Source organism: Callorhinus ursinus, unplaced genomic scaffold (assembly GCF_003265705.2).
Source record: "Callorhinus ursinus isolate GAN/ISIS: 27379988/994484 unplaced genomic scaffold, GSC_fseal_2.0 scaffold5, whole genome shotgun sequence".
Taxonomy (NCBI): Eukaryota; Metazoa; Chordata; class Mammalia; order Carnivora; family Otariidae; genus Callorhinus; species Callorhinus ursinus.
In genome coordinates, this window is record NW_027397067.1 from 47,047,299 (window position 1) to 47,119,387 (window position 72,089).

The window sequence follows — 72,089 nt, forward strand, 5'->3', positions numbered from 1 at the left end:
ACATTGTTGTATTCTCCAATTTCCTGGAAATATCAACGTTATAGTGACAAAAACAGACATGAAGCCTGGATTTGGGACAATTAAGGAAAGGTCATAAAAATTTATTTTTCAAATCCCAAGGCAAAAAAAATCTCAGGTTGGCCTCTTCCTTCATCTACTGGGCACTAGTACGTTGAAACATTAACAGCTAATATTAATGAAGTATTATCACAATTTCAGAATCAAACTAGTTTAGAAGACTAATGCACATAAATAGGCAAATGTGACAAGCTTTAGTTTTATTTTTATTTATACTTGAATGAGATCCATCTCAAGTCTAGTTTAATGCTCCTTAGCTATAAACGATTACTTCATGTCCTTGGCCTGGGCGTCAGGAGAAATCAGTAAAAAAAGAGCCATGAAGATGATTATTTTGCCCCAATGCATAAGAGATCCTTTCTCCTTCAAAGAAAGACCCCAAGGCCTCCATTGCACTTTTATTTGAATGTAGTATTTGGGACAACTGTGCCAAAGGGCTGGTATTTCCCAATTTAATCTGAGGTCATAATAAAACAAGCAACAAAACAGTTATTTGGGATTTCCGTTTCTCACCCTTATCATCAAGACTCACTGCCTCCCGTCATCAATATTTATTGAGCATTTACAGTGTACTAGGCACAATAGAACATACAGAAAACATTGTCCCTGCTCTTGAGGAGCTTACATTCTAAAAGAAAAAAAAATACACCTCTTTTAAAATGGTATTTTTGTTTGGTGTTTTCTGCAAGGTACTGAGGAAAATAGTCTGAGGGTGAGCTTTGGGTATAACTTAGCCCCATCATTATTTAAAGAGAGGAAGAGGAAGGATTTTAAAGGCAGACAATGACAGACCATTCAGGATAGGTAGGGCTTACAAGGAGATAAACACAATCTCATCAACTAAGGAGAGATTTGCTGCAGTAAATAGGATGAGGGAAATAGTTTGTGGGATGCAAGCAAAGGAAGCAAGGTATCCTTAGACACTGAGTGGAGCCAGAAAGATCATGCGGCCTTTTTTCCAAGTACACGGCCACCAAGTAGGAATGGTTGGTGACAAGACAGAAGGCTAAAAAAGGTAATCCTGTGCACCTGACAAATAGAATAAAGGATCAAAATTGAAGGCAGGCTATAACAATATCAAGAAATTCTTAAAAACAAAAGTGATTTGGAAGCACAAAACTTAATGCTGCTACCCAATGTCATGATGGGCGAAGAACATTGTGGCTTCCTAAGTTAGAAAATGCCGTATACCAAAATTTTAAATGGAACACATTACTTTTTTCCAATCAATCCCGTCGCTAAAAAAAAAACCAAAAACCAAAAAACCAAAAACCAGAAAACCAAACAAAAAAAATACAAAACTCTTTCCGCCCCCCAGGGGAGGGGAGGAATATGGGACATGGTTGGGAACAGTAGTAGTTATATTAGTAGTATTTTGTTATGATAAACTTTGTATTTAAACTTGGTAAAAGCCCATTAGCTGCCAAGAGGGAATAAGGAATAAATTTCTAAAAATGTACAATTTAGAGAAGTTTCAGAACCAGAAAAGACTAATTTACATGAAAAGCTGTAGAGAAAGTAGTTGAAAAGTCCATTCATAAAACTTTTATTCCACTTACATGAACTTAATACACGTGTTCTTAACAATTATGCTTGGATTGTTCATGAAAATTTCATAAGACATTAAACAAAGCTAGCCATCATCTCAAGTTATTTCCCTGTTAACTATTTTTACAGCACATGCATGTTAGGCAAGTATCAAAAAAAAAAAAAAAAATCACAAAAGCAAAAAAAAAACCCCAAAAACAAAAAACCAAAAAAAAAAAACCCCCTAAAAAAAGTTAAATACATGGGATTTTTATTTTGCTGCTGTACTTGATATACATAAAGTAATGGATATCAAGCAATTCATTTTTACTGCATCTTTACTTGTACATTTGTTCTTAGGTTGCCTAAAACATTTAAATACAAATAAAAGGAGTGTAGCAAAAATAATGAAAGCAAACAGCAGGTAACTTTACAAATAATGGAATGTGAACCGTTTCTGCCCTTATCCAGAGTAAATTGGGTCACAATTAAAGGAACACTTCTGCAACTGTAGTCAAAGGTGTGCACATTGAAGAGTATTCCACAGATACTCATGGTTCAATATGTAATATCTACAGAATACCCATTTCTACTACAGCCTTGTAAGTGCTCCAAACCTTAAAGTACCCACAAAAACTACACCTGTATCTGGAACCAATTATCCCTTTTATTCCCCACCAGGACAAACCAATATGTAGGCAGTTTTCTTTGCTTAGACATGGAAGCAGTTTTAACACTGGCCCTTGTGAAGCCACAATGTACCAAAAGTACTATGCCAAACATTTATAACTAGTATAAAAATTCCACATCCCCATATTGGCCACCTCAAGATGAAAACAGATAACTCCCTAAATGTTAACTGGCTCTACTCCCCTAATATTCAACATAAAAACCACATGGGAAATATAGAAATTCAAATAGAAGTAACATAAACCTGTCATAAATCGTAAACAAAAAACTATTTGTGGGACAGCATGGATGACAAATGGTCTACTGTGTAAATTTTAGAATGAGGCAGACAAAAGTTGGAAGGCCGGTTAATTTTCCCCTCCTTCTCCTGCTTCAGCTTCGTCTCCTTGGGTGTCCGATGTCCACAACTGGTAAAAGAAGGAAAGATTTTTCAGCATGTTTCAGTTTGAGAAAAATCTTAATAAATTTGTCATAGTTACCAGAATATAACCACAGCTTTTGCTGAAAGCTTTCTTTAAAAGATTACAGCAATGAAGACAGCTTTCAAGATACAAAACACCCTCATTTTTCCCTTTTTGTGTCAACAATCTAAGTACAAAGCAAGTTGTCTTCAAATAAAGTCAGATACAAGAAACTCTTGGTTATCATAGAAGAGAAAGCAAAATAAAAAATACAGAAGTGCTACAAAAATGAGAATATCAAACTGCTCTGAAGAGCCCCAATATGAGAGATGGATGTTTAAGTTTAGTGTACCTAAACTAGAATCATCTTAATTCAAACCCAAGTTCAAGCTCAGGTTGATTTCTTTCCTATAACATAAGACTCCCACTGCAAAGAGAATCTCACACTTCATGAAATTCAAGAATGAGGGTATCAAGTTTGAATTAAATTACAAATTTAGCTTTTCTAATGTTTTTAGCTTAGAAAAACATACGTTTTGAATCTATAGGATTCAAAATAAATAGTTGAACAGAAAACAGTATGGTTAGAACCCAATCTTCTAAGAGGTAAAAACTGAATTGTCCCATAGTGTTAAGACTATGGATCTATTAATTTTTTTCATTAATGTTAATTTATTGGTAGGTTAAAAAAATCTCAAAATTATTTCAGCTTCTTCAAAAATTAGTATTTTTTACAAGTCTTAACAGTCCATAATGACTTTTAGATGTAATTATAAAAGGACTGCTTATACAATGAAAAATGAAGGAAAAAAAATGCAATAATATTTTCCTAATTCCCAAATCATCCATTAGCTTTATTTATTAACCAAACAGATCTCTGCCCTAGAAAGGAGACTTCTTCCAAGGTCATACATTTAAGCTAAATGACCTCTGGAAGTCTGTGTGTTCCTGTTCAACAGGTTTTGTAAGATGAAATTATCTTCTACCATCTCTTTCCAGTTTTAACCTCCAAGGATTCTCGAATTTTCCATAAATACCCAAAAAGTTGATACATTTTTCTACTAGGGTTATGTGTTGGCGGCAATATTAATCAATCACATCCAATCTCAAATACTAGGTAGTTTTGGCAAAATTTCTTAACAGATAAATAATCTAATCAACCTATAATGATTACAGGTAATATTACCAAGGCTCAGAGAAGACACACAGTAATTAGTAACAGAATCAGAATGCAATCCTTGGTTCTCTTTTTACTCAGTTTTTGGGAGTATGCTCTTTCATGCTATACTAAAAACCAAAATCAGCTGGAACTATGTATTTCAAGCCAGGCCTTCTCAAAAAGTGATGACAATATACAGCAAGTTAGGTCTCAATTTCTACCTTTTAGGAATGACAACGAGAAAATAGGAAAATTCTTAATATTAAAAATACCTAACAAAGTGCTTCTTTCCTTTGACATAAAAAATTCATTCTTTAAGAAACTACAGGTTATTCTCTTGACGGAAATAAAAATCCCACAAGTTTGTAAGTAGCCCCCAGTTACACTTTCTAAAATTAATTTTAAGTGTTTAACAATAACAAAGTATACAATGTGGTTCAAAAAACTCTGATGATGATAGTAACACCAAAATATAGACCTGGTTCAAAAAATTGGCAGTGAATTAGAATAAAGCTAGAAGTGAAATGTATAAAAGGATATACAGTTCTCGGGCTCTACACTGCAACTCTTCACTCCTAGCTCTCATTAGCTGGCAGAGCAGGTACTTGATAATTTTTTCACCTAAGACTCAAAACTTCAAAGTCAGTACTTATCTGAAGGAGAATGGGGAAACCTATGGGACTAAAGAGACATACCAACCACTTTGCAAGGTGTAGACTTTATTTGGATCCCAATTCAAATAAAAAACTGCTTATTAAATAGACAATTTAAAAAAGAAACAACCGGAATGAGTACTATTTAGATATTAAACATTATTAAGGAATTACTGTAGGTTTTTTCAATGTGATAACAGCATTACAGTTCTTTCTTCTCAGTTTGGAGTATGCTAAGGATAAGCATGACATTCCATAACAAGTCTTTTTTTGTTGTTGTTAATTAAGAGGCTAGCTAGGCAAAATAGATTTCCCATTTGAATTCCATAGAGTATCTGAAATTTTGTAACTGAAATTAGTGATGGAGTACCATAGCTGTATAAATATGGAAGCAACTTTATGGTCAAGAAAACCATTTTTTTAAAAAAAGGTTTTATTTATTTACTTGAGATAGAGAATGAGTGAGAGACAGAGAGAGCACGAATGGGGAGAAGCTGGAGGAGAAGCAGGCTCACTGCTGAGCAAGGAACACGACAGGGGGCTTGATCCCAGGACCTCAGGATCATGACCTGAGCCAAAGGCAGACGCTTAACTGACTGAGCCACCCAGGTGCCCCAAGAAAACCATTTTTAATGGATTAAACATGAAGAGAACTTGTATAATTTTGGTAATAAAAACTATTCTGTGACTAAAATGGAACAAATGGAAACACCCAAACCGAATTGGAAAATAAAACAGCCTACGTGATTGAAAGTCCAAAACCAGGGCTTACAAAATTATTTTAAGAACTAAAACTCTAACAATAGATATGTAACTAATTAAAGTATACATTCTTGGTCCTTGATCTAATCTTAGTTTCTATAAGGCAGTTTTTCTTCATAGATTTAACAGCTGATACAATTTTATATTCAATAAAGAGACCAGAAATATCCCTTGTAATAATCTATAAAAGAACATAATTTCAACTACACTGGCCATTCATGACACTGTCATGTACTTACTGTCAAGTTGTCTCTCAGTAATTGCATTATTAGCGTGCTGTCTTTGTAGGACTCTTCACTTAATGTATCGAGTTCAGCAATGGCTTCATCAAAAGCCTATGACGAAAGAAGGACATTTCAGTGCTCAAATAATAAGGATTACTAAATTTCCACAAAACAGGTAAAATACGTACTGTCTTTGCAAGAGAGCAAGCTTTCTCCGGGGAGTTCAGAATTTCGTAATAGAACACAGAGAAGTTAAGGGCCAGACCCAATCTAATAGGATGTGTTGGTTGCATTTCCTTTTTGCTGATTTCAAAAGCTTCTTGGTATGCTTGTTGTGACTGATCCACAATCCCTGGAAAATAAAACATGCCAAAACATTATCAACAAAGTTTGCACTTCATCTTCACCCCTCAAGCCAGACCTTTAATATCCAATGATATGCTCTGAAATACTAAGCTGTAGCAACCTTGATTGAATGAGGATCTTAAATTTAAAAAAGCCTTCTCGAAGGAACACCACTACACTAACCATTGGTCAATGTCATTACAAAAACTCTTGCAATCATCTCAGAATTAATAACTAGCTTTCACTGCTCTATAGTTACGCTGTGATCACTACCTCTTAAAATTGTGAGGAAACGGGGCGCCTGGGTGGCTCAGTCGTTAAGCATCTGCATTTGGCTCAGGTCATGATAAATAAAATCTTAAAATTGTGAGGAAACATGGCTATGCACAAAATTGGCTTTTCAATAAGCATGGATTTTAGAACACCAATATTAGGCAGTAGATATACATTCTCAGGACTTTAAAAAAATTAATTACTGGAGCACATGGCTCAGTCCGCTAAGCCTCTGACTCTTGACTTTGGCTCCCGTCATGATCAAAGGGTTGTGAGATCGAGCCCAGCATGGAGCCTGCTTAAGATTCTCTCTCGCCCTCGCACTCTTGCCCCTCCTACCCCCCCAAAAAAGAAAAAAGTTAATTACTGCTCTTCATTTAGAGCTCTAAGCAATTAAACAAAAAAACTACAACTGTTTACATTTCAGAGAGACTACTTCCATACTGTGTTATTTTATACAAGTTCAACAAACATGTTGAAAAACAGTTTACCTTTCTTGTCATCACCAGCAGCAACCTCGGCCAAGTAACGGTAGTAGTCTCCTTTCATTTTCAAATAGAAGACTTTGCTCTCTGCTTGTGAAGCATTGGGGATCAAAAACTTTTCCAAAAGAGACTTTGGAAGAAAAGAAACAGTAAGAATATTTACAAGACTGAAAAAATCTTCACTTCTTAACAGCATACTACAGCCCAATACCCAATTATTACTAGAGTACAATAGATGAATGCAGTAGGCTCATAAATTTGTGGTTCAAAAGCAGAATGTTTTGGAGAGCAATGCTTAAAAAGTGAAGTTAGTGTTGAGTTTATTACTTATGGACACATTTTGAGTATGTGCCTCCCCTGCACAGTGCTATCTGTTTACATGCTGATAAAGACCACATGCTTCAGTGAATGTGAAAGCATGAGAGCTCCTAACAAGCTTTTTCTAGTAAGTTGACAAACTTTCCATTTTCAAGGTAGTCATTAGAATGGAAAGAACACAAGAGATAAACTTTTGGGACTCTTGGAGAATTATGACTCAAGCAAAAAACCAATAATGTAAGAGACACTACCAGAGTCCATAACTGAGAAAGCAGAACAAAATTAACTTCATTTAGAAGAATACAATTCAAGCAAAACCTCACAACAGGTAACAAGTTGTTCAAAGTCAAAGTTTTATTGTTCCTAATTAAAGTGAAGACAGTGGTATGGGGCGCCTGGGTGGCACAGTCAGTAAGCGCCCCACTCTGGTTTTGGCTCAGGTCATGATCTCAGGGTTGTAAGATCCAGCTCCCCACCAGGCTCCCCACTCAGCAGGGGGCCTGCTGCAGATTCTAGTCTCCCTCACCCTCTCCCTGCTCGCTCCTCTCCCTCTCTCTCAAATAAATAAATCTTTAAAAAAACTAAATACAGTGGTAGATGGGTTTATGAGAATTACAGATCTGAAGAGTAAACCTTTTATTAATTCCCTTAAAGTGATTTTTAGCTAATAAAACACATATTTACAGACCATACCAACAGATAAAATTTCATCCTGTATAATTTTGTTTAAAACTATTAACAATCTAATTTACAGCCTAGCATGCTAATAATTATATTCTACAATTGATTTAAAGCAAAAAAAATATCAGATCGTTGTATTAAGGGGAGAAGGCACAATAAACTAGTGGGTTTTTTAAGAGGAAAAAAGATAATTCCAGTAGTACAATTAGGCAAATGTTAATAAAAATACTCAAAAAACAAAACCATTCTCACCACCCCCAATTTTCCTCCTAGCTAAAAATACTATGAATCAAGGTGAAAATCAGTTTTCAACTGGGCTTAGCCCCAAGTAGTCCATTTTTACAAGTTATCAAATTCTTGATTCTTGGTTTCTGTCCTTCTGGCAGTCACGCAGTTTAGTCTACTTCTATGCAAGACAGTTTGAAGCTACAGATAGTGTGAAGCTACAGATACCCACATGAAGTGGATAGGGGCCAACATGGCAGTAGGGCCAAGCTGCACTGCATTATTGGAAGGGGGTCAAGGTGAGAAGTCAAACTACTACGTTTCCTGTGGTTATTAACCAATATTTGAAACTACTGGCCTAAAATCAGATGAACACTTTGGTTAGGATAGCAAAACTTTATTACACCACACCCATACCTTCATATTCAAAGATCTCTCAGCTGCGTTTGTCCTTTGAACACCACGCTCTTTAGGACATAAGCACTCTATTTTTTTTTTTAAGATTTTATTTTATTTGACAGAGAGACAGTGAGAGAGGGAACACCAAGCAGGGGGAGTGGGAGAGGGAGAAGCAGGCTCCCTGCTGAGCAGGGAGCCCGATGTGGGGTTCGATCCCAGAAGCCTGGGATCAAGCAACTGAGCCACCCAGGCGCCCCCATAAGCATTCTTTGAACACTGACTATGGCAGCTCTTTTGGGATCCACCTCAAAAACAGAAGATAGCTCCATTTAATATAGTAAGTGGATTTTTCACTTAAACAAATGACCAGGCCTTTTCAAGTTTTATATCTTAATACAAAAGATATTATTCATTCAACTATGGAAGATGGTATAGCATAATGGCTTTGAAGTCAGTCTAGTAAATGGTGGCATTCCACACTTCAAATGGTAAATTCAATTTCTGACTAAGCTGAAGATTAGACTATGAAGTCTAACTAAAGAAAAAGTAGTAACGTGACTAACCAGAATTCACAAGTAACTTCAAACAGCAAAAGAAAAATACATAAATTTAAAGAAGGCTCCATATACAAGTCTGACTCATTTACATATGTAAGATTATACTAAAATATCTTCAAATAAAACTGACAATAACCAAGCCCAAACATGAAAATTATTTTTCACTTACGCAGTTCTATTTCATATTTTACTCCTTAAACGTATTTTTCACATTCACTTAATTCTCCAAATATTTAAATGCCCCTGTGCTAAACACTGAGAAATAAATGGTGGGCAAGATCGTCTCTAACTTTGTGGATAAGTGGTCTAGCAAGGAAGACAAATGAAACTGAGAACACTGCCTAGTCACGTCCTTCAACTTTGTCAATGACTTTAACCCATTCTATGTCAAGATGAAGGCCACAAACATGTGTAGGCAAGGTGACAAGAAATGTTACAACCCATCTTCAGTAACACATCTTTTATGAGTACTAACTTCTATATCCCTAGTAACATTGTGTGTAACTCACAAGGAAAATTTTTTAAACAGTAGTTAAGCACCTCTTCCCCCAAAGTGAACACTGCTTTAGCCCTAACATCGAAAACAGTAACAGAAACAACTTTAAAAGATATTAACCAGAAACTACAAGTAATAGGAAGGCAAGAGAACAGTAATCAACCAGCTTACTGACCAAACTATAGACCAAAAGGACCAAGAGTTAAGTATCAACAGTGGCAAACAAATGTTTCTAGTGAAATGCTGACTACAAGTTGAGAAAGCAAGCTCATTAAACTGTACACTACAAAAATGTGCAGTTCTTTGCATGTCAGTTATACTTCAATAAAGCTGTTACAAGTAAAAAGCTGAGAACGGGATAAACGGCATACTTTTGTCTATTATATCTTCTGATGACATAACTCTAAGAACCATTAAAACGTACAACACAAGACAGACTGGATATTAAAGATTAAATGAAGGGGGCGCCTGGGTGGCTCAGTTGGTTAAGCCACTGCCTTCGGCTCAGGTCATGATCCTGGAGTCCCCGGATCGAGTCCCGCATCGGGCTCCCTGCTCGGCAGGGAGTCTGCTTCTCCCTCTGACCTTCTCCCCTCTCATGTGCTCTCTCTCTCTCTCTCTCATTCTTTCTCTCAAATAAATAAAATCTTTAAAAAAAAAAAAAAAGATTAAATGAAGGGGCTAACACTTGGTTCAACTGGCTAGGAAAAAACAGAATTGTGGTACACAATCTCCAAAGATAGCCTCCACTAATTCCTTTGCCATCCCTGTCCACATATGCCATTCCCTCCTCGTCAAGATGTGGAATTTACTTCCTTTCTCCTGAGTCCGAGCTAACTTTGATGACTTGGTTTGAACCAAGAGAATGCAGTGGAAGGGACTGAGTTCCATTTCTGAGCCTAACCCAAGAGGACTAGCAGCCTCCCCTTTTGCTCTTGGAACCCTAGGCTAGCATATATAAAGTCAAACTACCCTGCTGGAGAGAAAGGTCAAGCTAGCCCCAGGAATGGGACATGTTAGGTAAAGCCATTCAGATATTTCAGCCCCAGCTAAATGCAGCAATGAGTGACTCCAGCCAACACCATGTGAAGAGCTGTAGTTGAGGCAAACCGCAGGATACGAGAAGGAATGAATCACTGTTTTAAGTTACTATGTTTTGAATGGTTATGCAGCAATATACAAAAGTTTATAAAGCTATTTCAATAATAAAGATAACACTTCTAATATTCATTTTAATTTGATCCTTTCATAAACCTACCCATGAGAAACTAAACTACCCTACAGAAGACAATGGGGCCCAGCTTAAGGTGTGAAGGTACAACTCCAACTAGGCAATCTGACCTGTACTACTATAATTATGCTACATTTTTTTCTGCCCTAATAGGGTGCTCTGCCTACGAAAAAGGATAATGTGATTCCAAGATATTAATACAATTAGGAATCAAAATTAAGGAAAATGATTCAGTTCTATAATGTACTAATGAGACCAAAGCTATAGCATTTTGCTTCTTTAAGAAATTTATCAAGACAGGATTGGCAAACTGGAGAATATCCAGGAAAGCAAGCAAGAATGGTAAAGAAACTAGAAACTTGTCATGAAAATTGAAAGAATGGCTCTAGACAAGACTGGTTAAGTTAAGCAAGAGGCAGATTTCTGCTCAATAAGAGAGATCTGAGCGGTCCAAACTTGGAATAAAGCCACCTAATCAAATAGCTCCACCTACTCTTACAGAGATTTTAAGGAAAAATAAGGTGATCAGTTGGGGTATTTTATAGATTCATAAATCAGATGTGGTTTCATTCAACTCTAATGTAAGATATGGAAGATACAGAGTTCATTCAATTTAGTTAGTTTTAGCACTAAAGAGGTGATTAAGTATGTTAATTTGTCAAATTGACCAAAGAAGAATAAAATCTACATTTTCCAGATTTCGAAGTCACAGGAAAGAGGCAAAGTAGGAAGACCAAGATGGAAAGAATAAAAACAAAAGGAAAAAGGAAGCAGCACTTAATCAGAAAGCAGCAGTGACAAGGAAAAAATTGGAGGTGAGCAAATTTAAAAGTCAAATAGAGGAAAGGACTAACAGCTATTTTCAAAAAATATGAAAACTTAAGAGAATATCCTACTCTATAATGCAACCTTCTAAATTTCATTCATCTACTATAGTATAATGAAAGTGATGATTACTCTGGGACACTGTTAAGAATCTGAATTTCTAAGGGGAAACAGCCTTTTATATAAGTGGTAGATGAGACATTACAACTTCCAACCATGAAACAAAGGGCAGGCTGACTACTGATGTACCTCCACTTACAAAATTCTTCATATAACATAGTACATTAACTTCCTAATCCAAATGTAATTAAAATGGAAAAGGATATTTAACTCAAACACGAAATTAAAGAACATCTTACACTCAAGCACCGAGGCTATACAATCCATATGAATCTTGCTAAAATATAATTTGATTAAAAAAATTCACGGTATTGCCTCAGCAATTTAAAAATCTGCTTTTGATGACAACCACTGTCTTAAAGATACCATGGCCAAGATTTTCAAAAATATCTATGATTAATTTGCAAAATTAGAGTTAATGCATATTCTGACTTTATAGTCATCCTAACAAGGTAAAGTGGGATAGGAAGCAGCAAGATGCTATTAGAAGCCCATATTCAACATCTTTCTGTAAATGGTTCATAATCCAGTGCTAAATGATATGTTCTTAAGCATGGTATATATATATTTTTTAATATTTTATTTATTTGACAGAGAGAGACACAGCAAGAGCAGGAACACAAGCAGGGGGAGTGGAAGAGGGAGAAGCAGGCTTCCCGCGGAGCAGGGAACCCGATGTGGGGCTCGATCCCAGGGCCCCGGGATCATGACCTGAGCCGAAGGCAGATGCTTAACGACTGAACCACCCAGGTGCCCCAAATGATATGTTCTTAAGAGAAGACACTGAAACAATCTATCAATGGATAAATTAGTGACTCTTGAGATCTTAAGATTTTTCTCTCTTTACAGGTACGATTAACCTCTTAGGTTGTGAAAACACTTAAGATATATGGTGTCAAGTAATGACTTCCCCCCCCAAACCAGTCAATTTACCAGGGCAGAATATATTAGCAAGTTTCTAACACATGCTTTGATCAAAGAATGATCTACATACCATAAATGCTTTGACTTTGTAGTGTATTCAAATTAAGGAACCATATAAACATGTCATCTAGTTCTGACTGCCCTTCCTGGGGTAGGTTCAACCTGCCTTCTTCATTAACAAGAACTTAACGTTCAATCCTGGCTGTGGTCAAATATTTCTTTCTTTCTTTTTTTTTTTTTTAAAGATTTTATTTATTCATTTGAGAGACAGAGAATGAGAGAGATAGAGAGCACGAGAGGAAGAGGGTCAGAGGGAGAAGCAGACTCCCCGCCGAGCAGGGAGCCCGATGCGGGATTCGATCCGGGGACTCCAGGATCATGACCCGAGCCGAAGGCAGTCGCTGTAACCAACTGAGCCACCCAGGCGCCCCGTGGTCAAATATTTCTAATGAAAGGTTTATAAACTGAAAAATCTATCTCTATTCTACTGATATACCATACCACTAGTCCTTTAGTACGATTATAGTCTGAAATTAAGAGGAAGAGTAAAACATCACCTTTAGGCAACAATTAGACTAGAAACCGCCTAAAACACCAAAACTACTACCTAAATTGGTAGCAAGACCCTAATCTCTGGGTATCCAAGCACTTCCTAGAGCATCAGCTTGGTGTAATAAAGCATAAACTCTAAAATCAGACAGACTTTGAATTCCTCTCTCATCATTAATTTTGAAATATTGGGCAAATTAATCTCTCAGAGCTAATCTATAAAACTAAATGAAAATCTAGTTATATAAAATGATCGACATGAAAATCTACCTCAAAGGCTGCTAGGTCTAAATGAGAGTATAAATAGGAAAATCATAGTTCCTGACAGAGCAGGCACTGTTCAGATATAACATATGAGATCTTGACATTCAAAAATCTGCTTTAGTGGCTCTTGTAATCTCATTTTTAACACTTTGAGTTCAGTAATCTAAATTTGTGTAACTATTAAGAGGGGTAAAATAATGTGAGTTAATATACAGAAAGGATTTAGAACAGAACAATAAGGGATACCCTTTGGAGGACAGAACAGTCTAATCTGAACCAGCATTCTCTAACCAACTATTTTCTTTCAAGTACTGTCTAAACTAATCAAGTAAATAAGTTATCATAGGAAATATCTGCATTATAGATAATTAACTTTAAAATGACACCTTAACCAGCCAACTCACCAACATCCCAGAAACCCACCTTAGTTCCAGACTCCCCCTCCTCTTATGTGATCTAATTTCCTTATGTTTAAAAAATACTAACTTATTCCTCCCAACCATAGTACCTATTATTTCTCTCTAAACATACACTTTCGGGGTGCCTGGGTGGCTCAGCCAGTTAAGCATCTGCCTTCAGCTCAGGTCATAATCCCAGGGTCCTGGGATTGAGCCCCGCATCAGGCTCCCTGCTCTTCCCTCTCCCTCCTGCTCTCCCTGCTTGTGCTTTCTCTCTCCAAATAAAAAAATCTTAAAAAAAAAAAAATAGATACATATTCTAGAAAAAAACTAGTAACAACAAATGCTCCATATTTAAGGTTTAAAGATTTTTGGTTTTAGGACTGCTTTATACTCATTAAAAAAATTTGGGGGGCGCGTGGGTGGCTCAGTTGTTAAGCGTCTGCCTTCAGCTCGGGTCATGATGGATCAAGCCCCACATCGGGCTCCCTGCTCCGCAGGAAGCCTGCTTCTCCCTCTCCCCTTGGTTGTGTTCCCTCTCTTACTGTCAAATAAATAGATAAAATCTTAAAAAAAAAAAATTGGAAAGCTGTCAAGATCATGGAAGTGGTGGATACAAGTTTTCCAAAATTCTCATTTGTGCTTCAAAGCTTAACTTTTATCACTGGTCACAAATACCATTTGTTTTCATTAAAGTGACAAGATCACTTCTTCATTTTCAAGATGTCTGCCAAATACTCAAGCCTAAATAACCATAGCTTGCCTGTCTGTCATTCTTTGAAGTAGAGAGTGTTCTGTGGGGTAAAATCAGGGAACAGCTAGTTCAGCTCACGATTCAATCACAAAAACTTTTCCTGGGGGCTAACTGTTAATACTTCTCATTATGCCTCACAGAATATTAAAAAGATTATCTACATAAGGGCTAATAATGATTTTATAGCTTCAAGGACAGTAAATAAAGCCAGTATCCACTCCCCCCCCCAAAAAAACTAGATGGGTAGTGGTGAGGAATACATAAATTACTAATACAGTATGGTCCCACTATCTTTATTAGTATTAGGACCAGCAGTTTTTGCATCAGTGCTAATGTCCACACAGTGAAGAATCAATGGTGACTCAGTATTATCATGAAATTGTGACCTCAGGGACCCCCTCTAAAAGGAGTCCACACATCACTATTGATTTAAAGCTATCTGTGCTAAATACCATCCACCTTTAAATATCCAGGTCTAATTCTATGTTCTCCCTAAAGCTAATTCTCAAAACTATTCAGTTTAGGCCCACGTTTTCTATACCTCTAGTGTTCAGTGAAGAGCTTTTTTTTTTTAAGATTTTATTTATTTTAAAGACAGAGCAAGCAAGCAAATGAACGAGCTAGCAGCACAAGCAGGGATTGGAGCAGAGGGAGAGGGACAAGCAGACTGTGCTGAGCAGAGCCCAACATGGGGCTCAATCCCACAACTCTCTAAGATCATGACCTGAGCTGAAATCAAGAGTTCGATGCTTAACCAACTGAGCCACCCAGGCACTGCAAGAGTTTTTAAAGAAGAAAAAAGGAAATACCCTAATTTGTCAATAATGGACTAGTTAAATTATATTACACATATATACACATAAATTATAGTACACATATATAATGCTATAAAACATTTTAAAAATGAGGTGTGTGTCAATATGGAATAAAGCCTAAGACATACACCAAAGTGCCCATGTATATGCACAAGTTAAAGAATACTTTGGGGAGTTTTTTGGTTTTGCTTGTTTCTTAAAGATTTTTTTTTTTTTTTTTAAGTACTCTCTATACCCAACGTGGGGTTTGAATTTACAACCCTGAAATCAAGAGTCCCATACCTAACTGAGTCAGCCAGGTGCCCTCAGAGTACTTTGTATATAATCCTAACTCATGTGTCTTCTTCAAGGATAGAATTGTTTGCATAGGAACCATAAATTCCCAGAAAGGTAAAAATAGAACTAAGGCTAATACAGATTACCTCTGAGCAGGTAGGACAAAACTCAGAAAATTTTTATTTTTTTTACTTCATATCCTATGCTCTATAACATCTAAATTATTATCCAGAGTAAAAAATTTAATTTTATACCTTTAACTTTTCACATACATATCTATTCTTAACCTTATAGGCTCTTTAAAGAAACAAGTTTTATACATATTAGGCACTTAAATATTAAATCCTCAGGCTGCATTACATATGCATAATTCAAACAGTTTCATTTTAATAGAACAGAAGAAAGCTAGAATAATCTTGAGGAAATAAACTTAGTTCAGCAACCTAAAAACTATCAAAAGTCATCATCTTATCCAACTTCTAGTTAAAACATGATAGAAATTCTTAAGGTTGGTACTGTTAGATAATGATTATCCTGCAAAAAAGACAAAAAACAATATTCTGTTTTCTCTAAAGACCTAAGACATTGCTCCAAAATGACAAGTGTTTGGGTGTTATAAGCACATATACAGATGACCCTTGAACAACATGGGTTTGAACTGCATGGGTCCACCAAGAAGTGGGGTTTTTTTTTTTTTTTTTTTACAGTATGGTACTATAAATGTATTTTCTCTTCCTTACGATTTTCTTAACACTGTATTTTCTCTAGTTTAATTTTAAGAATACAGTGTACAACACATGTAACATACAAAATTTGTGTTAACAGACTGTTTATGTTACTGGTAAGGCTTCCAGCCAACAATAGGCTGTTAAGTTTTGGGGAGTCAGTAGTTACAGAATTCTCAACTGCATAGGGGGGTGGTCTGCACCCCAACCCCCATGTTGTTCAAGGGTCAACTATATTCAGAAACAGCGGCCAAGGGGAGGCTAGGTACATATATAACCTAATATGCTTGCAAGACCCCTGGATAAGCTGCAGGGTTCTATGTAATGACCCTGAAGGAGGCTAAGGGAGACAAAAATCCAGAGATTAAGTCTTCCTGCGTTTCACTCCAACATTAATTTCAAAACCTCCCTTCCAATTTTATCCCAGGAAAACTTCTCTAATGCACTTCCTATCCCACCACTATTCCTTAGATTTTTAAACTCAAGGTCACTTTTTCTTCCTTTCTTAAATGAGCATCAATTTATAGACTAAGGGTCCTCAGACTAAAATCTAAAAAATTAACGAATACCCATTATAAAGTATACATTTATTTCAGCCCTAAAGAACAGTGACTATGCACTTAAATCACTGGCCTATGTGCTGTGATTTGGGCTTGCCAATTAGAATACATGAAGCCAGCTAGCTAGTGAACTATGTATTTCAAAGCAAAATTACAAGTTATAGAACTGGGGTATCTTCCCTTTTCAAAGAGTAATCCATCAGAAAATGACATAATCCATTTAGAAAGTACTTTGGCAAAATACATTCAGTTCATAACCTTTGACAAAACAATCATACTATGGGGCGTCTATCTTAAAAAAAACTCAACTGATTAATAGTTTTGTATCATACGGTGTTTCTACAAGTCTTCAGTGGTTTAAATTAATGTCCTATCTAGATATCTTGGTTAAGTAACAGGACAATATCACGTGTCTCCTAGAGGGCATTGTTATCACTTCCAGGAAATGGAATTCTTCCCAAAATGCACAATCTGAATTTTAAGAACTCACTGGAGAAATCCAAACTGAGGGACAGTCAACAGAATAAAAGGCCAGTACTCTGAATTAGGGAAAATAACAGGCCAGTACTCTGAAATTAGGGGTTATAAGTGGTACTATCTGTGAATAAATTCTCTAGGTTATATAGTTTATTTCATCAGTTATTTTACAAAATGCTAATTTTGATAATTATACTGTGGTTATATACGACATGTTAATACTTAGGGAATTGGGTAAAGGATATATGGGAAATACTTCATACTATTTTTCAAACTTTTTTTCCCTAAGTTTGAAATTATTTCAAAATAGGGCGCCTGGGTGGCTCAGTTGGTTAAGCGACTGCCTTCGGCTCAGGTCATGATCCTGGAGTCCCGGGATCGAGTCCCGCATCGGGCTCCCTGCTCAGCAGGGAGTCTGCTTCTCCCTCTGACCCTCCCCCCTCTCATGTGCTCTCTCTCTCTCTCATTCTCGCTCTCTCAAATAAATAAATAAAATCTTTAAAAAAAAAAAAAAAAGAAATTATTTCAAAATGAAAAGTTAAAAAATAAGGTAACTGGTTAGAAAGAATTTAACTACCATGTGTAAAAATAAAAAGGCTATTTTCCATTTTTGTAAAATATTATATAAAAATAAGTTTTAAAGAAAAATCCTTTTTAACAGTCACTCTTTCTAGAACATGACAATACCAGTGAGTTTGCTCTCCACCCTCAGACTATTTTTGTGCTCAATTGTATTTTTCAAATTTCCTTATTTGATTGGTAAAATTTGTATTTAGGAGAGAAACAGCACAAAAATAAGTGCTGATACATTTGTAAACAAAAATATGAGGGGTAGAAAGGAGGCTCCCACTTTTTCTTAGAGAGTATTCCACTAATAGTACTAAATTTAATTTCCATTAAGATAAGTATGCATGTCATTAGCAAATAGTAAACAGACCCAGAGTATCAAAGCAAAAGAACCCCTAATGAGACATTTACGGACCGCAATTTGAAAACATGCCTAGAGTAGGTCTCCTTTGACTTGACCTCACTAAATACGTGAATGGGAAAGATCAAGCTCCCATAACCCATTCCTGTTTTAGATTGTACTACCATGGCCCTCTCCTATGAAAACAAATGAAGAGAAGTCAGGATACAGATATTCTACTTTCATACAAATCATGTATGAAAAATGCCAGTCGTTAAAAGAGAAAGGGGGGCAGGAAATTGAGGGACAAAGGTTTTCACAAATGAGATTCTCATTTTCATTTAACTATAGAATCCTAAAATACAGTCTAAAACTGAAGCCACTGTTTTTAATGAAATTAAAGTGGTAATTTCATCCAGTTATTCCAATAATCCTCAATCCCTCCTAAAAACTCATGCATTTATAGCAAAGTAAACATGTCTCAATCTACAACTAAGGTCATATAATAAGGGACAAAGTGTTATGTTTATGGTATGACCTAACATAAATCATTAAACCTCTGAGCTTCAGTTTATCTGTGAAAATAAAAAATCTAGGATGGATGCTGCTTCAAACCTAAAATTCAATGAGTCAACTCCCAATTTATTTTATTATTTAGTTACAAAACTTGTAACATCTCCAAGTCATTTTTAATAACCTCAATAGGAAATCCAATTTTACAGCACATTGTATAAGTTCAAATTTCTAGTCTTGCACAATTCCCTTGTGTAAAGAATTTTCTCAGAACTTTCACTTTATTCTGCAGAGCGACTGAGCCTTTTATCATTCCTAAATCTAAAATTCTAAAAAGCAAGCAGGCTTTTTGTGGCAACTGGGGCCCACTGACTTGGAAATTAGCCTCTTGCTCCCCCTTGTGGCTGGAATGGCCTCTTTCAACTGCAACTTCATTTAGTTGCTTCCAACCAACCAATTAGAAAAATGCTCCACCAGAAATGCTAATGAATCAGGCCATGCCAAGAATTAATTTGCAGACATTTTGACTTAAACTCATCTTTTTTTTTAAATTTGTTTTAAAGATTTTATTTATTTATTTGACAGAGATAGAGAGAGAGAGCACAAGTAGGCAGAGAGGCAGGCAGAGGGAGAGGGAGAAGCAGGCTCTCCACTGAGCAGGGAGCCCGACGCGGGACTGGATCCTGGCACTCCAGGATCATGACCTGAGCCGAAGGCAGTCGCTTAACCAACTGAGCCACCCAGGCACCCTAAACTCATCTTTCTATGCAATGTTGGCCTACAAGAGTAAACCTACAAGAGTAAAATTTTAGGTGTCCTATGAATGAGGTCATATAGTATGAAAAGACAGAGCCGCTTAACTTCAAGGATGGGATCACAGAGGAGTGTTAACCAATCACTTAGCTGAATGTACTTTCCATTAATAAATAAATGGCAAATCTTCACCATTTAACTTCTAAAAAATCAACAACCGAATGTGAGAAAACCAAGATATATTAGCCCTGGTGTTTAAGGAAATGTTAAAGCCAGCCTAAAATTTCATCCTAATTCCTGCTGAAAGCTAGAGTAGTTGCTCCTTAAATTTTCCCCAAAATGAATCAAAAGATACCTGCGGAAAACTTAAAGCTGATAAAAAGCCCAGTGTTCTAAAACATTTTGTATGTATGTCTTTAAAAAATCACCTCGGTGGGGCGCCTGGGTGGCTCAGTCGTTAAGCGTCTGCCTTCAGCTCAGGTCATGGTCCCAGGGTCCCGAGGACCCCCCCCCCAGCATCGGGCTTCCTGCTCAGCAGGAAGCCTGCTTCTCCCTCTCCTGCTCCCCCTGCTTGTGTTCCCTCTCCCTGTCAAATAAAATCTTAAAAAATAAATAAATAAAAATAAATAAAAAATCACCTCGGTGAAAGGACTCAAAATAAATGGGATGAAAAACTGCTAAATTAAATCAGGTTCAGACAATGTCTGCCTTTGGATTCTTAATACTAGACAAAATAATCCCAGGATAATCAATGTTTTACCTCATATTCAAAATGTAGCTCCTAATGATAAAATGGTAAATGGTAGAAGGTACCAAAAAGAATTTATAGAGCACCAACTGATAACTGTTAAAACTGTTCTAACATGCTTGGGTGGCTTTCCTCCTCCTCCCCTGACGCAGAACCCTTTTTATAGTTGGCATCAACCTTGACCAGGGCTGACCACGAACCAAGGCCCCATTTCTCAGTATTTCCACCACAAAACACTTTTTGTTTAAAACACCTCATTTTTTATAGTGTTTTTTAATTTGCACATGCACACTGTATTATATTATTATAAACTCCCCAGTGGGACTAGATTTTATCAGTTGCTTTTTTAAAAAAGGTGAAGACCAGCTCTTTCATAGTTAACCAAACATGGAAGTCTTTCTGTTGTATTATTTGGGTATGGGCCCACCTCCCTAAGTTGTCAAGATTTTTTAAGAGCAGGGACTTTTCATATTTATTATATCTATATATATTTTTATAAATATGTATTATATGTATTTTTCAATAACACAGGGAGCTTATAAAATAAATATTAAATATACGAAATTTACGCAATTAAAATTCTTACATTTAACATCAGAATTAATAAATCAAGTCACACTGAAGTGATATCAGAGGTACAAAAAAAGGTAAGCAGTATATTTGCTTACCTTTAATATCACCACGGGTGTGTGTTAACTCAGTAATTCTCAAAACATCCTCAAGGTAGATACTATCACCATTCCCATTTTGAAGATGTGGAAACAGAGTCACAGAGATGGAATAACTTGCCCAAAGTCATAAAATGAGTAAAAATTTCAAACCCCAAAAGTTTGCATAGCCTGTGCTAGAGTAGTCTATCAACCCTTTAAAGGTAGTACACATTTTAGTTTCCTTTATTTTTAGAAAAATTACACAAGTTTATTCTTCAAGTCTTATCCCTGGGATCTAATTAAGTCTGACGAAAAGCCCCTCTCTATCAGATGAAAACAACCAAAGGAGAAACTGGAGGGAAAAGTCATTACTCATAGCAAAGAACACCATCACTTTAGGATGTCTATTTCTGAACATCTTCCAAACACAGTAGTAAAGTACTCAAATTATTGAATTGAGAATTTGTTCTAAGTATACTACAGCCTGCCTATATATAATACTGCCCTCAACTGTCATTTTCACAGAATCGCATTTTAAAAGTAATGCATTTGGGGTAGGATTTCACCAAATGTACCTGGGTTAAATGTGGTCCAAGTATGTCTACGGCTTCCTAAACTCTGGGCAATGGTGTTTGTTGTATGTTTTAAGAAGCAAAAAAATAATGAGCAGACAATTCATGAGTCTTGGATCAACAAATAGGTTTTTCTCAGAAAAGCATTTGTAATTAATCAAAATGAGACACACTCAACTCTGACTGGGTTCCTTGGTAATACTAATTAAAAACAAAGAAACAAACAAAAAACCCTCTTAGATCCCAAAACTTGTTTTCAAGATAGGAATTAACCTCCACTAAAAAACATTTTTAACTACTCATTAAACAATTCAAGTAAATGAAATCCCAATACAACAAAACTGGGCACTCCTTGAAAATTAAATGCAATAGGGTCTTTCCTACATTTTAAAAAAATGAACAGGCATACAGGTCAACCCACTGAACAAAGTCTTATTTTGGTCTATTTAACTCTACATATTAACATTTGACAGACTGTCCTCACATTCTTGCCATCCTACCTGTGGCTAACACCGCTGTAAGCCTATCTTTATTTGGGGGAGAAGGGAAGAATGCTCATAACAAATTCTATCAAAAGAAAAGTCACAAAAGTTTAGATGTTGAAACCTTTTAGTAATCTATGAGTGTAAACAAATGTGCACGTCCATATCACAGGATCATACTGATACCAAATCAGCTATACATCCATGCTTTGTTGCCTTAAGAGCCACACTGTAGCAGTAAATAAATAAGCCAACAGAAAACAAAAGTGAACTCTGACAAGATATAGGACTCTTCTACAGAGCGCCTGGGTGGCTCAGTTGGTTAAATGTCTGCCTTTAGCTCAGGTCATGATCCCAGGGTCCTGGGAGTGAGCCCCTCATTGGTCCCTCTGTCTGCAGCTCCCCCTGCTTGTGCTCTGTCATATAAATAAAATCTTAAAAAAAAAAAAAGAAAAAGAAAAAGAAAAAGACTATTCTATACCACATTACTACTTATGTCACATTACCTTACCAGAAAATGCACAACTAAATCAATGACAAATGACAACTGGTACATTTTTGCAGATAGAAGTTTTTCATTCAGAAAAGAACGAAGAATGACCTGTAGCACAGCAATATGCCTAATACCCTGGAAACTGCTGATATATATGGTGGCTAAACACTCCATTCCTCCCAAGCCAAATTAAAATCTGTGCTACTTAAAAAATACTGATATGCTTACTATCAAATTAAATACCACAAGCATCAACCGTCCATTCTGTTTTCAAGGAGAATGAAGGAATGGAGCCAATCCTCTGAAGTTAGAAAAAGCAAAAACAAAAACAAGACTAAAGTAAATTCTAAAGCAGAGTAATGAAGCAGAAACGCTCAGGCCATAAAGATGGGAATCAGCAATGGCTTGTATCAGGGACAGTGGTAAGACCAAACTAGAGCCATAGGCTCTATGTACAGGATTTTGGCAAAGATCGAACAGAAGGACAGAAGGGAATCAGTGCTTTACAGAAATAATAAGAGCTGTATGCAGCACAGAACTGCCAAAATTAAGTCCACAGAAAGGAGAGGTAACTTCGAAAGAAAGACGAACTCTGGCTTTTGGTATATTGAAACTTAGAGCAATTCCAAATCCCCTAAAGAGCACTGTTTATTCTCAATGTAAAACCATCATGCTAATGAAACTACAAGAACCAGGATGAAATCACAATAGGGATCTTAGAAATTCTAGGGGGAAAAAAAAATTCTAACACGTATTATAATTTCAATGGACAAGTTTTTTTTAATGTGGCTGACATCAAAACATCTATAATTTTAACTTTTTTTTTTTTTAAAGATTTTATTTATTTATTTATTTGACAGAGAGAGACACAGTGAGAGAGGGAACACAAGCAGGGGGAGTGGGAGAGGGAGAAGCAGGCTTCCCGCGGAGCAGGGAGCCTGATGCGGGGCTTGATCCCAGGACCAGGAATTATGACCTGAGCCGAAGGCAGACGCTTAACGACTGAACCACCCAGGCGCCCCTATAATTTTAACTTTTTAAGAGAATTTCTCATATGCATATACATATACATTCTTCACTATGAATGTGCCAAAGATCACTTACTTTGGGATCAAAAATGTATAGTCAAATTAATCTCAATAGCCCAGTAAAATTTAACTCAGTATTATAAAGGCAAAACTATTTCACATACAGGGCTCCCTTTATATGCTAGAACCACTTACCAGATATGAAAAGATACTATATTTATGGGGGGGAAAAAACCCCTAAGTCTTTCATAGGTTAAAGCCCCAAGCATAAAAAAAGGATTAATGTATAAACAATGGTTAACTATATATCCATTATATGGGCACTGAGAATCTACTCTGATATTAGAAGAAAATGAGTCCAAAGAATCAGATCAAATCTTCAAAAAATTTATAAAATTATAAAAGCTGATTTTCCTTATAAAAACAACTATTTTTTTGCATTTCTACCAATCTACCTTCTAAGAGGCAAAATTTGGTGTCACTTTCCAGGGCCTTAAGTTTTTCCATGGCCTCTGATGTCCCCCACTCCTTAGTTTATAACATTATACCAGGTATGTATAATAGTATAGTATAATCTAGCCAGTACCCATCTCTCCTAGTCTCATCTCTTGTAAAATTATTGAAAAAGCCTTTTAAAGGAAGCAATGTTCCCCCCACCGAATGTTCTAATAGAATGATCTAGAATGCAACAACTCTTCTGCAAACCCTTAAGTGCTGAATTAACCAAATTTCACTTAAGTGATAACCTAGATTATACTATATTCTTCACTTCTAGGTAAGCAAACCCGACAATGCCCATGAATTAGACTAAATGCTTGAGGATAGACTTTTCAGCTACTCTCTGGACTCCCCCTCAGCTTCTATCAGCAGTTATTGATATTTGTTAAGGTATCCGACTAATAGTCTGATATTTGTTTCCAAAACCATGCCACTATACTGGCTATAATTACTTAAAATGTTATGTTATTTAAATGTTAGGATACACAAGTGTGAGAAGATATGTTACTATGAAAACTAAATGGAGTGCTTTGGAAGAGCACTTTTTTGGGGGGGGGTGAGGAAACAACTAGTTTTTAAAGGGAGTTACATACAGAAAAATAGCGTGGGTTGGACAACTAAAAGATTAGAAAAAATTACACATTTCTAGAGGGACTGTGAACTGATTGCTTACCAAACATTTAAATTCTCACTCTACTATGCAGACTCAAACTGTATTTTATAAAGGATACATCATTGATAGGGGTAGTTAGCAAATTATTTGAAAAGGCCTTTGCCTCACATTAAAAATGGACAAATGAACATATACATCTGTATTTTAATTTAAAACAAATGTTTAAAACAAGTATGATCATATAAACAACTTTTCAGTTAACCAATTAGGATGCTTCTATTGTACCACTAATGAGGTGTTACCACTAGGATTTCTTTACTAGTAAAGCTGAGTGTTCTTAAAAGAACAAATGAAAAGCAAAATTACTCTTGGTGAGCTATTATAACTCAAAGGGAGCTTATTTTCCACCTTTCTAATTCAAAATGCCTCTGTGGGGGCCGCATACAATTTCTTCCTTTTTCTTGGGTAGATTAAGTGTTGAATCATTGTAAGTGTGCCTGTACTTCCTATTCTTGAGATTTTAACTCAGGTTTTTCACTCTAATTCCAATTCTGAATCCTTTAAACTTTTCCTCTTAGTTCACTTTTAACACACTAATCATCATCTTCACAGCTCACCACTAAAACTAAGCATCTCCATCTTTTACTAGAACAGGTAGAAAGGCATTCTTAGTGAAGTACTGCTACACTGAAAAAGGATGGGTAGCCTGTTGCTCTTAAATTGGTTATTCTTCCCCTTTCCACCAAAGAGCAACCACCTGCCTTTCTATTATCATTCCTTTATTTCCTTTCATTTTCACATCACACACCTCAGACTTTCCAACTGTATAAAATACCTCACCAGGTGCAATACTTACTGCTTATGACAACTCTCCAAAAATAATGAATTTTATTATCAAGAGTCTGTCCAATGTATTCCTCCCTGGAAGAGACTGTATCTCCTTTGCAACAGAAGGTCTTTCTATTTTCAAACATACCAAAAGCCATTTGAAAAAACATGTAAATATATTAAGTAGTAAAGATGAGTATAATACTGCAGAATTCTTTTAAGAAGCCCTTATTCCAATAAATAAGCTGCCTAGTGGTTGTCAGCTTACAATTCCATATAGTGGTTTTTAAAGCACAAGGCACATAATATATTCAGATCAGCAAAGCCCCCAAAGCTACCTGGTTTCCTAGCTTGTTCCTGCTTAATGGCAGTTCTGTAGTCTACAGATAAAAACCAGTGCCCAGCAATCACATCTTAAAACTGCCTGAGGCAAATAAAAATGTGGAGCATAATAAAATGGAACTTAAGTTAACTGAGTAACTATTACTATTATTCAACTACTGTTGCCAACTGTTACAGATGCTACATTCAAGATTTTACTGCTTCACCTCCTATAAGCTGTTTTTTGTCTTATACCGGTGGCTTTCAGATGTTTTAATGAAACTCTGGAAAATTTACTAGTCAAAATGGACCCTCTGCCCCACAAAAATACAGTTTTTAAGGCTTCCTGGATCTTTTAAATCCCATTCCTGGACTCTAGAGTTAAGAGACGCCTGATTTTCATTCTCTGTAACAATCCTATGGGGTAGACATTACTGTCATTTAATTGAACTCAGTTTTCTCAGAGGAACTGACTGATTTCCTTAGGCCTTGTAAGTATTAGGTGGTAAAAAGCTGGTATGACTCAAAATGTGGTGTTCTTTTCACACCACTACATTCTTCTTTGAACTGGAATTATGTTTTCTAGTATGTATTTTGTCATTTCATGTTCAAGACAAAACTATCCAGTTTTTGGCTGCTTCTTGTGGATTTATGCAGAGGAGGTAGTAGAAATCACTAGTGTTGAGTCCTTACCCTACTACCAAGAGAACTTCTGGTCTAAGACCTGGCAGGAAAGGCAGATTGCATTAGTTCACATGCTGCAAACTTCAAATTAACAACACAAGGAAGAACCCCAAGTTCTCTTGCGAAAAGAGAAGTCCATGTTGTGAAGAACATGCCTGTGACCATTTTCCACAATAATGCTCTATAACTCTTACACAAAGTAACAAGACTACCCTTTCTCTGTTTAATAAATGGTATTAATTAAACACTTGATAAACGCTTATACCAGAATGGCAGTAACCATTTAATAAAAGACCAAAGAGCTCTTCAGAAAAACTTAGCTCCTTTTTATGGGAAGAGGCCTTGGCCAGTATGATGCAGGTGCTCAAGAGAACAATGAAGTCTGTTCCATTACTGATGCAACTGATCAGTAACATTAATTCTGAAAAGGGATTACCTGCTTATTTTTCTCAAACGGGGGGGGGTGGGGAGGGGAGTCAAAGTTCAGAAAAAAACTAGAATAAAGATTGTGATATTTTTTTACCATGTAAGACCTTAGAATATAATTAAGGCAAACTTTCCCTAATCATCAAATACATCAAAAAGTTTTTTCTCTAGGAGAAATGTCAGTTCTGCTCTATTTTACCCATTTTACTCAAAGAGGGAAAAGGAATTTTATGCAAGATGTTTCCAGCCAACATGACCTGTTTGAAAAAAGATGATGGGTCGACTTGAAAAAGAACCACAGTATATGTAAATACCAAATTTTCCCAAGATGAAACAGAAAAGGCCTTGGAAAATTAGCAGTGCCTCTGACCTAGTTCTATTATCCTCTTTTCTGAAGAAGCCTTTTTGTTCATTTACTCAGCAAATACTTGAGCAGATACTATATGTTAGGAAGCATGAACTATGCAAAGATCACTAACAGAGCTAAAAGATCTCCTTTTAGATCACTAAAAGACCAAGGCTGGAAGCAAAAATGTGTTTAGCTTTGGTATGGGAAAGCAATTATACTTTCATTTATCTACACTCTCAAGGTGGAAATTTCATCTAGACTGAGAGGCCAGTACTATTCTGAAGGAGAACATCGAGTCACTAATATCAAATCCCCTTAATAATCATATCAACAAAGAAGCTATGAAGAGATTAATCTAGTTATTACCATCCACTGATCATATGCAGTATTTTTTTTTTTTTTGATAAGGAAACCAAAGGGAAGCAAAGTTAAAACTGCTATAGTCTTTTCCTAGAAAAATCCTCGCATTGACAGGAGCTTTTATACTTTGTGTAGGAAAAACATGCAAATACCTACCTGGAATAGCAAAGAAGCTTGTTAGTAAAGAATAAATGTTTCTACATCCCCTTTTATTCCTAAGATTGGCTTTTGTCTTAAGTTATAACTCAACAATTCTTTGAAACCAAAATAAAAATTATCAGGTGTAATAGTTGGAGGAAAAACACCAGCACAAACAAAATTCAGTAACATCTACACAGGTATTAGTCCGCATAGAGAGCAAGGGAGAAAAAAACCCAACACGTTTTATTATAGAAAGACGTATTTTCGAATTTTAAGTATTATTACCCTAGCAAATCACAAGATAAACATGTTATTTAGCCTTAATAAAAACAGATTTCCTTTCCCACTTAGAAATAAATGACTCCTATTAATGTAAAGATTTAAAAGAAAAAACAAAACAAAACAAAAACAAAACAAAACCCCAAAACCCCACCCAAGACAGACACTACATGAGAAAACTTTGTGAGCCCATGTTAAGATAAAAAATACTGTTCTTTGAAATACAGCCTAAAGAAAATATCATTTGAGAATAATTTAGGACTTAAACTATCCCATTAGTAATTAAAAACTTGTGTAAAGGAATCTTAATACCAACACAACTTTAACAAAAGCCCTAAGCCTAAAACAACAGAAATAATCCTATGTTGCTCATTAGAGTACCCCTTGCATGAACAAGTTTCAAGTTAAGTGTGCACCTGGATTTCTGAGTCCCAGAACCAGTAACCTGTCCAGAGAAACTGGGATACTCTCTCTCTATGTAAGTGCCCCGTCCTACTGAGTGAGACCCAAGTCCTGTAGGTAATCATTTAGTAAAATCACTCCTGGTTCATTAAAAAGGAAAAGTATTAATGTATATGTTATATGCTAAATGACTGGATCTCCTAACCAATTTATCCTAAGATTTAAACTTTTCTGAATGAGAAAGCTATCATTTGTAAGAAGGTTGATTAAAATTAGCTAAAATGCAATGTTCAATTCTTTTAAGCTTTTTAGAGGAGTGCTTCAACGACAGTATGTACTAAATTCTTAAAATACTTCTTGATTGAACCTAGAAAAATCAAGTATGAGTTATTCATAATCTTTTATTGTGATGGTCCATGTTCAAAGTTGACTTCTAATACTTAAATGCAGGAAGAGGCAAAAAGCAACTCTGAAGCCACAGTTTTCTGTATAGCTGATTCATTACATTTTAGTGGCTAACCCAGGGAAGGATATTATGTCTACAATGAGTCTCCTACTACATCTCTTACATAAAACAAGGTATGTAAAATTCCTGTATCCGCAGATGTACAGTTAAGAAAATGAGCTCTATTAACTGTTACAAATACCTTAACCATAACTGAAATGATAATAGTTTATTTTTTCAATTAGCACAAAATACACTGGTCTTTTTTAGTCTACCTGACCTGATAATCAGTACTGCATTTATTTTATACCAATTTACCTACAACTGTTTTAATACCTTTTAGAATGACACCCTGAAGACTTCAAAATTTAGAACATTCAATTTTTTAAAGAAAAAGAAAAACCAAAGACAGAAAAAGTTGAAAGTAACACTTGACATTCATTATAGGAGCCCTATATTATAATGAAGCTAGTCAGAATGATTCTCACCAGTACATCATTGCAGATATCTCTTAGCTCGGTCTCAATTTTCTCTCTGTATTCTCGAGCCATCTGCTGTTTTTTCTCAGCACCTTCCGTCTTTTGCTCAATACTTGAGACGACCCTCCAAGATGACCTACGGGCTCCTACAACATTTTTATAAGCAACTGAGAGAAGATTCCTCTCCTCATTGGATAATTCAGCTCCTTGCTCAGTTACAGACTTCATGCAGGCTGCCATGTCATCATATCGCTCAGCCTGCTCGGCCAGTTTGGCCTTCTGCACCAGCTCATTTTTATCCATGACTGGATGTTCTGCAGGGAAAAAAAGTAGCATTTAGATTTTTCCATCAAAATAAAGACTCAAATTATACCTTTTGTAAATAAGTTATACGAACACTTCAAACTTTAATGCCTACGGAAGAGTCTTTATATGAGGAATTTAATGCAGCCTCACAAAAGGATGACCAGAATAGGAAAAAAAAAGGGAGATGGCATACTCAGCATTCAGGGGACAAATTTAAAGCCATAAATATAATGCAAATGAGAAGCAAAACTAAAATTGCATTACACCCTCTTTGTTCAGAAGATCCTAATTTCACATAAAGCCAAAGCACATTTGGTAAAGAGGCTACCTTAAAATCCAACCCTTACCTTACTTGGCCAAAATCTCAATTCCAATTTTCAGTACCGTAAGTAATCCAAAATTAAGCAGTTGTGTTTTTTTGTTTTTTTAGTGAAAGCACTGTCGACGAACAACATTACAACCTCTACCGTACTTCCACAGAATCATGATTCAGGTCAGTTTAATGTAACTCATGTCTTTTTACTTTAATAATACCTACTATTCTTGTCAGAAGTGTTTAAGTTTATATTTTATTGGTATTACCCCCACCCCAATTGCCAGCTGATCAGAGCATGGCAATTTTCTGGGAGAATAGGCCAAATTGCTTGATTTAAGGCATTCTGAATATAAAACAAGCACCCACAATCGCTAACAGATCCTAAAGCCTCATTACCTGTACCTTGTTATATGCATACATGCTTAAAAAATACATCCATGAGTCCTACAACTTACCATCATACATGAGCACTAAAATGTGTATATTAAGTGCTTCTAGTGTGGTGTTTTCTATGTCATTGCTCCAGTTTAAATATAAAATTACAGTGTTTCTAGTAGTCAAAATTTAATTGTCACTCAAGCTGCCTTTACGATAACTTCTCACCTAATTCTTTCAAAGCTCCCTAGACCTTTTAATTTACCCATTATTTTCCTTAAAGATATCCTCTTGAAAGGTGCTAAAACAGCACAGAAAGATACTAAGCCATACACTGATCCCACAGAATAAGTGATTTTAAAGATAAATAGCCTGAAGTGCACTATTAAAAGGTGAACAGAAGAGCCACTGTCACTATACGAACTGACTCCCCAGTATCACATCCTTTACCTTCCCAGGGAAATCCCATAATACCTTTTTTTTAAAGCAAAATCGAACAGGGTAAAGAAGTAATCGGCTAGCTTATTTGTGAGGTATACCATGTCAATGCAAAACTATTTAAAATTTATGATCTCATACCCCCCCACACAAACACACCCCTGAAATTACTAATTTTTCCCTTAGGAACTCAAAACGCTCTCAGGTTAATGCTGCTTCTAACGAAAAATTATCAAAAACCAGTACAAAGGTTTCTCTCCCCAACCCCTCGGGTACAAGGGGAAGTGCATTTCTCACAGAGTAGTACTCCCAAGGCCTCGCCTCTGTATTGCGGAGAGGACTCGCCGCACCCATTTTAACCCTTAACCAAAGTTAAGACGTCGACTGAGGTCAAACGAACACGGACAGACCTTGACTCTAAAGTGCAAATCCTTCCGTGCGCGCTATCCGCAACCACCCCTCCTTGGCTCCGCCCAAGTCCCCGATTCTCCCTCTTTGTCATGGCGGATCTGTGTCAAGGAGCCCAACCTACTGCTGAGTGCTAATTCCCCCACCAGAGCGAGAGGGAGGAGCAGCGCGCCCCCGCCCGAGCCGGGGGAAGGGGGGGAGCCGCCCGCCCGCCCGCCCGGGGGGCAGAGACGCCAGCGCCGCCCGCAGAAGCGGAACCACGACCGGCCGGGCGGCGGACACACCCCACTCTCCCACCCGCGTCTCCTCCGCCACCGGACACCGCTGGTGCTCATTTAGTCTATAAGGACCCGACAGCTGCAGCAGGTGGGGGAGGGGGCAAGAGCCACACCCAGGCGAGCTGGGCCACCGCCGGCTGTTACGCTCAGCCTCAGCCGCCCCGAGAGGAGAACAGCGTCTAAAAAGCCAGCACGGGGACCCTGCCGTTCAAGCCCACCGGGCAGGCGAGCCAGACGCCGGCCCACCGCCTTCCCCATTCTCTTCTTTATCCCCACCTGGGCTCGGAGCCCCCCCCCCACTCACCCTGAGGGGGAACAAAAACAAAAAAAACCTCACCGCAGCCCCATCCCCCACCCCACTGAGGAACCCAGGAAATTCAGCCCCAGGTCCCGGGCCAGCCCCAACCCAGAGCCGGTTCCCCCTCGTGCCAGAAACGAGGCCTCGCCCTAGAGTACCTGGCGGGCGCCTCCGGGCCGGCCTCGGCTCGCGGCCCGGTCCCCAGGCCCAGCCCTGCTGCCGCGCCGCCGCCCGGGTGGGGGAGGGCTGGGTGCCGTCGCCGCAGCGCGGGGCGCGGAGGCTGCGCCGAGGAGCGGGCGGGAGAGGCAGGGGGAGGGGAGGGCGGCGAGGGGAGGGGGCGGCCTCACCTGCGCCACTGCAATGCCCGCAGCCGCCGAGTCATTAATCTCGGGCGGGAGCGGGGCGGCGAGGAGGAAGGGGCGCGGGTGGGAACGGATCGCGCCCAAGGGAGCCTCGGCCACCCCCGGGAGCCGGCGACCGGGCGGCTCCCCGGGGACCCCGCGTGTGGGCGCCCTTTCCACCCCGGGGACGGGGTCCGGGAACGGGCGCTTATCGGGGCCAAGGCGTCGATCCGGAAGCAAGTAGCCCGAGGCGGCCGCGAGCCGCCCGCCCGAACCCAGCGGAAAAGAAGCCGCCGCCCGAGGAGACTCCGCCTCAGCCCAGCGCCGCTACCGCCGGGCGAGCGGGGCGGAGGGGCTGTGGAGCGGAGACGGCCCCCACGCTTTCGGATACTTGGTCTGGGAAAGGAAGGAGTGAGACTAGGCGGCGGCGGCCGGGTCCCTTACCTGTGTCCGGAGTGGGTGGCGGCGGACGGACGGGGGCTCAGCAGTCTCTGGGCGGCAGCGGCGAGGCTGAGACTCTGTCCGTGGATCTCGCTGCTCACAGGCTACAGCGGCTCCGCAGACACGGGGTTTCCTCCAATCACCAGCCCCGACAGCAGGGGCACCACACGCACGATGACGTCAAACGCTGCTATGGCAACCGTTGATTGGTGCCCACAGCCCTGGGGGCCCAGTGCAACCGCCGCTCCCTAGCGCGCGCGTCCTGCCCGCCCGCGCTAGAGGGCGAGCGGAGGAGCGTACCACTTACCCCGCTACCAACGCTCCTCCCCGCCCCGCTCAGCTTCCAACTTCTCTGCTGTTGGGAGAGTGAGCCTGGGCAGGAAGCTCCTTCCTTTTTCCTTCCCACCACTGCCTTCCTACCTCGCCTTCTCGAATCGCCCGTAACCTCCACAGGCTCACTCTTCCTCCAAACCAGCAAGGAAATTCCTCCCCACCCCCACCTTAGCTTTCCGTGCGGCCCTTCTGCGCCTGCGCCAGTCACTCCCTCTAGAAGGGGCTCCGGTTCAGCAACATCCGGGACCTTTCACATCCCCCCCCAACCCCTCCCCGCGCTCAGGCCCGCCCCGCCCTCCGTGCTTCGCGGTGGTAACTGCCTCCTGGGTCGTCCCGGGGCTGGATTACGCGAGTGGCTCCGCCGCTCTGGCATTGTGATCAGTATTTGGGGGTGGCGGGGGAGGGCGCGGTCAGACGGTCGGGGAGGGGCGGTGTGGCGCGCTAACCCCCCAGCCCGCGGCACCCGGTCGCCAGGCGGGGTCAACCTGAGCGCACGGCCCCTCCCTTCCTCCCTTCCGCCGCGGCTTTTACCTGCTGGCTCGCGGAAAGCGGCCTTAGACCTTTTAAGGCTCGGAATAGAGAGTGAGGAATCGGGCCCCGGAGTATGGGCTGAGTGACGGGGAAGTTTTCCAATAGGGGACCCGGGATCTGTGCGCAGTGACAGCTGCGAGGGGACAATGGGGGCGCGAAGTGGGGGTGAGGTGGGTCGGGTGCGGCGGAGCTGGTGGGAGGTGAGGCCGCCTATAGCTCCCGCGGGGAAACGGCAGCCTTCTTAGATGGAGGGTTCGGGTGATCGTGGAGGCCTTAGCATGAAGAGAGGCAAAGAACAGAGGTTGGCCCGTACCGACTCGTTTCTCGTAGATTAGATTTTTCTATCCAAATAAAGCGTCCACTGGAAGACTTCATGTTGCAGTGATTTTAAAATATAAAGATCACTACCTGCTTTCTCCTGAAGCAAGGTTTGAGGGACGTGGTAGTTCCCAGGGCCCCCGTTGACCCAGCTGGCAGTGGAGCAAGGACCTGGAGCCAGGAAGAGGGGGAAAGAGAAGAGCGGAAATTGCAGGTGCCATACAAACCGGCCAGCCTAAAACGGTAGAGCCTCCACCCAGTCAACTTAAGGAAGTTTAAAGAGATACATGAACAGTGTAAAATGCCTCTGCCTCTTCTCCCTTTAAATGTTAGAGCTAAGAAAAGACTAGTGCTGGGATGACCTGCAAAACCAGATGCAAAAGTAATCTAGAGTTTATAGTTAGCAATGAGAACTCAGAACTCTCCCTTACTACCCCTTTGCAAACTCCATTTTGGCCTTATTGAGTTTTCCAACATAGCCTTTTTTAAAATCATTTTCCCCTCATCCTGATAAGTATACTCTTTAATGCCCATTCCCTATTTCCCCCATCTCCCACCTACCTCCGCTATGGTAACCATCAGTTTGTTGTTCTTTGTAGTCAAGAGTATGTTTCTTGGTTTGTCTCTTCCCCGCCCCCAACATACCTTTATTGAGCACCTACTAGGGGGCCTGCCTTAAGGCACAGCTGACAAAGGAGCCTCACAAAAGAGTTCAGCCTCAAGATGTGCAGAGGATTGAATTTATCCGTAGCAGACACATAAAATCTGTCCTCACTCTTCCAGCACCTTGTCTGTTCTGAATGTTGGATACAGTGTTTCTGCCACAAACCGGTCGACAAATTACATTTTGCCTGAGGTTCCAGCTGGCATTTGGATAGTAAAGTATAAACCAGGAAGAGAGTTTTCCAGCGACCAGTTCAGTTTCAGGATATTTTATTTTTTCCCAACCTTCCGCATCAGAACAGATTCGTACTAAACTTGATGAACAAATTGATCGGGGTTTTATTTCTGAGATATTAAAGTCATCGTTCTTTTGACTCCCAAGTAAAGTCTTTTAGAGAGTGATTCATTTAAAATATTAATATTTCAACCCCCTCCCCATTTTTAAGTTGTCTTTGGTTTTGTGCTAGGCATGGCACCAGAAATTTGACAGAAGATACTAAGTTAGGTGTCCCTGCTGGCTCAGTCGGAAAAACCTGCAACTCTTCATCTCAGGGTCATGAGTTTGAGCTCCACATGGGGTGTAGCGATTACTTAAATAAATAAAACTAAAAAAATATATTAAGTTAAATCTTACTTAAAATGTAAATTGATGTTTCTTTAATCTCAACCTTGTGTCTAGATAGAATAATACCCTTTTGTTTTAGAGGGAGTTTAGGGATTTCTCTGCATCAATAAATTGTGGATTTACTTTAGGAAACAGCTAAATTAGGTGTTTACCTCATGTTTTAAATAGCAAGGCATGTGTGTATGAAACAACAGGAATTATTAGGTTTACAAACTCAAATCAAGGAATTTGAGCTCATGGAATAAAGGTGTAATGCAGTTGCAGGGAAGCAAGAATAGAGAAAGTCATGAAAGCCCAAGTGATAAGTATTTTGAGGAATAGGAATATATATGGCAAGGATAATGGCAAAACAAAAAATAAAGAGGACCTATGAACTTGAACTCGGGAAAATTACTGGGAGAATTTCATGTAGCCTGACCTGTTTTATTTTCGTCACTGCTCAACTTTGTTGCCTCAGTCAATTTACTCAACTTTCTATGCCTTAATTGCCACATCAATAAAATACTGGTAATAAAAACACTTAACTTGTTAAGTGGTGTTGAGGATTAAATGAAGTTTTATATATATGTAATATATAAGATGTAAGTATCTTATATAAGTACTTATAATTATGTAAGATACATCTTACATAATTATAAGAGAAGTAATTATAATCATATATATATTGCTTAGCACCATTCCTTGTACAAAGTGAACTATTATTATTCATTAATAAGTGGACATATCTGATGTCTCTACTGTTCAAAGGGTTATGAAGATAAAATGAACGATATATTTAAGATGTCTTTAAAAAGTGAGATATAGGGGCGCCAGGGTGGTACAGTTGGTTAAGTGTCTGATTCTTGGTTTTGGCTCAGGTCGTGATCTCAGGGTCCTGAGATTGAGCCTCAAGTTGGGCTCCGCTCAGCACGTAGCCTGCTTGAGATTCTCTCTCCCTCTCCCTCTCTCTCTGCCCTTCCTGGTTACGCTTTCTCGCTCTCTCTCTAAAATAAATAAATAAAAATCTTTAAAAAAAAGTGAGGTATAAAGATGTTCCCTCTGGAAACACAAATTTGTATTAGTTTGTTAGCACTAATGAGACTTAAGGGATGAGACAGTGAATAGGCTCCACTCATGTATAAGGGATTGTCGTGACCTCTTCAGATCTATGCTATACATTAAGAGTTCAGGGGAATTTGCATAGGTGCATTATTCAAATTGAAAGTGAGGAGAGAGCTGAACAGAGTGCTCTAGATCACGATTATCTATTGTTGGAATAATCTGGAGTTCATTGCTGAGACAGACTTGTTAGCTCTTGACCAAACCCATTCTGCTCTATCAGAGCCACAGCTGGACTCCATTGCCTGGGTCTCCCTTGCTGTTCGGTGTGGCCATGTGAGTGAGCACTAACTAATGGTATATTACCAAAGTGATGTGCTCCACTTGTTGGCCTGTCCCATAAAATCTTCCAGTTTGAACCTCTGTTCAGTCCCTGAATAGACCTCTCTCTGCGAACTGAATGGAGAGGATTGCGAGGCTTTAGAGGGGAGTGGGTACATGAAAGGAGCCTGGATCCTTGAGAGCCTATTTGCTGATCATTTTAGACTTTATTGGTGGGTAACTTCTAATTTTTAAGCTACTGAGATTTTGGTTTATCTCTTGTAACAGCTAGCACTGTAGTATCTGTAAATGTCATTGGCAAGTTCAAAGCATGGAAAACATTAAAAAAAAGGGGGGAGGGAAAAGAATTGAAGTTAGGGAGTAAGAAAAAGGAAAGTGATCTTGTGGTAAGCTCAACTACTCTGTTGACTTCTGGTCATGCTACAAGTATAAAAACTACTTAAAAAGTAGCATTTCCTCTCTTAATTCTAAATCAAACTGATTGTGTCACTACTTTATTTTTTTAAATTTACTACTTACAAAAAAATGAAAAATAGAGCTATCATATGATCTGGTAATCACACTACTGGATATTTACCCAAAGAATACAAAAACACTACTTTGAAAGGATGTGTGCACCCTGATGTTTATTGCAGCACTATTTACAAGATTACAAGATATGGAACCAACCCAAGTATCCATCAATAGATGAATGGAGAAAGAAGTGGATTCAAGAAGGGATATTACTCAGCCATAAAAAAGAATGAAATCTTCCCATTTGCAGCAACATGGATGAATCTAGAGAGTGTAATGCTAAGCAAAAGATGTGATTTCGCTCATATGTGGAATTTAAGAAACAAAACGAACAGAGGGGAGAAAAGCGACAAACCAAAAAACAGACTCTTAACTATATAGAACAAACAGATGGTTCTCAGAGTGGGACGTGGGTGGGGGGATGGGTGAAATAGGTGAATGGGGATTAAGAGTACACTTATTTTTTTAATTAATTTTTTTGAAGTAATCTCTATGCCTAGTGTGGGAATCAAATTTATGATCCTGAGATTAAGAGTCGTGTGCCCTACTGACTGAGCCAGCCGAGTACCCCAAGAGTACACTTATCTTAATGAGCACTGAGTACTATACAGAATTGTTCAATCACCATATTGTACACCTGAAACTAATTTAATACCACATGTTAATTATACTGAAATGAAAATAAAATTTAAAATAAGTAAATTAGTTAATTTACTCTTGATGTCATCCTCATTCCTTTGTCTATTACTTTAGCTTGTTTTTCTAAAAAAAAAATATTTTTTTCAGCCCATCCCTTTTATTTATTTATTTTTTAAAGATTTTATTTATTTATTTGAGAGAGAGAATGAGAGAGAGCATGAGAGGGAGAAGCAGACTCCCTGCTGATCAGGGAGCCCAATGTGGGGCTCGATCCCTGGATTCCAGGATCATGACCTGAGCTGAAGGCAGTCACTTAACTAACTGAGCCACCCGAGCGCCCCATAGCCCATACCTTTTAAACTCTAGCCTCACATCCCACACTCTGGCCCTGTGTTCTACGATACTTTGGTCATAGATGGGTTTTTTTGTACAATGATTTAAAAAACAAAAATGTAAACAAAACCAAGGCAACTGTGAGCTCTCATTTCATACATTCATCAAGCACTTAATGAGGACCCACTGGTTAGGGGTTATGTTGCTCACTGGGGATAAGAATGTGTAGATCATGGTCCCTCCCTGAAAGAACTCATAGTCTCAGACAGACACAGACACCAAATGCAATTACAGTGAAGCACAGTGAAGTAACAGCTAGTTGTATGTGGGGAAATCTGAGCTGTAAGCATTAACTGTCCATAGAAAGGTGAGGAAGTTTCCCTGAAAAAACTCACACTCATCCTATAAATTACTGATTTGATTATCAACAGAGTCTATTTTGCTTTCTTGCCTCCAATGAAATTTTTAATTCCCCAGTGAAATTTTAGTTTCCTTGCATTCTTAATTGATAGGTCACTATTTGATAGATATCATGTCTCCTTGCGTTCTATTAAGGACACAGACATTTTGTAGAGTATTCTTTTCCTATAGTAAGTCATTTCCAGTTATATGCTCTTCATTGCAATCTTCAGATAGTGTTCTATTTCCTTGAACTGTAGGATTTTTGGTCGCTCTTATGTTGTGGTGATGATTGTTTTCCTATTACATATCAATGAGGGAAGTTCCTTCCAGTCTGAGTTGGCCAACGGATAGATGAAATTTCCTCTGCTTCTCTTTACCATCCTCTTGAGGACTGTTAGGTCTAAAGTTGTAGGAAGGTGCAAGTACATGCTCCCTTGGCCAAATTCTGGAATCCAGCAGACGTTTACATTTATCACCTGTTGAGCATCCGCGGGGTAAGACCTTATCCTGACTCACTGTCCAGTTGTCTGCAATGAGGAGAATTTATGTTGTCAAGAATCAGAGGCTCTCTGTGGTTCTTTTTTAATCAGCTGTGATAAATGTAAAAACTACAAGCATGAATACTGTGGGCTCTCAGTGTGCTTCCACTTGCTGCTTCATCTGCAGCTCTTTATTCTTGGGGCCTAGCCATCACATTTTGTAACTGGCCTCCCCTGCCTCCCTAGCCCTCTGTACTTTTGTGGTGCCACCTTTGGGGATTTGTAGATTCTGACTGAATAACAGTTTGAAAGCTTAACTTCTACCTTGCAACTTTGCTCTTCTTTTTTCAAAGAGACAACAGGCCCCAAATGGAGTCACTTGTACTAAGCCCACATCACTAAACCAAGACTTAATCCCTAATGTAATTGCATTTTCCGCTACTCCCAGGAATGCAATCTTAACCAGTCAGTTTGGAATTTCCCGGTCAGGTAATGCACCTGATAGACCCCTACCATCCCCAAAAGGAAGGTGACCTTGCCTGAAACAACCCACTCTTTGCTTCTAACCCCCTTTTCTTTTATCCTAGCCCTCTGCCTATAAAAGTCTTTCATTTTATAGAGTTCTTTGGAGCTTCTTTCTATATGCCAGATAGGATGCTACCCAATTCATGAATTGTTGAATCAAGCCAATCGGATCTTTAAAATTTACTCAGTTAAATTGTGTTTTTAAACATAGTTTTTTTAAACATATATTTATTAGAACTTATTTTTTATTGCAGTTTTACATTCACAGCACAATTGAGAGGAAGGTACAGAGATTTCCCATATACTCATGCATAGCCCCAACTCATGCACAGCCTCACCTGTTTTCAGCATCTTGCACCAGAGTGGTATATCTGTTAAAATTCCTAAAATTGATTTGTTAAAATTGAATGGTATATTTTGTCAAAATACATTCACAAATCATCATGACCCAAAGTCCAAAGTTTACATTAAGTTTCACTTTTGATGTTGTACATTCGATGGGTTTGGACAAATGTATGATGACATGTGTCTACCATTACAGTATCATACAAATCATATCATACATCCATACAGGCATACCATATAGTATCATACAAAAAGCCTCTGTTCCACCTATTCATCTCTCCTTCTTATCCATGTCAACCACTGATCTTTATATTGTCTCCCTAGTTTTGTCTTTTCCAGAATGTCATAGAGTTGCAATCACAGAGTATATAGCCTTTTCACATTGGCTTCTTTCACTTAGTAATATGCATTTAAGATTCCTCCATGTCTTTTTGTGGCTTTCCTTCATAGCTTTTTATTTCTTTTTAGTGCTGAATAATATTCCATTGTCTGAATGTACCATAGTTTATTTATCTATTTGTTTCCAGGTCTTGCCAATTATAAATAAAGCTCATCTACTTTGGAGAAATACTAAGGAACACCATTGCTGGATTATATAATGAAAGTATTTTTAGTTTTATAAGAAACTGCCAAACTGTCTTCCACAGAGACTGTACTATTTTGCATTCCCTCCAGCAATGAATGACAGTTCCTGTTGCTCCACATCCTTGCCAGCATTTGGTGTTGTCATGGTTCTGGATTTTGGCCATTCTAATAGGTATGTAGTGGTATCTCGTTGTTGTTGTTGTTTTTCTCACTGTTGTTTGAATTTGCATTTCCCTGATCAGATACATTATGGAACATCTTATATGCTTATTTGCCATCTGTATATCTTTTTTGGTGAGGTGTCTGTTAAAGTCTTTTGTCCACATTTTAATCTGGGTGTTTGTTTTCTCATTGTTGAGTTTTAAGAGTTCTTTGTATATTTTTGGATAACAGTTCTTTATCAGATACGTCTTTTGCAAATATTTTCTCTTGTATGTGGCTTCTCATTCTCTTGACCTGTTAAGTTTTTTAATGTATCATAGTTTTACATTTTGTAAAAGCAAAGGTAAAGACTTTAATTTGGTGTTAAGTATTAGAACAGCTTTTGGAAGTTACCACTGAGATTAGTGGTGCAAAGATGAAGGTACTGGTTTATAATACATACCAGGAATTTTGTCTGAATTCAGGAGTCATTTCATATGAGAGGTACTCATATGTACAAAGAAAAATGAGAAAAAAATACAGGTACTACCACATCTGCTCAACCAGTGGAGCTTGTCACCAGGTGACAATGGCTTAAGGAAGGTAAAGGCAGCTGGGAGCTCACAGTTTCAAAAGTGCATAATTTACAATTCAGAAGTGATCAGTGGCAATCATGGAGTAAAAGGTCAGAAAAAGAATTTGTTCCTTTCTGGCATGTATTTCAGTCCTGGAGTACCCAAGAATAAGCAAAGGGAACATTTGGAATTCATTAAGGATTTAAAATACAGTAAGAATGCATACATATCAGAAGACACTTAAAAAAAAAAATTCCCCCCTCTAATAAAACAGGCATCTGGAAAAGGAATCAAGGGCAATGTGAATTTCTGGCAGTTTTCCCAGGACCTGATACAAAATTTTTCCTGGACCTAAGAGCAGAATTTTTGTTTTCTGGTTCTTCTGGTCTTCCTCTGGGGCAATTGCTCTCAACTTGAAATTATTTTTAGGAGGAGTTCACACACTTTCTTGGCCATGAAACCCTCAGGAATCCCTGAAATATTTTAATATTTCAGCAACTTGATAGGAAATTTACACCAAACCCCCTCTCTAGGACATAAGATGGCTATTCTGGGTAAGTCAGATGTGTGTTTTTGACATGACTAACTTTCATGCAGTTAATGCCTCACTTATTTGTTAAACATTGATTTTTTTCCAGTCAGGCTAATATATAGTTAGTAGCCTTCAGGCTTGAACAATTAAAAAAAGAGTAAGTAACAACTAGAGGAACATCTGAATTGGTAAGTGATCAGTGAAAGGAAAGGACACAGGCGTACGACTATTTCTCTAAACCACCATTTGTTAAAAGATCTATCTAAGCAGTTTGTAAGAAGAAGTCACCTTCCTTTTGTGACTTTTCCTATCTTAGCAGCACAGCTAGAAAGAGCTTATGCATGCGAGCAGCATAAATAAGTTAAAATATATCAGCTAGGAAGCATCTGTGGATATGAGAGGGTAGGGATTAAAAACAGTACGAAGGTCAAGCTTTAGAAAGAACAACTAACCCTGAGCTGCTGACAAAAAAAGGCTTGATTGTTTTATTAGAGTAAATTGAGAGTCAGAGGTCAGCGAGAAGTGGGTGTTGTACTTGACCCAGAATAGAGGGAATGTTAAACGCAGGGAAAGCACCTGATGTCTTCTGAATAGCCAGAAAGGAGAGCATGTTCTATGATGAGGCCTTGGTTATGATATCCTACTGTTCTCCTTTGCTGAAAACTCTCAAAGGCCTTTCTAGAAGGGCAAGTAAATATTATTAGGACCAGGGAATTCTGGAATGTCAGCGAAACGTGCAACATGACCGTGGATAGCTTTCATGGTCTTTGGGAAAACAGAACACCAACGATGGATCCGGTTCTGGAAAGACCACATTTATTCTTTTTATTCTTTCATTCATTCTTGAGCAGATGTTTACTGAATAGCTCTTGGGCGCCTGGGCGGCTCAACTGGTTAAGCGTCTGCCTTCGGCTCAGATTATGATCCCAGGGTCCTGGGATCAATCCTGCATCAGGCTCCCGGCTCAGCGGGGAGTCAGCCTCTCCCTCTCCACACCCCCCCACGCCCCCCCCACCCGTGCGCGCTCTCTCTCTCTTTCACAAAAATAAAGAAATAAAATCTTTTAAAAAAATTAATAGCTTTTTTTTTTAAGATTTATTTATTTGAGAGCGAGAGAGCACGAGCAGGAGGGGCAGAGGAAGAGGGAGAGAGAATCTGAATCAAACTCCATGCTGAGTGCAGAGCCTGACTTGGGGCTCTATCTTACAATCCTGAGATCATGACCTGAGCCAAAACCAAGAGTCCACTGCCTAACTGACTGTGTCACCCAGGTGCCCCTGAATAGCTCTTTAAATACCAGATGTAATATGCTGAGGGTAGAAAGATGGAAATGAAAAAGACACTTCTGGACCACAATGGAGTCACATTTTAGTGGAAAAGACATATCCTTATAAGTATAAAGATTGGTTGAATGGAAGAAAGAAGAATAAATGGACTTTTATAAGGAGAATAGCATTTTGGAGATTACTAATTCTACTATATATGAATAATAACACGAATAAATGAAATTCACTGATGAACACATGCTCAGTATTTATTTAAATCCAGAAATTCCAGGAAGTATTTCTCTATTCATTAAAGCTGAGTAAGTTTTCTTTATGTTCATTTCTCTGCAAGGAACCCTGATAGAGATTTGGTTACTGATGAAATGAGCTAAGGAATAAAAGAAGAGAGATAAGACCTGGATAAGCCAATTATGTATAAATACTGAAAATAAATGGGACATTGTCATTTTTGAAATATTTACTTGATTCAGGGGACAGATTCAAGACATTTAAAGGGCTATTAAAATTCAAATATCGGGCGCCTGGGTGGCTCAGTTGGTTAAGCGACTGCCTTCGGCTCAGGTCATGATCCTGGAGTCCCTGGATCGAGTTCCGCATCGGGCTCCCTGCTGAGCAGGGAGTCTGCTTCTCCCTCTGACCCTCCCCCCATCTCATGTGCTTTCTCTCTCATTCTCTCTGTCTCTCAAATAAATAAATAAAATCTTTAAAAAAAAAATAAAATTCAAATATCAGGGCTCCTGGGTGGTTCAGTTGGTTAAGCAGCTGCCTTCGGCTCCAGTCATGATCCCAGGGCCCTGAATCGAGTCCTACATCAGGCTCTTTGCGCAGCCGGGAGTATGCTTCTCCGTCTCACTTTACCCTCCCCACCACGTCCACCCTGATAGTGCACGCTCTCTGTCTCTCAAATAGATGAATAAAATCTTTAAAAAAATTAAATTAAAATATCTTTAAGTCTATTTCTGAAAAAAAATCCAAATAAAGGGTTATATACAACAACAAAAAGTAATATTTTTTAAAAGCCAAAATTTAATCCCTTGTTTCTTAGATCATTTCTATAGAACTTAAAAAAAAAAACAGGTATACTTAAAAACTACATATCAATAATAATGATGTGGGAAACAAAGGCAAAAGAAAAAATACATTTCCTTACCGCCTACAGTCCATTGACAAGTCCTTGAAACAGCAGAGTGACCTTACTCTGGGAGCTCTGCTGGCTCGATGTTGACACTTTGCTAAGGGCAAAAGACAATCTTAGCCCAACCCCCAGAATCCTGTAAGTCTTTTTCTTTTTTTTTTAAAGATTTTATTTATTTGACAGAGAGAGACACAGCGAGAGAGGGAACACAAGCAGGGGGAGTGGGAGAGGGAGAAGCAGGCTTCCCGCGGAGCAGGGAGCCCGATGCGGGGCTCTATCCCAGGACCCTGGCATCATGACCTGAGCCGAAGGCAGACGCTTAACGACTGAGCCACCCAGGCGCCCCTCCTGTAAGTCTTCTTTAACACATAAAAATTCCTTTGGAGGGGCGCCTGGGTAGCTTAGTTGGTTAAGCGTCAGACTCTTGATTTCAGCTCAGGTCATGATCTCAGGGTCCAGAGATCAAGCCCTGTGTCAGGCTCCATGCTCAGCGAGGACTCTGCTTCGCTCTCTCTCTTTACCCCCCCACCCCCCCACTCATGTTCTCTCTCTCAAATAAATAAACAAACAAACAAATAAATAAAATCTTTTAAAATTCCTTTGGAAACTTCCTTTATCTCTACCACCACGATACATGTTAGGAATCATCCTCTAAGCATATGGCCCAGTGATATACATCTGAAGGGTCTCATGATGAAGGTTTACTAAACAGTAATAAATGACCTTTTCCTAACAATAGCTAGCCCCCTCAGGATCCTGGAAACCTTGTTTCCAAAATATCTTGGAGGGCTGTGCTATCCCTAACCCCCTCCCAACTTGGAAGTATATAATGGGCCACTCCTCATGACCCCAATGCAGCTCTTTCTGCCCACGGGGCCTGTCCCCGTGCTTTATAAAACCGCCTTTTTGCACTGAAAGCATCTGAATAATTCTTTCTTGCCTGTCAGCTCCAAACCCCAACCTTCAAACCACATCAATAAGGTTTTTTGTTTTGTTTTGTTTTGTTTAAGTAATCTCTATGCCCAACACGGGTTGGGCTCAAACTCACAACTCCAAGATCAAGAGTTGCACATTCCACTGACGGAGGCAGCCAGGTGCCCCACTAATAAGGGTTTTTTAATTGCTACTAAAAGTGAGGTATTTTTCCCTTTAACAGTGTATCTTTATCTTAATAATTTAGCACCTAGCACAGTTTCTTGAAAAAGGAAAGTATTTCTATGTTATTTCTGTGCTTGTTGAATGAATGCTACCCTCAGTTAATGAGTGTTGGGTGTTTTTAGATTTTTATAGGAAAACTGTATTTCTTGTTCAGAGCTTTCAAGATGATAGAGGCTTGAGAACCTTCGAAGAAGAAAATGTAAATGTGGCCTGTGGGAGAGTCTGCAATTTTTCTCCAATATACCTTCCTCCTTTTTTCTTAGTAATATCAATACAATTTCCAATAAACAGCTGGGAACAGTGCTACCTGGAATAAAGGCCACATTTCTCACGGCCCAGTCACCAAGGTGGGCCTTGTAAATTAAGTGATGGCCAAGAAGTAGAAGGGGAGGTTTCACATGGCAAGTGTCCATAAAGGAAAAGGATGACCACTGCTTTGTCCCTTCTCTTTCCTGATGGCCAGAATGTGGACATAGAGACGGCTAAGGCAGCCAAGCTGGGCGGAGGGGGAATTCCAAGGAAAGTGAACCTCAAAGCACAAGTGGCTTGGGCTTTCACAACTTATGGGAGCCGGGGTACTAGCCCTAATCCGCATTTTGGTGGTGGTTGTTGTTGTTAACAAGTAGAACCCTATGTAATTAAGTCCCTGCAATTTGGGGTTTATGTCATTTAAATCATACCTAATCCTAACCAAAAATGGTATAAATAACCCTAAAATGGTTATCTATTCTGTATACTTGTCATGGATACTGTGACGCAAGGTTGAGGTTCTTTTTTTTTTTTTTTTTGGCTATAGATGTTCAATTGATCTAGAACTATATTTTGGAAAGGCTGTTCTTCTTCCATTGAATTTCTTTTGCACTTTTGCCAAAAATCAGTTGGGCATTATTAGCATGGGTCTATATAATTCATTATTTTTATTACTGAATAGTATTCCATGTATGGACATACTAAATGTCTTTATCCATTCACCGGATGTTGGAAATTCGGTTGGTTTATTTTGGTTTTGTTTTTGTTTTTGGCTATTATGAATAAAGCTGCTGGAAACACATACCAGTTTTTACATGGACATATGCTTTTGTTTCTCTTGGATAAATATCTAGGAGTGGGATTGAAGGATTGTATGGTAAGTATATGTTTAATTCAATTTAATTTTTTAATATATATTTTTTAAGATCTTATTTATTTATTTGACAGAGAGAGAGAAAGCGAGAGCACAAGCAAGGAGAGCGGCAGGCAGAGAGAGAGGGAGAAGCAGGCTCCCACTGAGCAGGGAGCCCGATGCGGGGCTCGATCCCAGGACCCTGGGACCATGACCTGAGCCGAAGGCAGACGCTTAACCAACTGAGCCACCCAGGCGCCCCAGTATATGTTTAATTTTATAAGAAATTGCCACACTGTTTTCCAAAGTGGCTGTATTATTTTATATCCCCACAAGTGATGTATGAGAGCTCTGGGTCTACGTCTTTGTCATCATTTAGTATTGTCAGTCTCTCATAATAGCCACTTTCGTGGGCGTGTGGTGCTATCTCACTGTGGCTTTAAAATGCATTTCCCGGGAGCCTGGGTGGCTTGGTTGGTTGAGCAACTGTCTTCGGCTCAGGTCATGATCCTGGAGTCCTGGGATTGAATCCCGCATTGGGCTCCCTGCTCAGCAGGGAGCCTGCTCCTCCCTCTCATGCTCTCTCTCTATCATTCTCTCTCTCTCAATAAATAAATAAAAATCCTTAAAAAATTATTAAAAAAAATAAAAAATAAGATGCAATACCCTAATGACAAATGATGTTGGGCATTTTTTCATGTGTTTACTTGCCATTTGTGTATCTTCTTATCTTTTTCTCATTTTTAATTTTTTTTTTTTTTTGGTCTTACCAGTTATGTGTCTAAAAAACATCAAGTAAGTGTTTTGAGGAAGCTTACCTTCATAGGAATCTTGAAGTAGTTCTTCCCAGGTTCAAAGGATCTTAGCTCTTTCAGAAAACAAAAAGTTGCTCCTCATTAAAAAAACAAAGAGAGAGAGAGAGAGAGAGAGAACTATTATAATTTATCTGGTATATATATTTGGATTTCCATGTACAGTACTAAGTTGTTTAAAGGATATATAACTGAATAACTGAAAAAAATATAGTGCTTACTGCTCATCCTTTGGTGACTTAAAGTAAACATGATATTTTGGTGGTCAAACTGCTAACTAAATGTTGAAGGAATTAACTTCTTTAAGCCAGTGTTTTAGCATTTTAGTGAATAACTCCTCTTAATAATTTTTCCAACCCCTCCCAAAGGTAATCATTCCTTCTTCCAACTCTGACTCTCTATGTTGCAAAAGATGTGTCTTGGGGCATGCCTCTTCTAGAAATGGCAATAAGTGCCACAAATCCAGAAAGTATTGGCACCAGAGTGGGCTGGAGGACAGTGGAATCTTCCATCTTGCTCTTCATTTCAATCCAGTAGATTAAAGACCGGTAGTAGATTTGAGACCAGGGTCCACCAGGCACTATAGGAACTATGATGCCAACCCAGGAGTACAAGTTAATCACACTGTAAAATGTGTAAACATACTACAACAGAGGGCAATTCCTCTACTTTCACTGCTATAAACCAACCATTATAGCACATTTCACTAAAATAAAGGAGAATTCTGTAGGCATCAAGCCCTCTGGTAGTGAAATGTGCTGGCTCAAAGACAGTAAGCTTCCCATCATTGGAAATATTCCCACAAATGTTGCATGACATCTGACAGGAATGATGTGGAAGCTGCAATTGGTTACGTTGTTTAAAACATTGTAATTTTAGGGATGCCTGGGTGGCTCGGTTGGTTAAACGTCTGCCTTCGGTACAGTCAGGTCATGATCCCAGGGTTCTGGGATGGAGTCCTGCGTCAGGCTCCTTGCTCAGTAGGGAGCCTGCTTCTCCCTCTGCCTGCCACTCCCCCTCCTTGTGCTCTCTCTCTCTCTCTCTGACAAATAAATAAAATCTTTTTAAAAAATAAATAAAATATCATAATTTTATTTACAGATTAATTTGATTGCATTACAACTCTTAGAGGCAGTTGGCATAGTAAGGAGATTGGGGTATAGAGTCACTTGCCACCTCTCTGACCTTCTGATCCTCGGTTTGTTCATCTAATAATAGTACCAGATATAACGTGAAAATTAGTGTTTTGTGAACAAAATGTCTGCCAATATGCTTGGCTCAGAGTAGAGGGTCAATCAGTAATAACTATTATTCTCCTATTTCAGTCTTCCTAGACTATAGCTTAAGTTAACTACTTGAACATTAGAAGTGATCATTGTGATAAGGTTTTTATTTTAAGGTTGCATTTTGTTATAGGTCATTTTCATTAACTGGCCACTTACCATGTGCCAAGCTGTGTGCTAAGTGCTTTATATATGAATTCTTGCAAAATTAATATGAAGTAGGTGTCTCTATTCTCATTTCATAGGAAACAGAGACACACAAAATTGAAGTAACTCGCTCAAGATTCTTCAGTTAGGAAGAGGCAGTGCAGGAATCCAAACAAAGCCAGATTCTGACACTGGTATTTTAACCACTACGGTCTCCTGCCTCCCATCTTTATTTGTACTTGTATTCTAAGCTTGAACTAACCTAGAACTCACCTTGCTTTAAACCTGCCCTCAGCTATGTTTGCAGATATCATCCCATATATTATCCTATAAATTTTTTGGAAACTCACATGTATAAACTTGAACAATATGTGGTCTGTTAAGCATACCTAGGTTTTCTCCTCTATAGGCCTAAGATCTGGAAGCTGATTTCTTCCAACTGATATTCCATTCGACTATAAAATATCAAAAAATTCCCAAGGATTTGTGTAAAGGATGAATATTGGTATTTGCTAATATTGATTTTTAATTAATGTATTGAAAAGAAACAAACAAGTTTGAGTATTATCCTTATAACTTTTGCTTATCTCTTTTCTTTTTCACCTTTGCACTTTTTAAAATCTTAATTTTTGAACTACAATTTTGATTTTATTTCAAAATTAAAATCCCCTGCAACACAACCTCTTAGTGGTTCCCCTTTTCCATTTTAATCTGGCTCCTACTTGGGCAAAAGCTCAAAGAAATAGAAGGTTCTTATTCCACGACCTGAAGGTCAAAGTTCCAAACCTGTAGTAGAGGGAGGAAATTACAGGAACAAGGGTCCCTGCTTCTAAGCTGTGTGTGTGTGTGTGTGTGTGTGTGTGTGTGTGTGTGTGTGTGTGTGTAGCTCAATTCTAGGTGGTTGTTTTTTTTTTTAAGATTTTATTTATTTATTTGACAGAGACATAGCAAGAGAAGGAACACAAGCAGGAGTGGGAGAGGGAGAAGCAGGCTTCCTGCTGAGCAGGGAGCCCGATGTGGGGCTCGATCCCAGGACCCTGGGACCATGACCTGAGTGAGCCGAAGGCAGCCGCTTAACGACTGAGCCACCCAAGTGCCCCTCAATTCTAGTTTTTAAGTATGTTTTTATGATTTCACATATTGGGGGAGTGCACGGATTTGGTATAGAATGTATGGTATTGTAAACAGTTCTACCTATATAGAATAACTTTAAATGAGATCTGCTTGAGACAGGGTCCTGCTAATTAGATTGTGAACTATTAGAGTCAAGGACAGTTTTCTTCTTTGTGTCACCTGCCGTAGGTGATGAATGTTGAATTCTCATTAGAATCATAGAACCTAGATTTTAGAATTCATGTGGCCCAATCACTCATTTGATAAAAACAGCCTTTTGAATAGGCCAGTGCCAGGAGTTTCCCATCTCAGGCAGCAACTAATTTGACTTCTGTTGAATATTTCTCATTGTTATTTTTTTTAAGTGAAAGAAAGAAGAAAGAAAAGAAAAAAGAAAAAATTCTAACATTAAACCCAAACCTGGTGATTTGTACCCATTTTTCATTTTTTTTCACATGATGGTTATTCAAGTTTTGAACATATCATTTCTGTTTTCCTTTACACCTCTCCTGTCTAGGAATAAGTCAGTGGTACTTTCCACCGTTCCCAGTTGGAAATATGAGAATCACTGGGAGGGGTGCAGGATCTTGGGAGACTTTTTCAAACGATACCACACATCGTGCAGTGGGATCTGACAAACCCTCAGGGTTAAGGGAAGACTGCCATAGTCGAAGCCTAGGTTCTCCAAGGAAGTAAAGGCTAGAAAGAGAGGCACCTACAAAAGGTTTACTGGGAGGGAAGACCTACCAAGGAAAAGGGGAGGAAGCAGAACTGGGCAGGCAGAGCAGTCAAAGGGCCATCAGACTTGACCAAGTTGGCTAGCCCCATGAGGAGCGGCGTCTCAGACATGGCTTGCTAGCGGAGGCTCACACTGAGGGGAAATGGCTAGGTCTTTGCACCACCATCTTGTTCAGTTATTGGCCGGGGATCCTCCTCCCAAGAAGAGTGTGACCTTGACCTGAGAAGCTGAGGCAGAGCCTGAAGGATCCGAGAGCTGGAGGCTATTGGACAATCACACTCCCCACGGTTGGACAGCTAGTCATTTCCTGAAGCAGGCTCTGAGCAAGGCATGTCTGTCTGCCCTGGGAGGGTAGGAATGGAACAATCTGACAGAGAAATCCTGAGGTCTTGAGGATTGGTCAGATATACAGACGAGAGGTTACAGATAACCCTGATGGCTAGGACAGCCCTGCCATCAATAGACACAGTTTGGTTGGGAAATAACTTCTTCCCACCATACTCACAGCTGCCTTTTACTGAAAGTAGCCTAATCATTTTCTGCATAAGTTGTCATGGCTTGTGCCTTCTTTATTGACTGACTAACCATGCTCTTTGGCTGCAAATGATAGGGCTGGCCAGGGGATTAATCCACAGCCCAAGGCAGCCATATGTATGCTCAAGGTGGCTTGATGTGAAACTGTCCATTTTAAATGGGGACAAACCAATTCAACACTGTCATTTTGGAAGTCTCAAACATAAGTGTACGAGGAGAGGTTGAAGCAGGTGCTCAGGCCATATTCTGAAGGACACTAAGCTATTGTTCTCCTCTCCTGCTGCACTGAGCTGCCCAGAGAGCAGAGGGACCTGGAAGCTCTAAAAAAGCAACAAGTCCTTTGCCACCCAATATCCTTATACCATCACAGGTGATCTGGGCATGTCACTTCCTTAAAGAGTCTGTTTTTGAATTTCAAAATGACAGTGCTGATGGTTATTTTTTTTTTTTGTAAAAGTGGATGAAAAGATTGCTTGGCCCTGAGCCTCTAAGAACTATCTCTTAGTTCTTGGTTTGGGCAAATTCGTACGCCTTGAACATACCCAGCTTGCCTCCTCACCTCCCATGGTTATTTTGCCCCCAGTGGGAGCTGTCACTTCTCTAAATTTTGAATGTCAGGCTGGTCTGTCTGCACTTTTATGGCATTCCAAAACACTAGCAGGCTACCCAAAAGTTGCCTAAAGTGATTATTTTCTGCATAACATGTTTCTGCATTATTTTGCCCCCTTGCCCTGAGTTCCAAAAAGATGGAATGACTTGTGCAATAAACTTCTACTTTGCTTTGCCATAAAGCATTCCTACTATCTGTTTTGTCACTCATTCATTTATATGTTTATTCATTTTTGCACACCCCCGCCCTGACCATTACATGTATCCTGCCCACCAGAATTCAAGTGCACTAAGTGGGCAGATGTGTTTCAGGATCTTTGTAATTCTACCCTGCCCTTTGTATTTTCAATCATGCCACTCAAGAAGCCAGATGTGATGCTTGTGTGAAGTGTGGGCATGATAAGGATGGGTCAGGATAGAATAAGGGATTACAGTTCCACACGCAATTCTAATGTATGTGGAGCTACGCCCCCCCAAGCAATTCTCAGCCACCAGCTGGGTATCCTACAATTCAGCTGAATTCTGACACTGTGTCTGGGAAGATAGCATCAGCTTCCATATGTTAAAGGCTCCCTACTACAAGACTGCTTCCTCCCCCCATCTTCAGACGCCAGGCACAAGTCCAGGTTATCACCTGCGCTTCCGACCAATGGATTGTAGATCACTTAACTTGCTGGAATGGCTCACAGAACTCAGAGATACTTTTATTTACTAGATCACCAGTTTATTATAAAAGGAGATAACTCAGGAACAGTCAGGTGGCAGAAATACGTAGGGCAGGGTATGGGGAAGGGATCAGGGGCTTCCCCACCCTCTGGGAGTGTGCCACCCTCCCCAAACCTCCCAAGTGTTCACCACGTGCTCTCTGAATCCTGTCCTTCTGGGTTTTTATGGAGGCTTCCTGACATAGGCATGATCTTGATTAAATCATTGGCCACCCCAGGCCCTCTTCCCTTCCCCGGAAGTCAGGGGTAGGGGACTGAAAGTTCTAACCCTCTAATCACTAGGTTGGTTCCCCTGGCAACCAGCCCCCATCCTTAGGTGCAGTCCAAAAGTCACCTTATTAACATAACAAAAGACACATTTGTCACTCTCATCATTTTGGAAATTCCAAGGGTTTTAGGAGCTCTATGGCGGAAACGTGGGACAAAGACCAAATATATATTTCATATTATAAATCACAATACCACAGGAATAATTACTTACTTCATAGAAGGATTTTTGTTCCATGTTTTAAAAAATAAAAATGTTCACCTCAGGATCATCTTAGAATGTTTCCATGATGCATTTGAACCCTTTGATTTACAAAATTTGAATTTACACCTCTCTTTTCTCAGAAAGCAGCTATCAAGTTAAGTAGATATAATATGCTTGAAATAATTGCTCTTCATAATTGTAGATGACACACAGTGATAGCTTTGCTCTTCTTTTTTTGTTTTTTTTTTTGCCTTTATATGGCCGAAAATACTTGAAAAACTGGAGAAACACTGATGCACGACTTAAAAGAGACCCAGAGGCTCTCAAAATGAGGAAAGAGGATCTAAAACAATCTGTCGTTTTATGTTATGCAAACAATAAACACAAGCCAGTTTTACAGCCAGGGTAAATGAGACATGGTGGAAACAGCTCTGGCGTACAAGACTCCTATACAGCGACGAGGAGATGGTGGCGCAGGCATTATTGGTCCCATTTGGTGAAAGGAAGAAACGGACCATGTTTTTCTTTTACATTTCAATTGTTTTAAGTAGCTACTATTTTCACAGGATTCAAAACTCAAAAGGTACCATACAATATGCAGTGAAAAGTCTCCCTCCCACCCCAGCCCAGGGGACCACTTTGACACCCCCTTGGCATCTGACAGGTATCTCCTTGCCCACCACTCACCACCTCCATTCATGGGTTCATTCAACAAATATTTACTGAGAACTATCTAGTGCTAGACACTACTCGCAGGTGCAAGGAGACAGCAGAGAATAAAACAAATCCCTGATCACCTGGAACTGACATTTTAGGGGTGCAGAGGGCAGACAACAAGGAAAAATGAAATCTACAGTATACCTGATAGTGAGAAGTGCCATCCCGGATAAGGAGTGCCAGATTAGGGAAGGTGCAATTTTCAAAGGTTGGTCTTGGAAGGCCTTTCTGATGAGGACATATTTAAACAGATATCTGAACGAAGTAAGCAAGCGAGACACGTGGCTCTTTGGAGAAAGCCTACTGGCTAGAGGCAACAGGAAACACAAAGACATATTCTAGGAAGACTTGTTTCTTGGAATGCTCTACTGTAAGAGTAACTTCTGTTCCTGTTCCAAAGGGAGCCTCATAGGAGAAATCGCCTTCTCGATATTTTATTCAAATCCTAAGGCTGAACTTGAGTTGGTCATGGTGTTGCCTTTTTTCCAAACCTAGCAACGGTATGAATTGGGCCATTAAAAAAAAAAAAAAAAAAGATTTACTTATTTATGAGAGAGTGCGTGTGAGAGTACAAGTGGGGGGAGGGGCAGAGGGAGAAAAATCTCAAGCAGATTCCCTGCTGAGTGTGGAGCCAGACTGTGGGGCTCAGTCTCACAACCCTGAGATCATGACCTGAGCCAAAATCAGGAGTTTGCCGCTTAACCGAGTGAGCCACCCTGGCGGCCCTGGGCCGTGTACTTTTAAAGGAATGATTGTGGTGTTTTTTGTTGTTTTTTATTGTTTTGTTCTGTTTTTATTTTTTGACTAAGCTCTCCACCGAATGTGGGGCTTGAACTTATGACCCAGAGATCAAGAGTCATGCTCTACTGACTGAGCCAGCCAGGCTACGCGCCCCCCCCCCCGGAAAAGGATTGTTTTTCTTTTTTTTTTTTTTTAAGATTTTATTTATTTATTTGAGAGAGAGAGAATGAGAGATAGCACGAGAGGGAAGAGGGTCAGAGGGAGAAGCAGACTCCCTGCTGAGCAGGGAGCCCAGTGCGGGACTCGATCCCGGGACTCCAGGATCATGACCTGAGCCGAAGGCAGTCGCTTAACCGACTGAGCCACCCAGGCGCCCAGGATTGTTTTTCTATAGGTGTACTTTGCTTAACTGAGCACTTTTTCTGGTGGTGGGGAGAAATAAGATGTGTTGATTAGATTTTTGTAAATCAAACAGTTTTAAAACATTATAAAATTTTGTACCATCTCTGAACCCAACGAGTATTGGGCATACTTCTAGTCTCTCTTCAATGATAACTTTAGAGCAGTGCTTCTTAAATGGGAGCAATTTTGGTAATATCTGGAAGCATTTTTAGTTGTGACAATTGCACTGGAGGGGAAGTTACTGCTGGCATCTAATGGCTGAAGCCTAGGGATTCTGCTAATTGTCTTATAGCAATGAACAGGACTGCTCCTCAAACAAACCTTATCTGGTTCCAAATAACAACAGTGCCAAGGCTGAGAAACCCTGCTCTAGGATAACAAGCTTAGGCTAAAACTTACAGGAGAGAGGACAGCTTTACCTTACGGGGCCAAAATTTCATCTAGTGCCCAAGTAGTCCAAGCAGGGAAAGGAAGATCCAGAGGCCAGGTCTGACCTTGGGACACCCCTCCTTTTTTTTTTTCAGAAATCAAACACCCATTTACAAAGCCATTCAATCCCAGAAAGTCAACCCCCAGGAAGGTCAGCCAGGCCCATGGGCCCGCTGGCTTTCCTGCTTTCTAGCGCCTTCCTTCCTTCTCTTTTCTTGTGTGCTTTTTTTTTTTTTATTCCCTTCTTCTGCCTTATGCAAGAGGGTGTTTTCTTCACTATATTACAAAATAGGTTTTGCATGCATTCAGAAAAGAAAAAGAATGTTTTAAATAAACGGCTATCGCAGCTTGTGCAATGGTAGATTAAAGTTTTTCTGCTAAAAGCTTTTTCAGCAAAAGTCGTGGAGGGTGGAAAAGGTGTGAGCGTGAGAGGAGGGGCAGGATCATGACGTTGTCACCCAAGTAACCCCAGTCTGAATGGAAGAAAATCATCCTAGCTGCTCAGTAGCAGGAGCTAGAGGAGAGGAGTGTGCTCTCTCTCTTCTCAGTTTCTTACTAGGTTTGGGAAAGCTTGGGAATGGGAGGGGATATTAATATTTATGTTGCATTCAGTGTCACTTTGTATAGGAACGAAGAGCTGGGGGGGAGGGAAATTGGTTTAGATTTTACTGAAACCACATATATACCCTTAGCAATGTGGTGTCCCCACTCCTCAATGATATGGGCACCACAAGGTACGAGCTCTGTTTTTTGCTTTTGTGACTATAAATACTACAAGAATAGCTCCCTTTCCTATTGTGGGCTTAAAGGCAGGTGCTGGGTTAAAAACTACATTCATTATCTCATTTAATCCTTAGGATACCTCTACAAGTTCTGTATTATATTCTGAGGAAGCAGGGCTCAGAGAGGTAAAGTAACATGCTCAAGGTCACGTAGCAGAGACAGGAAAGAAACCAGGACTCCCCACAGCTGAGTTCTCAGGCCCCTTCCATGTGCCTGTCGCTGGGACCTAGGCTGCCTTTTGTGTTCTAAGGAAGCCCTGAGAATGCTCCCCATCCCTCCCTTTCCAAATGAAATGTAGGCATTTCTAACACAACTCACTGAAAGAAAATGTACTTTCATAAGCTTTAAGGGTAGAAAACATCACACTTCCCCCTCCTGTGCAGATCTTGACCTGGCACCAGATGACCATGCCTCTTCTGAACTCTTTGATATTTTATTTACATCACTCCAAAAGCATCTAATTTCTCTTGGAATCTGATTTTTTTAAAGATTTTATTTATTTATTTATTATTTTTTAAAGATTTTATTTGAGAGAGAGAATGAGATAGAGAGAGAGAGAGAGAGAGAGAGAGAGCATAAAACGGGGGAGGGGCAGAGGGAGAAGCAGACTCCCCACCGAGCAGGGAGCCCGATGCGGGACTCGATTCTGGGACTCCAGGATCATGACCTGAGCCGGAGGCAGTCGCTTAACCAACTGAGCCACTCAGGCACCCCAAAAGACTTTATTTATTTATTTGAGAGAGGGCACGATAGAGCATGAGCAGTGCGGGGAGAGGCAAAGGGAGAGGGAAAAGCAGACTAGCCGCTGAGTAGGGAGCCCACGTGGGGCTCCTTTGAATCTGATTTTTACACACACACACACACACGCACACGATGACTCTTATTTCAGGTGGATTCCTATAATTCCATAGCACTTCATCCACGTTTCTGATACTGCATGCATCAGGTTGCATTTTATTTGTTCAGCATATATGTTTGGGACCTTCAGATGCCAGGCGGTGTTCAGGTACTAGGGATTCAGCCATGCATCAAGAGGCAAAAATCCCTCTCTCGTGGAGCTCCATTCTAGTTGGGGGAAAACTGATGGTACAATGGTAGAACATAGGACAGGTAAGATGATGATAAGTGATATGGAGAAAAGTAATGCAGGGGAAAGGGTAGGAGAGGTGGGAGAAGGGGTGTCACTGTTGGGTCTTTTTGCTTACTCACCTTCTCAAGGACAGACACCAAACCAGTTAGTGTCTGGGACTCCTCACCTCTCATACTGCGCGGCCCTGCTGAGGCTCAAGAAATATTTGTTGATTGCACACAGGAGGCCAGTTTTATGGAGCTCATTTGGTATGGAAATAGATTGCTTTTCACAGCTTTTGATGAAAGACATATTGGTTGTACTACTAAAGGCCCTTCCAAGAAGGAAGTGACTATTTATTTTTGGGGTGGGTTCTCCACTTTCTATAGTTTTATCAGGACCCAGTGTATGCCGGCAGTTTTGAATGGGGTTTCAGTATAAGCCCACAGAGAACAAAAAATAGACCTGGTCAGCAATGATGAAGCTTATTCCTTTTATGGAAAAGATGAGACATGAGAAATTAGAAGGCAAGAAATAATGCCAGTGTCAGAAAAGGAGATAAGAAAAAGCGATGAACAGAAACAAGAAAGAAACAACAGAGAAAAATGTAGAAGAGAATGAACTGGTAGAAAAAGCCAGAGCCCTAACAGGAGAAAACTCCAGACCCTAACTCTAATGCGGCTCAGAGAACTGGAAAGAGGACCTCGGAGCAGGGAGAGGGGAGGCCTCCGCTAGCGAACCCAAGGCAGAGAATCCCAATTTATTTCTATTCTTTAATGATTGTAACTATTCCTGAAAGTCTAGTAAGAGCTTATATCTCCTCCCACGTGATACAACTATCTAAGTGATCTTCACAGTCCTTGACATCAGAAGGAGAATCTTTGGAAAGGAGCACCCACTAGACAAGACTCTTAGGTGACAGATGGATCAGGAAGGGCCGTGACTGTGGGCATGGTGGGTTCTCCATGGGGTCAGCACAAATCCTTGCTCACGAAAGTTAGCAGGGGAAAACACAAATAGGCAAATGCGAAATTTTACTAGATCTATTCAGAAAACTTTGCTCATGCCATGTAATAATACTCCTCAAAAATAGTCAAAAAGCAAGGGTGAGGTCTCTTTTTAAGGACCGCTTCATTCATGATCATTTGAATGTATTTAACACCTGTCTTACAGGTTGAGGATTCTTGTCTATCTGTATATGGTGGCACCCACCACACCTGCTTTTTGACCACTCATTAACCTGGGAGAAGGAAAGGCAAAGAGATGTCAAATGACTTTAACTCAGGTAGCTGCAAGTAGGTGGCAGTTGGCAGCCAGGTGGAGGGACCGGAAGATGAGTACAGGTGGGCACTGGTAAGGGCTCCATATTGCCCACCACAACATGTCAAGGGCTCCTCTTCATGGTGGCAGTTATGTACTCTCCTGAAGACCTTACATCACACTGAGACCATTAAAGAAGCTCCTCACATCCTCTAGAACCTTCACCATCTCACAGGAATGGGGATTAGCATGGTCTACTACAGAGTTATTTCAGGAAAACCAGGTATTTTCTTTCCTTTCATTCTCATGAAAGCTCTAGGAGTAAATGGAGGCACAAAGTGGTCCAGTAACATGCTCTGGGTCTCACTGCTAATAATCGCTGGGGTCAGAATTTGAACCCAGCCCTGACTTGTTGGAGTGCTTCTCACGCCCTCTGGCTGCTCTGTGGCATGCACGTGAGGGCAGCTGCCAAGCACTGAGAAGGTGAAGAGCTGAGGATATAAAAGGGAGTCATTTATGGTTGTTTCCCCCATTTTATTTATTTTATTTATTTATTTTCCCTGAAAACCTCCTCAAAATTAAAAAAAAATTTTTTGTGTTGGCATGCTTAAAAAAGATAAATTACAATTGAAGATGAGATATTCATAAGGCTTTTCAGCTGTATCTTCCACAATATAAAAAAGTTTAAATGAGATCCTTAGAGTGAATAATATCCTACACCCATCCGTCTAACTCTTCGTGTACCTCTCGATCTGGAACTCCCACGGCTGCCTTCTTCTTTTTTTTTTCCCCAATGCATCATTGCAAGAAGCATCTAATCATTAGTCTCAAGAAATCAAATATTTGATGCTGTCCTATAAAAAATGTTCCTGGCTTTGTCACTGATCCAGGGCCTGGGGGGAAGGGTAATGACTAGACCAATTTATATTTTCTGGAGCATTTACAGCCTACAACCAAAAATACATCCTGGCAGGAAGTGCTTTAATTATTAAGATCAGCATATTGTTTGCCTTGCAGCCAGGCTCTGAGAAAAGTCTTCCCTTAGAGTCAGAGTAGGACCGGGGAAGGGAATCTGCTTAAGCAGCAATCCATCAAGAATTATCTTTCAAAATATTTACAGATTAACAGAGAGAGGTCACGGTTTCTGTGATATCAACACCCCAACGTATTTTTGGTTCGCTTGTTTCATGGAGAGTAGAAGACAGAAAGATTGTAGATATCAGTTATCAATGTGGGAGGCCCCCCAAAAGACAGGGAGAGGTGACTGGTTTGCTGACTGAACAGAACAGGGGCACAGTGGAGAACAGAAAGGAGGGCTGCAGATTATCGCAATAGGATGCTCTTTGCAGGGCCCAAACTCGCTTCCTCGTGACATCATCAAGTTGGGTGTTCTCCAGAGCTACAGGAGATCCAAGAAAGGGAGAAGGAATATAAAAAGCTATTCATAGGAGAGCTGCTGTCTTCAAAAGAAAAGAATGCGTAGGATAAAACAATATCACTTAAAACCCTAGCAAATTGATAGGAGCGGTGTGGTCCTATCTTTAGGGTGGCCACTTTTTAGTTCCTTAGTTTTAACGTAATTGTACCTGACGAGGATGTTGTCTGCAAGTGGCCCTGAAGACTTTAAAAGTGGGTTTTATGCGGTGACTCAAAGGTGGGGGGAGAGGAGCATTGTGCTGGGGCCTCAGGTTTAAGAGCTTTGCCTTTATCTTCAGTTGAAGAAGTACTATATGCTGGCTAACTGAACATAATTTAAAAAATTTAAAAAAAAATAAAAAAGTAAAATAAAATATTTCATGATAAAAAAAAAAAGTACGGTCACAGAAAAGCCTGATGGGATTAAAATAAAATGATCTTCATGCAACTTTGACTTAGTCCCACGACAAGCCGCACCAATAGTTATGCATTCTAAATAAATTCTGCAATTGTCTAGCCTTATTTTATTGCATTATTACTTATATTATTATTTCTTATTGCATTGTATCTTTATATGTGTGTGTGCATTAAGAGCTTCGGTTTATTAAAAGTATGCATTTGAAAAAAAAATCAAATATTTTTACCCTACCCATTTGAAAGTCTCCATTAAAAGAAAATTAGACCGGGATCTTCAAAGAATGAAAGCGACTCCAGCCTTTTTTAATCTCCCAGAGGTCTTGTCTAAAGCCAAGTACCCTTGTGCCAGCTATCAATCAGGGAAAGACCTTGATAAATACAAGTAAAAAAAAAAAAAAGAAAAGGCTTCACGTTTATTTCCATTTGGAAGGTTGGGAGGAAATCAAGATGCTTACTGAGAAGCAGGAAGTAGTCAGAGTGCTGCATAGCTCCTGGGCCAGAAGGCATGCGCATGAATTATGGTGCTCCTGAATTTGTTTTAATTACAAAGCCCACGTGGCCACTGATGTGGGGGGTAGGGTTTTAAACTTTGCAGGACAGGAAAAGATTTTCAGGTGTTTTGTACAGACGTTTGGTCTGAGATTCTGCAAACACGTCCCTTCCTCCTCCTGAGGGTGGGTCCTTTGCCCAGCTCTGCCTCTGACACACTGACCCTCTAAAACAAGAACAGGAGTCTGCCTCTGTCTGTCAATACTTATGAGGGAAAATGCAACAATATGGTCTTTAGAAAGATAAAGATGTGTTGTCCCAAGAGAAATCCTCAGTATTTCGAGATCCTCTGAGATGATTAAAATGCAGCAATAAGTTTAAAGACTCTTTTGGCAATGGTTTGCAAAAATAAGGAATATGAGAAGGTTACTTGTGTGTGTGGCAAAAATTGTATTTGGCAAGACTTTCTCCTCCTTTCTTTCTTTCTCAGCCTTTTTCCTGAAAATGGGGGAGGGGTACTTCTTATAATTACGGGACACGTAATAGCCACACAAGCTTTTTTATAGTATTGATGGCTTATTCTTAACTTGGCTCCATTCCTCATAAACTGGCAAACCCCTAAAAGATGCTATCAGCAGCTTAGAATTCTGGGTGTGTTAAAAAGTGCAAACAATGTAGAACAAAAATCAATCAGCACATTTATAATTAACAATGATTAATTTTAAAGGCAAACTATACCAAGCATAATAATTTTATGGCAAAACTAAATTACACATAATATCTTTCATATTCTTAAACAGGTTCTTTTTGACTTTTAGAGTATTAAAATTAACCACTGACCTTTTTTTTAAAAAAAAAAAGCCTCTATGCCCCTCTACTCTAAACCACTACACAATTTTCTCTCTCTCTAAAAGTAGATAAACTCCCTTTCTCATGAATGCTACTTTTTCCCCCTGTGCCTTTCGTTCTTTTTGTTGGCAAGGAGTTTCAGCTTCTAGTGATCTTGTAAAAACTTGGCACCCTCAGGCAGCAGGGACAAACACGTGTCTAAGTCTTCCCTTTAGGTTTGGAGCCTCCGCAGGTCCCACAGGGGGCTGTCTCTGATTTGTCCCTCACTGCAGCCACATTCCGGGTGGATGCCAAGTAAATATTTGTTGACCAAAGTGTCCAAACGCAAGCCATTCTTGAGGTTCTCTGCTTGTTATTTATTAAGTGCCCACAGTGGGTCAGATAGTCAATGAATTTCAGAGCTGGAAGGGATTTTAACGGTGACCTGGTCCAACCCCTTCATTTTATAAACAAGGAAACAGATCCAGAGAGAAGGGTCCTGCCCAAGGTCAAACACCTCGTACTCGGCAGAGCTGGAAATGAAACTCCCAGCCGAGGCTCCTTCTGCTTTCCCTACAACCGCATTATGCCTCATCGGACCTGATCCCTGCCTGCTAAGGATTTGTAATTGAATTAATACCACATTTTTGAAGTTTTAGATATTTGCATAATGAGAATGATGGAGTTGGGATCTACTTTTGGATTTAGGGGGAAACTGATGAGAAGACAGAAATAGCAGAAAAATGAGCACCCCTAACATAGATATTTTAAAAATTGATTTGGCTTTATTTATATTCCACTTTGTCCCCCAAAAGATGGTAAGAAGTTTTAAAAGGGACATACAATATCACAGAATCAGACAGGTAAAGACGATACTATAAAACAAGTAAGAGAAACGACAGAAGGGCGCCTGGGTGGCTCAGATGGTTAAGCGTCTGCCTTCAGCTCAGGTCATGATCCCAGGGTCCTGGGATCGGGTCCCGCATTGGGCTCCCTGCTCAGAGGGGATCCTGCTTCTCCTTCTGCCTCTCTCTCTCTCTCTCTCTCTTTCTCTCTCTCTCTCTCTGTCTGTCTCTCATGAATAAATAAATAAAATCTTTAAAAAAAAAAAAAAAGAGAAACGACAGAAAAGAAATAAAGGTAGTAAAGTAAGTGGGGAACTAGAGTGAGATTAGTGTACAAAGTACAGGTGATAAGACTCAGATACTTGCTACAGGAGGCGACAGATTTGCTAAGCCTCCTCACGAGAAGCCGGCACGGTTACAAGATTCATAAGTCCCAGATAAAAAACAAACCCAGCCCTGGAAAAACACAACTCTCCTTACTAATGAGGCCAGAGAGAAGGTCCTCCCATGTGTCCTCAGATATCCTGAAGTACATCAGGATAGACTGGAGTTGGAATGACAGCCTTTCCGAGCTATTGGTGATCAGCCAGTCAACTCCCGCCCCAAGAACTAGAACAGAGACTTCTCAAGGTCACTTCCTGGCAAGGAGTCTACTGGATTTGGAGAAGGAAGAAAGGATCCTGGTAATTTCCCTTCCATAGCAGACCTCAGGAGAGAGGCAGGATGCATCCTGTAAACACAGGTGCCCTTTTACCTGGCCGAGGAATCATTTTCCTCCTCTTTGAGTGTCCTGACACCAGAGAGCTGGCTGGAGCTGCAGCTCCCCCACGTTGGCCCCCCTCCCCCTCAGTTTTAAAGACTCCCCGAGGGAGTTCTCTGAGGCCCCAGAAGGTACCGCCAAGGAGATGGAAGGAAGAACCTGGGGCCAACTTCTAAAATAGTTGTTTATCCTGAATGGCTGGCAGGATTGGTTAAAAATGCAGAAATTACTGCTCTGGGTAGAAGGCAGAGGACATTTAGAACTCTAAATATCTAGTATATAATAGAAGGAGGCTGAATTACTTAGGGGGAGGGGAAAGGAGGGGAGAGAGAAGTTGACTAAAGGGACAATGGCGCCCCATCGACCATTTCCCCCTTAGTGAAAACACCAAAGATGATACATGGGTTCAAAGGTTGAGAGTAAAGGTGTATTTAGATTGCTTTGCAGTAGAGGCAGAAGGAAATCTATGTTAAAGAAAGGTGATTTGTATTTTAGTTTTTATTTCTCATTTTGTTTTCTAGTCTAGCTAGGAAATTGCTATTGAGAACAATAAGTAGAACCTGAACCAGCTCAAATGTTTAGGATGATATCCTACCACACAGGAGAAAAGGAATACATATGCGGATGGAGCAAACACTTTTTTTTTTTTCAGTTTTAAACTTCTTTTTGATCTTGATTACTATATTACATAATCATTGTGAAAAATGCAGGAAGTAAACTTTAAAGGAATAGAGGATTAGATCCCCTGTAACCTCATCCATTTTAAGGTTCTGGTAAATTTCCTACCATTTTCATTCTTATGCATTATTTGTATACCTAATTATGATTCGAATAGGAAATTAATTTGAAAATCAATTTCAAGGTGCAAGACAGTTCTTGGATTTGCTTCTTGTCATCATTCTCTAAGCCCCAAAGATTGGATTTCCTCTGCAATAAGTCTGTAAGTTATGACTGTAAGGTTAAGAACTTCATTTATAGCAAATCTCTCAGAACTTAACCATCTAAGTGAGCATGCTAGTCCTCTTCAAGGTGTCTTGGGAGTTAGTGACATGATATCACCACACGTTTATTTTAATGCTGCTGACTTAGCTCACAATATTTCTGGAATTTCTCCTGTGGAATTACTTTCTGAGTCTATGGCACTTTCTTTTGAACATTATCAGATTGACAAGTTCTCCCACTTTGAGGGCGAGTTTGATATTTAGAAACTGCCAAAAATTATCAGAGGTTGGATCTGATGAATAAAGTATGTGGTTCCATAAGCTGGGCAATATTGTTTTTGGTTAAAAACATGTTGGGGCGCCTGGCTGACTCAGTCGGAAGAGCATGTGATTCTTGATTTCGGGGTTGTGAGTTCAAGCCCCGTGTTGGATGTAGAGATTACGTAAATAAATAAATTAATAAACAAACAAACATAAAAAAATATCGAGTCCTAAATCTAATGAAACATTTTCTCATGTGGTGAAAAGATTTTGAAGTGGAAATCTTTTAGGAGAAAAGATATGAATCTTAATGAATTCTATAGTGTGGAGGGGAAAATTCTCTCTGTAGGACCATTTCATTCCAGGTTTTCTGACTTTTGATTACACTTTTGCTGGCCAAACCTATTTGTTTTATAAACTCCATAATTCCATTCTCAATTTCTAGCAAAGTAAAAAGTATTCCATATTCAAATATATGAAAGTCACCAAGGCAAATTGTTCTGACCCAATTAATGAGCTAAAACTACACTTACCATTACCATTATCTTGAGATATAGGCTTCATGCTATAATTATTCTGTTACTCATTTAATAATGTTCTTTCTATTCATTTCAGCCTGAACATTCTTTTCCTGGTTTCTACATCAATCTGGTAGCATAAAAGAGGAAATTAGATGGCCCTGTTTCTCAGTACAGATTGTTAATATTTCTGAAGGTTGCATTACAGAATCATGTGTAGCGTTCTGAATTCTCAAGCTTGCATAGTATTTTAAGTACAAAGTATAACTCTACTCAGTGTTCTTTTATCATGTTTTTTCTATTTGACAGTAAAAGATTGCAAGTGTTTTTATAATTCAAGGATTTTAGTAAACATCTTGAAGAAGAGCCAACAATATTTCACTTTATACTTTTTTCCCTTTCAAATTCTTGTTTATTCCCGAGAAGTTGAGAAATAGAAATGGTGAAACCAGGGTGGGGGTCAGTGAATAGATATACATAAATTAAAAAAATTTTTTTTTTTTGCTGTCTTGATATTCACTAGTTTTCTTATTCCTTGAAGACTAGTCTCTTCTCTTCCACCTAAAAATGTTTTTCCTCTTTTGGTTTGGTCAATTCTGTAAAAGGAAAAAGAAAGTACTATCTGTGTATTAGGCAGCCATTTGAGTAAAAAAAGGATGTGGGCGTAACTATGTATACATATTGCTTGTATACATCGAATCTACAATACGTAGACTATTCCTGGAAATACAAAAAGACCTGGTAATATTGGTTGTCTCCAGGAAGAGAAATTGGGTGGAAGAGGGTGCGGAGGGAGGGCAACTTGATCACTCAGCTTTTTTGAATCTTTTGAATTTTTGGACTATGAAGAATGCTTTTATTAATTAAAAAAACCCCAAAACCAAACCAAAACAACAACAACAACAAAACAACCCTGCCAGTTTAAAAAAAAAAAAAGAAAGAAAAATCAAGGATGAAGAAAAAAAAAACTTTCTGTTGGTCTGAGTCTGGAACTTAGAGCAAAGATCCAAAGAAAATCATTGCCTTTTTTGCTAACTCCATCTCTACTTCTTCATTCCTTCTTTCACTCTGGCCAACAGCTTTTAGCTCCTATTGATCGGATAAGAACTCAGAACTCACAAGGAGCAAATGCATTAAGTGTCCTCAAGCTGCCCCTAAATTCTGCAGGATCCTCAGTAGACAGCCGGGTGTTCTCCACAGAAAAGATGGAGGCCACCTCCTCTGGTTTCCTCATCATAGCCTTAGCCCGGACATATGGTAAGTAAATATCTTTTAATCAATGTGTTCAAAACCATGTCCTTCTTGAAGTACTCTAGGAGTGTTCTTTGTCCTTTGCCATTCATTAAGTACCCATGTTTTTCTCACCTCTAAGCCTTTGAGCATGTAGCCTCTCTTTGTCTAGCTAACTCTTACCAACATTTAAGGCCTTTCTTTCTTTCTTTCTTTCCTTCTTTCTTTCTTTCTTTCCTTCTTTCCTTCTTTTTCTTTCTTTCTTTCTTTCTTTCTTTCTTTCTTTCTTTCTTTCTTTCTTTCTTTCTTTCTCTCTCTCTCTTTCTTTCTCTCTTTCCTTCATTCAAGATTTTATTTATTTGTTTGAGAGAGAGAGGGAGTGAGCGAGAGAGAGAACACAAGCCGGGGTTGGGGACAGAGAGAGAGAGGAAGAAGCAGACTCCCTGCTGAGCAGGGAGCCCGATGTGGGGCTCAATCCCAGGATCATGACCTGAGCCAAAGGCAGATGCTCAACCAACTGAGCTACCCAGATGCCCCTAAGGCCTTATTTCTTGAGCTCAATGAGACTTAGTGGCTGATTAGTACAGGCTGCCTCCTCCTTAAGTAGAAGATGATTGTCTTTGACCTCCCTGCTTTGCATTTCGTCTGTCCCCCACACCCCACAGCCTAATTTAGGACTCTCTGCTTTTGCTCCTTGGTGTCTGGCAAAGCAAACATCTGTAGAATAAGTAGATGAATAAATGAATGAATGAAAATCTTGTACACTTGCCCTAACTTTATCTCCTAGCCACTATATCAGAGGATTTCTCTCTCTCCTGGGTTTCGGGGGCAGGGGAGGATTTTCCCAGGCCTTAGCAGTATAGTCCATATATGTTTGATCTTCATAAATTGAGTGCCCATCAAGTTGAAGAATGCTGTCATCCTCTTGCCACATGATGGGTAGACACTATCTAAATTGAGTTTCAGTAGATAACTTGTAAGAAACATAAAAATCTCAAGTCCCACCTCTCAGAAATGTTATTTCTTGTCCAGTACCATTGGGCTTATCTCTGTCTTTCGGGCTTATTTTCAACTGTTTGTTTATGAATAGCTATAATAGAAGCAAAGTTTTAGGTAAACAGTAATCTTTGAGAGCTAAACCATAAAAACCTTATTATTCTATGGGAAGTTGACTTACATAACACGCATATACTATAAAGTTGGAAGGACTGATGACAAAAATTATCCAAAAAGTTTTTGAAACATTGAAAAAAGTTGAAACTAAAAAAGATGAAGTTTGACAGGATTAAATTAAAGCTCTGCATTTAGGTTAAAAAAAATCAATTGCACAAGCAGAGGGTGGGAGAAAGCAGGCTTGGAAGCTATTCATATGGAGAAAGTCAATTATAACTGACTTAAATGTTCAGCCAATGGGTATGATGGTGTTACTTTTAAGTTAATGCATTTAGATTACCTTAAAGACACCAAGGTTTGGACTCAGGAAGTAGAAGGCCCTTTTGCTCACTCAAATCAGCCTGCTGTATCAAGGCTCCACCTTCTAAGAATATCTACAGACCAGAGCACATCTGGAGTAGTGATTTTCAAACTGTGGGTTTGCCACCTATGAGTGAGTATAAAATCCACTTAGCGGACAGCAACGAGCCTTTCAAAAAGTAGAACAGGACACAATAGATTACTGTTTTCTGGAATTTCTGCTTCTCTTACATCATGCATATGCATACTGATGATATATAAAATGGATTTCTTTCTGTGGGTCGTAGTCAACGGAGTTCCAGAAACACTGATCTAGGGAAAGATACCCAGATAGTGAGAGGGATGGACACCTGGTTATTCAAGAAACAGTTGCAACAATCAGGAATGTTTAGCTTGAAAGGAGAGGACTACAGGATGACATAAGAGCTGTCTTCCAATAGTTGAAGGACTGTCATGAAGAGGAGAGAATGGCTTTGTTCTCTGTTATTTCAGGAGACAGGGGTTCAAGGGAGGGTGTTTTGAGATCATTACCCAGATAAGCTATCTGACAATTGGAACTGTCTATCAATGGAACTGCAAAATAACACATTCTAAAAGCGCTTAAGCATAAGACAGGGACCATCTGTCAGGGTTACTGTGGCAGAGATTCTTACATTGGGAGAGAGGTTGAATTAGACATCTCTGAATGTCCCTTTCAACTCAAAGATTTGACCATTCTATTTTCTCCTGGGGGTGTGTCTGAATTTCATAAGTTATGTGCTTTAGATCAGGTGATTAATTTAGCTGACACTTGAAACTAATGCTTATCTTGTATGCTTATCATATTCTGTATCACACCATTTAATTTTTAGTCATGACGTAGCTATTATTTTACAGATGATGTTACTAAGGTCATTTGGATACTTGGCGAGAAGTGAGATGGGACCGAGGCCTCCTGAATCTAGGCTTTCCACTTACCTGGGGCAGCCTCTCAACCCTGGATATCAGCCCTGACATTGCTTGGGTTGCGACTCTGCTGGGTTCCCACCTCAGGATCTGTTCTCTTCTTGCTTGTAAGAGAACTTTCAGTTTTTACCTGGCCAGGACCACCTGCTGTAAATCCCATTGTCTTCCAAGCTCCCTTGCAGCTAGATATGGTTAACTGGACTCAATTATGTCCAAGTAATACGCATGGAAGGCCGTTTCTGGAAAACTTGCCAGAGAGACAGCCGCCATATGCCCTTGGCTCCTCAGTCTCCTCCTTCTTCCCCTCCCCCTTCCTGTGGGGTGGATCTCAAACAGCCGTCTTGAATGAGGAGACGGAAGCCATGTGCCAAAGATGGCGGAGCCTGGGTCCCTGAAACCATGCAATTGCCATAACAGCCCTAGAGTGGTTCTTTTATAGGATGAAAGAGAAGGAAACTGCTATCTTCTTTAAGCCAATGTTACTTGTTTGTTATATGCAGTTGAAGCCAATCTCAGTTGAGCAGTGCTGTCTTTCTCTCACATGTGGACATTGGGCCTCCTGCCTTTATTTGCTGTAAACCTGACAGGATACCAGATCTTCTGAAGTTAGAATTTTGGCATCTTAACATCTTTCATAACAGGAGAACACCTAAAAATGAGCCAGTTTCTGTCTAGGTATTCCCAGGATTAAAATGGGGGTATATTTGCAAGCAAATTGCTCTTTTAGTATATTAAACGCTTCCTTCCTTAGTAGCCCCAGTTAATGAGACTTCCCAAGCTTCCTCACTCAGGCACTCAGAGAACTGGACCCACCCATCACCCTTCTCCCCTTCAGACATTTTTTTGCAATAACAATAGTCCCCTTCCTCTTTTTCTAGTCTCAATTCATCCTTGCAACCAAACGCGACCTTGGTTTATCATCTTTTTCTCGCCACTTAACGGCTATAAAATGGGACCTTAGGTGACTAGGATTCTGGGCAGCACCGGATTTTAAAGAACACAGGAACCTTGTACAATCCTTTCCATTCTCTCAGGAAAAGGGGAGTTTGAGATGCTCTTTGCATGGTCACACAAACAGCTGGCTGAAAGATTCCGTCAGAGTCCTTGTGCAAAGAACAAAGAATGATGTGTAAGACCTGAAGATGGAACTTTTCTATTTCTACTGCTATTGTCTCTTCTCAGATTTGCAGCACCAAGTAGAATCTGCTAGATCTTCCAGTCAGTCTGATTTTATTCTATTGTAACTTACTCTTGTAACTTGAAATGACTATGATGTTTGAGGGTAATAGACTTCTTGATTCCTGGTTCAGAGCTCTTCCCATAGCGGTGTTCAGTAGTCCCTGGTGGTGGTACTTTGGAATAAATTTGATATACTGAAAGTTGATATCACACATACATGTCCTTCATAAAATTATACTGTTAGAACAGAGAAAACGTAATAGAAAGGCAAATCATTGTTTTGGGGCTGTGATTCCCATAGCAGCCATTCTGATGATGCCATGAATTTGAAGGATTTATGGCATTATAGAGCTTTGATCTAAAATCTGAGGTTCTGCCAAGATTTCTTTTAAAAGCGCATTTTACTTAAGAGTAAAAAAAAAAAAATCCACATATTTAAATGATATTCTATGCATATACCATAGCAGAAAAAGAATTATAATCCACTGAATAGCATAGCTAAAAATGTTTATTTCAAAGACAATCCAGAGTCTCTACAAGAAAGTTCCAAATTGGACTAAGAGTAGAATAAACATGGCTTTTGCAAAAGCATCTGGTGTGGTCCAGCAGAGCCAACAGTGCTGCTCGAGGCAATCTCCACAGCCACCTCGCGCTCCCATTTTCTTTAATGCCTCAAAAATATATTTAAAAATCATGTTTAAAAGATTCATTCATAGTGAGGCATTAAAGAACTATTAGATCGCTAAAATCTGACTTTGTAACACATACTCTCACACCCACACCCTTCTCTCTCCCCCCACCCCTCCTTTAAAGTGAACTACCAGGCTATCATTCTCATAAGAAAAACAAAGGGAAAAACCTACTCAAGCAGAGTTGCTTTACTTTTCAGATCAAATCCTTTTGAAGAATTTCTCTTTTTTTCTTTTTTTAAGATTTCTATTTATTTATTTGCCAAAGAGAGAGGGAGGGAGAGAGAGAGAGAGAGCACAAGTGGGGGAGAGGGGCAAGGGGAGAAGCAGACCCCCCCACTGACCAGGAAGCCCGATGCGGGGCTCGATCCCAGGACCCTGGGATCATGACCTGACTTGAAGGCAGACACTTAACTGACAGAGCCACCCAGGTGCCCAAGGATTTTTCTTTTTTTGGTGAATACCTTTAACATGAGAGAATGATGACAAAACCACAATAAATATCCATAAAAGATGAAATGTGTCGAGTGGTTAGGACAGGAATCCTTTGGCTCCTATTTGGCATCCCCCTGTCACTTTGGACCACTCAGATTTCGTACTAGCTCAGCTTTGCCAGCTCTAGAGGGGAAAGCAATACCTGCCTCTCGAAGGTAGAAATACATTATTGTCTTGATTTAAAGGAAGTCCATCCTCACTACCACAAATGTGAGAACGAGTGTCATTTTGAGCCTGAATAGCTCAGTTATTTAATTACAACAAAATCCTAGTGGGACAGAATACACTGATGCTCATGGAAATAAAGTTGACTTCTGCGTAGTCTGCATGAAATCATCACAAGGTCCAAATCTCGTTTAAACGAGATGCCTCTGAAATTCCTCAGCTTGAAAAACTTCACTTAGAGGAGTTTGCTGACAAAGACGCATTCTCTCTTGCCCCTACAGAAGCCTACATTACTCATTCTCAGCCTTGCCCCTCCCAGGTGACTCCACCCAACATGATCACCAAGTAAGGCAATCCTGCAAGTGAGTTTTCCTTCTATTTACTGGAATTATTTAGCGAACAGCAGGATTTTTAAAGGAATAGAGGGTTCCCTTTCCTTTTTGACACTCTTGACTCATCAGTCAGAGAGAGGTTTGGAAGCCTATAGAATAGTGGTCCTCAAACTTGGTGCACAGCAAAATTACTCGGGGAAATTTGAAAATACTGGTGACTGATTTATGGGGTTGGGCATTGGGATTTATTAAAGTTCCTCAGGTGCTTCTAACGTGTGCGTAATTTGGGCTGGGGGAGTTGTTGAGAATCACTATTAGCTCTTAAAATTTGTGCTCCTTTAATTCAAGAAGGCACAGTTGATAAAATTAGTTGTCACTAAATTGAGCACTCCCTGAGCCAAGCACTCTGGTAAGGGCTTCACATACATGATGTCATTGTATCCTCCCCACAACTGTGTGTCAGGCCCTAGTGATAATCTTCATCATCAGTCTAATGCAGCAAATATTTATTGAACACCACTGTTGTTCTGGGCACCACTGTAAAAACATAGATGAGCAAGACATGGTTCATGTCCTTGAAAAGTTAATGGTAACAGGGATTCATGACAGCCATAATATATGAAGAATGCTTTCGTGAGAGAGTTCAAATTACTAAGAAGGTTGAGAGGAGGGAGTGCATACCTCAGACCGGGGGAGTCAAGGAAGGTGACATTGTAGGCTTAGTGGTGTGCTAGAGCCAGCTCATTCTGGTCTCTGAGAACTGATAGTGAAATTTTCAGAAATTCTGTGAGTCAGTTGAAGTCAGGTTGGTAGCTAGAAATTGGCCTTGGTGGGAGTATTAACACTATGAAAATTGGCAAAAATGCTACAAATCCAGGCTCTTTCTGTTCACGTAGCGGGTTGTTCAATATTTACTGACACACCACTGATGGATCTTAAAAGGTGTGTAGGATTTCATCCTGAAGAGGGGGCATGTGCCAGGTAGAAAGAAGAGTATAATTGAAGACAAAGAATTGGGAGAGAATTCAAGCTTGCTCAAGTAAGAAAGAATAGTCTGGTTTGCTTGGAGTAAGCTGCGTGCGGGAGAATCATTGGAATTACAGCTGAAAAGCGGAGGGAGGACTATGTTAATCAAGTCTAAAGCTTCCATGTAAAATGTCTAATAGAGTTGACACATAGTAGGTGCTTAGAAAAAGTGAACACTTTTCCCCCCTTTTCTTTCTCAAATAAAGTTCAAAATTTGACATCTAAGGCTCTCTGCAAAAACCCTGCGAAGGAGGTATTTTTTTTAAATGATGAGACTGAGGA

General features: G+C 39.6%; 1 protein-coding gene across 1 annotated transcript; it reads right to left on the minus strand.

Annotated features, from left to right (window-relative positions):
- Positions 1-263: 263 nt before the first annotated feature.
- Positions 264-32,820, minus strand: YWHAZ (tyrosine 3-monooxygenase/tryptophan 5-monooxygenase activation protein zeta). Its single transcript, XM_025870919.2, has 6 exons — positions 32,367-32,820; positions 29,172-29,476; positions 6,604-6,727; positions 5,683-5,846; positions 5,510-5,605; positions 264-2,702 (listed from the first exon to the last, which is right to left on the minus strand). Exons 2-6 carry the CDS (start codon positions 29,463-29,465, stop codon positions 2,643-2,645), a joined length of 738 nt encoding a protein of 245 aa, XP_025726704.1. The 5' UTR covers positions 29,466-29,476; positions 32,367-32,820; the 3' UTR covers positions 264-2,642.
- Between the last annotated feature and the right edge of the window lie 39,269 nt (positions 32,821-72,089).

What these genes read in the sequence shown, in the direction of transcription:
- YWHAZ (XM_025870919.2), bottom strand. Translation starts at nt 29,465, where the DNA reads ATGGATAAAAATGAGCTGGTGCAGAAGGCCAAACTGGCCGAGCAGGCT. An exon ending in CTTGCTCTCTTGCAAAGACA is followed by an intron (nt 5,606 to 5,682) that starts GTACGTATTTTA and finishes CTTTCGTCATAG; the next exon opens with GCTTTTGATGAAGCCATTGC. An exon ending in TACTGAGAGACAACTTGACA is followed by an intron (nt 2,703 to 5,509) that starts GTAAGTACATGA and finishes TTCTTTTACCAG; the next exon opens with TTGTGGACATCGGACACCCA.